Source organism: Lactuca virosa, chromosome 8, assembly GCF_052849685.1.
Source record: "Lactuca virosa cultivar CGN04683 chromosome 8, Lactuca_virosa_CGN04683_v6, whole genome shotgun sequence".
In the NCBI taxonomy this organism is placed as follows: Eukaryota; Viridiplantae; Streptophyta; class Magnoliopsida; order Asterales; family Asteraceae; genus Lactuca; species Lactuca virosa.
The window spans coordinates 384587429-384659517 of NC_136433.1; the positions used below are offsets into that span (position 1 = coordinate 384587429).

General features: G+C 36.4%; 2 protein-coding genes and 1 long non-coding RNA gene across 8 annotated transcripts; 2 read left to right on the forward strand and 1 right to left on the reverse strand.

Moving 5' to 3' along the window:
* The first annotated feature begins 11283 nt into the window (after positions 1-11283).
* On the forward strand, positions 11284-13548 carry LOC145131967 (protein PHYLLO, chloroplastic-like). Its single transcript, XM_079066611.1, has 6 exons — positions 11284-11305; positions 11391-11470; positions 11552-11644; positions 11723-12265; positions 13217-13369; positions 13534-13548. Exons 1-6 carry the CDS (start codon positions 11284-11286, stop codon positions 13546-13548), a joined length of 906 nt encoding a protein of 301 aa, XP_078922737.1.
* A 51133-nt stretch (positions 13549-64681) lies between these two features.
* Positions 64682-65797, forward strand: LOC145134535 (large ribosomal subunit protein eL22z-like). Of its 2 annotated transcripts, none has more exons than XM_079069371.1 (3): positions 64682-64812; positions 64922-65164; positions 65492-65797. In XM_079069371.1, exons 2-3 carry the CDS (start codon positions 64929-64931, stop codon positions 65634-65636), a joined length of 381 nt encoding a protein of 126 aa, XP_078925497.1. In that variant the 5' UTR covers positions 64682-64812; positions 64922-64928; the 3' UTR covers positions 65637-65797. The 2 variants fall into 2 exon arrangements, with proteins under 2 accessions (XP_078925497.1, XP_078925498.1); XM_079069372.1 differs by having other exon boundaries at positions 64688-64812; positions 64919-65164.
* A 914-nt stretch (positions 65798-66711) lies between these two features.
* On the reverse strand, positions 66712-70336 carry LOC145128555 (uncharacterized). 5 transcript variants are annotated; one of them, XR_013716985.1, is made up of 7 exons: positions 70094-70336; positions 69481-69671; positions 69334-69401; positions 68552-68656; positions 68110-68253; positions 67926-68020; positions 66712-66949 (listed from the first exon to the last, which is right to left on the reverse strand). It is a non-coding gene; the product is annotated as an uncharacterized LOC145128555 (long non-coding RNA). The 5 variants fall into 5 exon arrangements; XR_013716983.1 differs by having other exon boundaries at positions 69481-69715; XR_013716981.1 differs by having other exon boundaries at positions 69481-70336.
* Between the last annotated feature and the right edge of the window lie 1753 nt (positions 70337-72089).

A 72089-nucleotide genomic window follows, 5' to 3' on the forward strand; every position in this document is an offset into this window, starting at 1 on the left:
ATTGATCTCGTTGACCATTGCCTCTTTCCATTTGGCTGCCTCAGGGCCTGCCATTGCTTCCTTGTAGTTAGTCGGTTCATCCAAATTTACCAGTGTACTGTCACTGATAAACATATCACCATCTGTAGTAATATGAAAACCATATAACTCAGGTAGCATTCTAACTCTACTAGAACACCTAAGAGGTAATGACTCGTTAACTAGTTCAACTGGAATCTCTTCCTCTGGTTGAACCCTAGCATCTTTAGATGTTCCTTCATCGTTTAAATCTTTAACCACTTCAAGATCAATTATACTCCCACTGTCCTCTTTGCATATGATATCTCTCTCTCTCTCTCCCTCTCTCAAGACTCTCGTTCGTGCTACAAAGACCACGTTCTCACTAGGTCTGTAGAACAAATATCCAAATGACTTATGTGGATAGCCGATGAAAATACATCTCTCACTTCGAGGTTCAAACTTGATGTGAGTCTCTCGTCTAATGAACGCTTCACAACCCTAAACCTTGATCTGTACTAACGAGGGAATCTTCCCTGTCCACATCTCGTGAGGTGTTTTGGCAACCTTCTTAGTTGGGACAAGATTAAGAATATGGGCGGCAGTCTCTAAGGCATACCCCCATAATGAAATTGGAAGAGAAGCTCGACTCATCATGGAACGAACCATGTCTAACAAGGTTCGATTGCATCTATCAGCCACACCATTAAGTTGTGGTGTCCTAGGAGGTGTCAATTGTGAAGCTATTCCACATTCCTTGAGGTAGTTTTGGAACTCGATACTAAGATACTCTCCACCTCTATCTGATTGGAGCATCTTTATATTCCTGCCAATTGATTCTCGACTTCCTGTTTAAACTCGTTGAACTTTTCAAAGGTTTCCGACTTATGCTTCATTAAGTAGATATAACCATATCTGCCATAATCATCAGTAAAATTCACATAGAATCGATTAGCATCCCTTGTGGTGGATCTTAAGGGCCCACACACATATGTGTGTATGAGGTCCAACAAACCTTCACCTCTTTCACAAGAAACAGTGAAATGTGATTTTTTTCATCTTACCCAAAAGACAAGATTCGCATTCATCAGCTGAACTTAGTTCAAATGATTCCAACACTCCATCCTTTTGGAGTTGCCCATTGTGTTTCTTGTTAATGTGTATAAGACGACAATGCCACAAGCACACCTTGTCTATACCATTAGAAGAATCAATTTGAAATACACTATTGCCTAAATTGTCTACACACATCACACTTTCATACACACCATCACAAGGTAAAGCTTCAAAATAAAAAATACCATTTTTATAAGCAGAAACTGAACCATTCTCATCATTAAAAGAATATCTAAATCCTTGTTTAAACATTGCATGAAAGGAAATATTTCGTGTCATTTTTGATGAGTAGCAACAATTTATTAAACCTAAACTAACTCCATCACTAAGCACTAGACTATAAACTCCAATCTTGGTGTCAGGTGAAGATCGCCTATTCTCCATGATCAAGTTGATTCTACCATGCTCCACGTCCTCACTTCTTCTTAGCCCCTGCAAATTAGAACAAATGTGAAATCCATATCCTGTATCAAGGACCCAAGAACGAGAAGATGATGAGTTATTAGATAAGATAGTTTATATACCTGCAGAAGTCGGCTTCAGGTTTCCATCTTTAATGTCTCGCAGATACTTTGGGTAGCTTCATTTCTAATGCTCTTTGTCGTTGCAGTACAATCAAGTGTCCTCTTTGGGATCAGAGACAGGGGGAGAATTAGAACTGGATTTACCTTTGGTTCCATTTCTTGACAACCCAGCTTGAGACTTTCCCTTCCAGTTTTTCTTTGGAGGACCTTTCCTTTTTTTCCCTTTCCCTTGAAAAATGGCCAGAACGGGAGCACTAGCAAAAGTGGAGGCAACACTTTTTCCCTTCACCCTTGCTTCAGCTGTTCACAGGAGGTTGTGCAATTGAGACAAAGTGGTCTCATTGTTGTTCAAATGATAGATCAATATTAAATTATCATAACAACTTGGTAAGGAGTTCAAGACTATGTCGATAGCCAACTCCTCATCAAAATTCACATTAAGCTTGACAAGCCGATCCACGTATCGTTGCATTCTTTTCACGTGGCTGCTAACAAATTCTCCCTCTTTCATCTTGCTTGCTATGAGGGACTTTACTACCTCGTACTTTTCTTGACGAGCTTGCTTATGGTACTTTTCCATAAGGTCCGTGTTTATCTCGTATGACCAGTAATCCTCATAGTATCTCTACAATTCAGGAGTCATCGCGGCCACCATGATGAAAGCAACTTTTGTTGCATCATTGTAGTGTTTCTTGTAAGCGGCCAATTCTTCATGAGTGGCCTTTTATTCGTCAATTTTATTGAACTCTTTCTCAAGGACATACTCATTGTCCTCGAAATGAAGGGTCATCTTGATGTTGCGCATCCAGTCATTATAGTTGGTGCCATCCAATGTTACCCTTGAGCAGATGTTTAGCAACGAGAAGTTTTGATTAGAGGAGGAGGAGGAACCAGAAGCATCATTTGGAGTAGACATCTGTAAAAGAAAGGTAGTTTTAGTTAGATAAGAACAATCCTTAATATAACAACCCAAAACTTGAAATATTAAGGCTAGAATCCAACTAAAAAAATTCACAACTTAGAAAAGGGATGTCGTAATCTAATTGTGAATTTTATAAAGGTAGGTAAATGACGATTTACCAATTCCACCATTGAAAAACAAAATTTGAAGGAAATTAAGTTAAGTTAAATTCCTAGATCTTTTGAGACTCGTTGAAACTATTCAATGGCATGTTTAATCTCATATTATGCTCTTCCATTTGTGACTGGGATGCCAATGATCACAAACAAGATGTCAATAACCATGCAAATTATATTGGCACTCTCGATGTCATTTATCATCTCATTTTAATGTGTCGGTTAACCACACGCACTCCATTAATCAATGATATTTTTCGAGATGCCCATTATCACTCTTTATAGCCACTATTAGTGTGCCGGTTAACCATACGTGCTCCACTAACTACTATAAAGTATAATGTGCAATTTCATGGGTTAGCATACAAATTCACATTTTTCCTAAAGTAACTAAGATTGAGATTTTAAATAAAAAAGTGTTTAGTTACCTTTTAATATCATTATACTTTTAATGAGAATTAATTGCCCTATCAACCCATTTGGATAACAAACCTCCACTAATCAAGGAAGCGGTGGGTGAGAGTGGACACTCATTCACTTACCATTTTATAGACAGTTTCCTTATACTCCCCTTATAGATCAGCTTCGTGAATGAGGTGTACTAGCGTTTCGACCGACTTAGTCTTAAACATATACTAATTATTAAACTTCTAATCTTACATATAGTATAAAGTGTATTTTTTAAACTTTTTTTCAAAAAATACTAGGTTTATAGTAATTTCAAATTTTTATATAAATTAAATTTAAATTTAATATAAACCAAATAATATTTGACATTAGTTATAAGGATTAATCAATTATTTACACATTTAAACAATCAATCATATTAATTAATAAATAATTAATCAAGTCAAAGATTTATCTCCTAACTTTAAGGCTTGTAATTTATCACCAAATATTCAGCAAAATCGGATTTGGAAGATATTCAATGCAGATAATTACCAAACAAAACAGATTAGGCAGATAATCTCGAAAAATCAGATCAGATGAGATCTCACGTCGTGAGCATCAATGCTCATGTCGTGAGATGTGATTAATCCGAAAATTTTAGTTTTGATCAATTCACCAATGTGCAATCACATAAAAGATAGCCATAGGCTCTAATACCATTGTTGGGTTATGGAGGTTACAATAACAATGCTCTAAGCGGAAAAACATTTAACAATTAAATGATTAGAGCACATGTAACCTAAGAAGGATATAAGTCTTTCACATAAAGGCAACATACTATGAACTATCAAACTACAAAATATTTCCTATTCAAAGTAGAATTCATTAGTAAGAACACATACCTTATTGATTGTTAAACTAAACAACCAAGAATCCCTTTGTTGATCTTTTGGAATCAAGCACCATAAGCGTCGTGCCTCTAGTGGTTCACACCAACACAAGTAAGAAGGATATTGAGGAGATAGGAGGGAGGAGGGAGGAGATCAGAATTTCGGCCTAGATCTTCTAGGGAATTATTGGCCGAAATATGAAGCCCTATGGGCCTTTATATAGTGTAGCAAGGAAACCCTAGATAACCCTAAAACCAATATAATAATATTATCTTGTTTTTGGTAATTATACAGCTTCCTGATTATCCTCCAAAGATAATTCTAGAACCCCTAGAACACTCCCAACCATGCATAGACTAGGGAGGTTCTAGAATGTCTTTTGCTCGACTATTGAACAATTACACTTTAACCCCTGGACTTTTAATTAATTCTATTAATCCCAAAATTAATTCCAATTAATTTCTAATTAATTATTAATTAAATATTACTATTTATAATTAATATATTATTCTCATAATATATTAATAAATTATCTATTTCAATTTATTAGTCAAATAATAAATCAACATCTCTCTCCAAAATATATTGTCCAATTGCTAGGTTTGAGAGCAACCCAAAAGGATTATGCTACCATTAATTCAAGTTTATACTGATTATAGTTATGGGCTACGATACCCAATTTAATAGAAATATGGTCCTTCAAATGGATCCATAAATTTTGTTGAGTATCTCACCGCCTTGTGGAAAACATGGGTCTTGGAGGAGTCAATATGATCTCTTCTCTTACTCGAGTAGTGGTGGATCAAGGTTGATTTATGGATTCTAGAGTTACATTTCATGTTTGGGAAACTGATTCAGATTTCTTTACTTATAGTCATATACCTGAAAGAAATATGGTGGTATGCGTTGATGGTCATAGAGTGAGTGTCCGCGGAATTGGCATGGTGGTCTTATAATATCACAATAGTCGTAGAGTCACTCTTCAAGATGTGTTGCGTATTCCTGAGATCTCGAAGGGACTCGTATTTGCCGACAAGTTTGAAAAGAATGGTCATAAGTTGGTCATAGAGACCGGTCAAGTGGCGTTTACCCAAAATGGTTTTTTAGTTGGTCAAGAAATTAACACTCGTAGAATGTATAGCCTTGACCTAAATGAAGATGGTCATTGATTATGTTGCATCTGGACATGGTGTTTCTGTGTTATATGTTGAGTTTAGTAATAGTGAGAGTGTGAGTGATAGTTATAGTGGGGGTACTACCAGTGATAGTGGTAGTACCAGTAGCAATAATATAATCAATTTTATATTGAATAAAATTATGTTTTCTGATTATATCGTTTGTTCAACTTCTTTATGGAACAAACGTTTAGCACACACAAATTATAAAAATATTGAAAAAATGCAAACTAAAGGTATGATAAAAGTAAACAATAATGATTTTGATAAATGTGAAACCTGTATTAAATCTAGGTTTACTAAGAAACCTTTTCCAAGTGTCAAACGTGTTACATCATTACTAGAACTCATTCATTATCATATCTGTAAACTTAATGGAATACTCATGCATGGAGGTAAGAGATATTTCATAATGTTTTGTGATGACTCGAGCCGATATTGACATGTTTATTTATTAGTGACATTGTAAAGGCCAAGGTTGAAAACCAATATGAGAAACACACAGAGAGTTTTTGCTCTAATATAGGTGGATAATGTGTCAATCAGGAGTTTGATACATTCTACGAAGAGGATAGAATCATAGATGAAATAACTTCACCTTTTACTCCCCCAAAAAATGGTTTGTCCGAAAGAAAGAACTGAACCCTGTTCGAGATAGTCAACTGCATGTTGAACCAATCGGGTTGCCAAACAATCTGTAGGGGAAGCTCTATTAACTACTTGTTATGTTCATATTAGGATCACTACCCTGTAGTCCCTACTAGTCCTTATGAGTTGTAGAAGGAAAGGCAACCTAACATAGACTATTTAAGAGTGTGGGAGTGTGTTTCTTACTATAGGAAACCCGGTCCTAAGAGATCCAAATTAGGAGCTCGAGCTATGAAGAGTGTATTCATCGGATATGCTCAAAATAGCAAGGCTTACCAATTATTGGATGATAAATCTAGTGTTTTCATAGAATCCAAAGATGTGGAATTATTCGAATACAAGTTTTCAATAGACATTGAAAACTCAAAAGCAATAATAGGCCCAAGTACTTCTCGAGAAGATGTTCGACCTTCTCAGGTTATAGAGGAACCAAGGAGAAGTACAAGGTCTAGAAAAGAGAAAAACCCTAGGAGATAATTTTTACTCTTACTTAGTTAAAGATACCCAAATGAAAATAACGAGAGAGGTCATTTTTACCATCAATTTAGATGATGATCCTAAGACCTTCACTGAAGTCATGTTATCTAGAGATGCTCATATATGGAAAGAAGTCATCAATGACGAAATGGATTCGATTATGGGAATCAGAACTTAGGAGTTAGTTGATCTACCCAAGGGGTAGATACCCATTGGATCCAAATGGATATTTAAGAGAAAATATCATCCAGATGGATCCATATCTACCTTTAAAGCAAGATTAGTTGCTAAAGGCTACATGCAACAAGAAGGTATCGATTACTTCGATACCTACGCCCTAATCGCTAGAATTAGCTTTATTAGAACTCTCATAACAATATCAACTTTGAAAGGAGTCTACATACATCAAATGGATAGGAAGACAACCTTTCTGAATGGTTATCTAAGGAGGAGATTTACTTGGAGCAACCTAGAGGTTTCGTGATACCTGGATAGGAAAATAAAGTATGTAAAGTTATTAAATCCATGTGTGGTTTGATACAAGCTCCTAAACAGTGGCATGAGATATTTGACACCGCTATTACCCCTTTTGGATTTTAGATTTTAACACAATAGTGCTCACAGGTGTATTTATTCTAAATGCACATCAAAATATACATTTGTTATATATCTTTATGTTGATTCTATGTTGTTCATTGGTACTCACTTAGAAGGTATTCTTGAGACGAATAAATACCTGTCCTCGAACTTTAAGATGAAAGATCTTGGAGAAGTTGATACAATTCTTGGTATCAAGCAGAAAAGGACAAGCAGTCTGGTTTCTCTGAGTCAATCTCATTATATAGAGAAATGTTTGAAAAAGTTTCAACATTTGATTATTACATAAGTCAATACTCCTTTTGATTTAAGTACGAAACTAAATGTGAACTCTGGTCGATCAGTGTCTCAACTAAAATATGCAAGTTGTAAGAACCGAAAATTTAGAGAGACTTGAATTTGGGTGAATAATTGATCAAAAGGGCAATTTGGTTATTTAGAGGAATTTCATGAATTAAGAAGATCTAAACTTCATGAAATGATTCTAGAAAAGTTTAAGTCACTTATATAAGATAAGATGAATAAGTTCAAGAGAAGAAATGCAAGGGATGATGCATTTAGGCAATAAAGGGTAAAATAAGAATTTTATGCTTTTGGGGCCAATTTTGTGATTTAGTAGATTAAGACCCGTAAGTAGTCCGTCCCAAGTGACTTGATAGAGTTGTAGAACTCATCCCACCTTTGTGTGGATATAAAGATCATAGAAAACAGGTTTAAAACAAAGAAGATATGAGTGTTAGAAGTTTGGAAGAAAATTGTCCCAAAGTTGGAATGGAATCAAATAACGAGTTGTTGATGTGCAGCCACCGCAACACGGTAAGGTCTTTACCACGGCGTGGTTTCTAGAACGTTAAAATGGACAAAAGTTTCATCATAAGTCGAAGGCAATATAATTTGCACTGCGGCATGGTAGCGAAAGTAGGGTGTTATATAAGAAAGGCACCGCGACTCGGTCAGAGGGAGACTTCAACCTAATAGGGCACACCATAGTGCGGTAGAGATATTACCACATTGTAGTTTTGCAGTTTAGAAAACAAATTTAAATATTTTAAGGGCTTATTCTCGGACCGTGTCTTCCCTAATTTGCTTGAGAGTTAAGTTGGGCCGATTTTGGTGCCAAGATAAGCTAGATATGGTGGATTTCAAGGATTAATATCCTCTTCCTCTTCCTCCTAAGGTAAAGATTTCTCCCTTAGATGAAGCTTTGAGCTCTAATGATGAAAATGTTAGATTGACTAGAATGGTTGAATTGATCAACCTGTGTCTTGATTATGATGTTACTGAGAGTGTTTAAAAGCTTTAAATAAGCTTTGTATGTGATTTCCATGGTGAATCCATATATGCAAAGTTAGGGTTTGAAACCCTAACTAGTGAGGATGATGAATTGATGCAATAGTAATTAGGGTGTAATGAGTTATGTAGTATGGGATGATTAATTCATTGGGGTAAAATAGATTTAAGGGTTGAAGATAAGACGTAAGAATTATGATCAATTAAGTGATCATTTTGATATAGAGAGATATTAAGCTCTTAATAGGCTAAGACAAGTTCTAAGGAGTTGGATATGTTGTATGAATATGCCTTGAGAAAAGAAGATGGATCAAGATGCATCAATTGAATATTATAAGCCAACAGTAGTTAGTCTTCACTAACTAACAAGGTGAGTTATAACTCTCTATCTATCTCTTTCTAGATTATGTATGCATGTTTAGATGTTAATGTTACTGTGTATGCATCTTTAAATGCTACTGGTATTTTGTTAAATACACATAACTCATTAGATGAAATTAGTGCATGGATATATGAATTCTAACATTATGGATGATTATGTGTGTATGACTAGATGTTAGTGGTATTGTGTTAAATACCCAAGATATATTAGATGTAGATAGAATGTGAATGGTATGATTAGATGTAAATGGTATTATGCTAAATACCTACAAGCTAATAGATAAAGACAAAGTATGTATGTGTGGTTAGATATTGATGGTATTGTGTTAAATACCCATCAAAGATTAGATGAAGATAGAGTATGGATGTATGGCTAGATGTCAAGGGTATTATGTTAAATACCTATGTGTTAGTAGATGAACATTTAGATTAAGTACTTAATGAATTAAGTACTAGATTGCTAGTAGAAGATCTCTTAATGAGATGATGAGATAGATTGTTATATGATATGTGATGTGTAAGATTAGGGGTAGACCATAGTATTCACATTAAAGATTATGAGAACGTAGAAAGATGATTCCTTCGAGAATGAGATTATGATTCCTTCAAGAATGAGACTATGTTTCCTTTGGGAATGAGATGATGATTCCTTCGGGAATGTAGATAGATTATTCCTGCGGGAATAAAATCTGAAAGTACATGAAACATAAACTAAAAACCGTAAGCACGAAGCATACTGAGTTCCCCAAAATACCGCATATATACATATCTGCCAGCTCAAGGCTGTTCCGGGTCTATTTCACCCCCAAGTCTATTTCAGCTCATGCGTCGTCCCAAAGTCGTACCGGGTCTATTTCACCCCCGTGTCTATTTCAACTCATATGTTAGCACTAGGCTGTACCGGGTCTATTTCACCCCACATACATATAGAAAACAGGCACACAGATATACAGCACATACACCAGGAGTCACAAAGACTACAAACACATACAATCCCTAGTGTCCTACAATATAGTGAGCAAACTCACCTCAGTTTGCTATCAGACAAACAAATGATCGGCTGCTAAACCGGAAAATCCCACACTAATCAACCAAACAAAACCCCAATAAGTAATTGGGCCATAACCATAACCGGGTATCAAGTTCATTTGTCAAACGCCCAGGGTAAAAGATAATTTTACCCTTTCCTCGCTTGGCCCAATAACCGAGGCCCAACCTAATGGCACCAAAAGCCAAATATGGCCCAAATTCCTAAATGATACCCAAAGCCCGTTATAGGCCTAAATCCAAGAAGGCCCAAAGCCTAACAATGGCCCAAATTCATAAAGACTAGTGAACCAACAAGGCCCAAAACCCTAATAGTCCAAATATGAACCAAACCACAAAAGTCAATGAAAGTCCACAGCTGCTGAGTACGCCCAGCGTACGCCACCTTTAGCCAGTACGCGTTGTGTACGATCAGGGTACGCCCAACGTACTCCATAATAGCCCAATCTAACCATTAAGTGCTTAATTGGTTAAGTAACTAAGTCTACATCTCATATCTGATTCTAAAAGATGTCTTAACACGTAAAGTTGGCAACTTTACTCCTTTTCATGTCTTAATGGGATCCAATACTTGTTTTTGACCATTAAAACCCATAATAGGAGGCCTAACTCATGCATGGTCCAAAATAACACATCAAGATTGCATTTTTATGCACAAGTAACCACTACTAGAAAACAGACCTTTAAGGACACGCAAACCATGACACGGACGTGTTTACAATACACAAAAGTGTGTGTCCTAAAAATAATGTCATCTCTCCTAAAATTTAAAGGATTCAGGACACGCATTTTTGCGTTCCCTAAAATTATTGTCACATAAAAAAAATAAAAAACACGGAAGGCGCCTATAATAAAATGTGTATCGTGAAAACCTGTCGTTTTATATTTTTCAAATGCGTGTCTAAGTTCTAACTATTAATTCCTATAACAAAATCGTGGCACCTCTTATTTTACTCATCCATCTCTCTCAAAAACCCTAGTTTACCATTGTTCTTCCCTCGTCGGCGATCTCATCTAAAACCTCGTTCTTATGGTCACTAACTATCATCTTTCTCATGGCGTCATGAGATCCGGACATTAAAGAATAAGGCGGAGGCGGAGGCGGCAGCCTCAAGAACAATGGCAGAACCCTTATTAGTAGCTATAGCAGGAAAAGGAAAAGAAAATCCCAAAAAATTAGAAAACAATTTAGGCGGGTTCGTTTCATCTCCCTCTCCCGTTCGTCTCCACTCTTCGCCATATATGTCAATCTGCTATAGTTGTCGCCGGGTGTTGCAACACCGCTGTGACCATCTCTTCTATCACCCACCACATTCAAAATCGATGAAACCCTACCGTCTCCTGCTTCCAACGCGTCAAATGGGATGCATTTATGAAAAAATAAAACTGGCAAACAAATAAGCCCAATTACAATTTGTCAAATCAGAAAAGAAGTAAAGAATCCCAACTTCCTCCAGAATGAAGTACTTCTTTCTTTACCCTTCTTCATAAAATGATTATGTATTCTTTCTTTACCCTTCTCCATTTCTTTATCATATTTCTTTTTATAAATTGGTCTTTTTAGATGGAATCAGAGAGGTTGCTAAGAAAGGAATTGACCGGAATGATGCTAACAATTGGGTTGTTGAGGTTCAGAACATGCTTAAGAAATATGCACATAAAGTGTTTGTAGAAATGCCAAATAGAGAAAAAAAAGGTGGTGAAGTTTTTCTCGTATCTATATATTCTTCTTGTTAATCATTTTGAATATTTCCCTTACCTTACTAATCTTGTGTATGTAGGCAATAAGCAGAGAGGATGTCAAAAACCAGCTGTGGTTTTAACCTCATCAGGCACCGCAGTTTCAAATCTTTTACGTGTTGTAAAAGTCTATAAAAAATCATAATTTTTTACCCTTTTCCATTTTTTATAAAAAGGTGGATAATTTACACTTTACAGGTAGTGGAAGCTTCTCAAGATTTTTACCTCTTCTATTACTCATAGCAGATCGCCCCCTGCGCTTCTAGATACTGGAGCCAACCAAGCAGTTAATCAAGTATGTTAATTAATAATTAATGATTATTATTTATTAGTTTATTTTCTAAATATTCATTTTTAAATATTTTTTTTCTAGGTTAACATATTTGGGTCATTTATGAGGCAAATTTTCAATCTTTCTGTACCCACAGATGAAATTTCTACAAGAATAGTTCTAACAACTTTTGAATCTGTTGTAAATCATTCCACGTCATCACCTTGTGGACCTGTACATATCAATTGTCCTTTAAGGGAGCCTCTAGAAAACACACCAAAAGAATGGAGTCAAAGTTGTTTAAAAGGATTAGAGTTTTGGGTATCAAGTAGTCAACCATTTACAAACTATTTCCAACCCTATAACTCTTTCACACATGGTGATGTGGCAGATATGTTAGGTATAATAAAAGGTGCAAAACATGGGATACTGCTAATTGGTGCGATTTTTAAAGTGGGTGATATGTGGGTATCTTTATTATTAGCTAAGCACCTTAAATGGCCAATTTTATCTGGTTTAAGGTTGAGAAAATATAAAAATTCTCTTTTGAAACTCAACGAGGGTATTCTTTTTGTTGATCATTTGGATCATTTGCTACTTTCTCCTGAAGTCAGAAATTGGATAAATCCAGATGTTATTCTTTTGGTATAGTTAGAGAAAACATACTGGTCAGGTCAACTTAATTTGTTTGACTTTTTGACTTATATAAAACCTAGGGGCTAAATTTTGCATCACATCCAAACGGTTTCCTTCATATGTTTTTTTTTAAATAAAACATTTATTGGGTTGGTTTCAGTCTCTTGTGATGTCACCATAGATCAAGAGTGAGAAGAAAGTACGTTCCATCCTTGAAACTATATGCAGCAGTTCAAACAGGCAAGTTGTCATATAAATTATAATATAATTTCCATCTTCATCATCTCACTGACTAAAATTAACTAGTTTAAGTCTTATACTTGAAGAAACAAACAAACAATATCCCTTCCCTTACCCTATATTGGGTTCAAGAAACGAGGTCCAGTCCCCATTGTGTATGTAGGTATTCCTGGTACAATGAATGAATCCTCTGGCATGTGATTTGTTACCCTATCCATTAAGAATAATCAAGTGGCCAGACTATTTGGTAAAACTTGTCTTTTTCATGAATAGAATTTTGGATACATACAGCCACAGGATATGGGTGTTGGTATTCAACATTAAGATTGTTGTAGAGTACAAACAGTCAACAACACAATTGAATAAGACAAAAAAAAGGAATGGAGGTTCTTCAGTACCCCCTCCCACCCCAATCGGCTTGTTTGTTTATCTGATCCAACTGAATAACAGTTTTTCATGAGATTGGATTTGGGTATTGTTGTGCAGCACGTTCTGGAAAACAGAGGATGATGGAGGAATGAGCAGCTTGGGTGGTGATGATAACACTCATCCTTATGTCTCCTTCACCATTAATCTTATATGAGCCTTGTGTTGTCACCATTCTTCTCGGTTTCAACTCATTAATCTCTTCTGTATTTTAAGTTGTATTAATTCACTCATGAATTTTGCTTCATCCCGACCCTATTTTTTTATGCTCGTTATACTTGTTAATTGTTTTAGGAAGATGCAAAACGGGCACTAGATTCAACTTCAACTCCAACTCCAACTCATTCAGAATCAGAACATGTGCATGTCAATGATCATAACTCCGACCCACTTGTCTTGTATGGTGAGTTGAGTAGTAGTAGTAGTAGGCTTTTTATGGTTAATTTGGTAAATTTAATATAACAGAGTTATAGATGAATCCTGACATAAGATGTAAAAGGGTTAGTTTGGAAAATGTTTGAAACTTTTAATGGTTTGATTCTTTGTGGTTAAAAATTTAAAATTTTATTTTTATTTATTATATTAAAATTTTAAAATAGTTTTAATTTCAGATGACTGATGAGTGAGCGTTTTACGACACGCATTGCGTGTCGTAAAAGGCTGTTTTGTAGTAGTGAACCTCAAAAATGCTAAGATCTACAATCCCTAGCTTCTAGAGTAGCTCATACTCTCAAGCATGACTTAAGGGACCTTAAAATGCACAAAAACAAGCCCTAATTATATCTATCATAATGAACTATCAAGCTCCAACCACAGCAATGCAACTTCTAAGATTTCTTCTTCCTTCAAGATCACCAAAAACACTCTCAAAGATCACTTACAAACTCAAAACACTCAAAAGGCAATTACGGTTTCGTTCTCAGGGTTTGGAGAGGTGGAGGCTGGTCATCAGAAGGTTCATGGGCAACTTAAGGTGTTTAAATATGGCTTAAACCCTAAAAATTAGGCTTGTCCCAGATGGTCGTACGCCCTGTGTACTCCACGTACGCCCCGCTAGGGACCAAAATGCAAGAATTTTTAAGTTAAGGGCAAAAAGGAAAAATACCTGAAATGCAAATGATACAATTTTACCCCACTTGAGTTAGACTTCGTCCTCGAAGTCCATGGTTACGAAGAATTTTGGATAATGCTCCCTCATCTAGACCTCGGGCTCCTACGTCCGTTTTGAATCCTTGTGGTACTGCCATTGCACCTTTACCAGATCCACCGACTTGTTCCGCAGAGTCTTCGTCTTCCTATCAAGGATGGCAATCGGTATCTCAATATAATTTAGGCGATCATCCACCTGAATATCCTCCAATGGAACCACCATGGAATCATCAACCAAACATTTCCACAGATGAGAGACATGAAACATGTTATGGGTCTGACTAATCTTCTTGGGTAGATCCAAGCGATAAGCAACCTTGCCTACCCGAGCCAAAACCCGGAAAGGACCGATATACATGGGGCCCAACTTGCCCCTCTTCCTGAATCGGATGACACCTTTCCAAGGTGACACCTTCAGGAGAACCATGTCCCCAACCTGGAATTCTACATCTGATCGGCGCTTGTCAGCATAACACTTCTTCCGACGCTATGTTGTCTGAAGTATACCCCAAACGTGCTGAATCAACTTACTAGTCTTGAGTACCACCTCAGTACTCCCCATGACTCGCTGACCGACCTCACCCCAACATATCAGGGTATTGCACTTCCTCCCATAGAGCATCTCAAAAGGAGGTCGATTAATGTTGGCGTGATAACTGTTGTTATACAAGAACTCCGCCGAAGGGTGATACGTATCCAAACTGAAATCCAATACACATGCCCGAAGCATATCCGCCAAGGTCTGGATAGTCCACTCACTCTAACCATCAATCAGTGGGCGGAAAGTCATGTTGAAATCTAGATGAGTACCTAACTCCTTGTGAAACCTCTTCCAGTCCCTAGAAGTAAACCGGACATCCCTTTCTGAAACCACTATAACCAGCACCCCATGCCTTGCCACAACTTCCCTGATGTAAATGTCAGCCAACCTCTCCGTAGATATATTCTCCTAAATCGGAATGAAATGCGCGCTCTTGGTCAATTGATATACGATGACCCATATCGAATCCACTCTGCGCGTTGTCCGTGACAACTTCGTGATGAAATCCATAGTAATTTCTTCCCATTTCCAAACGGAAATGTCTACCGGCTGCAACTTGTCGTGAGGTCACTGATGCTCGGCCTTGACTTTCCTGCAAGTTAAGCACCTCTCCACATACCAGGCCACATCTCTCTTCATGCATGGCCACCAATAGTCGATTCGGAGATCCCTATACATCTTTGTTGCCCCGGGATGAATAGAGAACCTTGACTTGTGCGCCTCCTCAATCAAAACCTGGCGTACACCACCCAAATACGGAACCCACACCCTCCGATGAAGGGTCAATAACCCCCGGCTATCATAATCGAAGGAAGCCACCTGGCCCACTATGTGCTCACTCTTCCGGTGCTCTTCCTTTATAGCCTCAATCTGAGCCTCTCGGATCTGCTCTAAAAGTGGAGTAATCATTGTCATCCTCAAACACATATCCCTGATCAGAGCTGCGACCGCCTTACGGATGAGAGCATCGGCCACCACATTGGCCTTCCTCGGGTGATAAAGGATCTCACAATCATAATCCTTCACCACATCCAACCATCTACGCTGCCTCAAGTTCAAATTCGGCTGATCCATCAAATACATTAGGCTCTTGTGATCCATGTAGATAGTACAACAGACCCCATAGAGGTAATATCGCCAAATCTTGAAGGCACACACCACATCCCCTAACTCCAAATCATGCATAGGATAATTCGCCTCATGAGGTTTCAACTTCCTCGAAGCGTAAGCAATCACATGACCCCGTTGTATCAACACTTCTCCCAAACCTATGATCTACGCATCATAATATACCATGAAATCCCCAACACCCTACGGAAGGGTCGGAATCGGAGCCTCACATAATCGCTGCCTCAGAGTCTCAAATGCTGCCTGCTGCTCGGTCCCCCAACGAAAAGTGAATGGTCTTCTTCGTCAACCGAGTCAAAGGAACCGTTTTCTTGGAGAAATCTTGAATGAATCTCCTATAGTAACCTGCCAATCCAAGGAAACTCCAAATCTCAGATGGAGACCTCGGAACTTCCCATCTCATCACCGCCTTGACCTTGGCCGGATCGACTAGAATACTGTTCTGGTTGACAAGGTGCCCCAGAAACTGCACCTCGCGCAACCAAAACTAACACTTGGAGAACTTCGCATACAATCTCTCCCTCCTCAGAGTCTCCAATACCTCCCTCAGATGCTCCTCAAATTGTTCCTGGGTCTTGGAATAGAACATGGTGTCATCAATAAACACAAGCACGGACCGATCCAACATGGGTCTGCATACGTGATTCATGAGATCCATGAATGCGACTGGAGCATTGATGAGCCCGAAGGGCATCACCACGGACTCGTAATGACCATATCGAGTCTGGAAGGTCGTCTTCTGTGTATCCTCCTCTCTCACCCTCATCTGATGATAACTTGAACGCAGATCAATCTAGGAAAACCAAGACGCACCCTGAAGCTGGTCAAATAAATCATCAATCCTCGGGAGTGGATAAATGTTCTTCACCGTTAGCTTATTCAGCTCCCGGTAATCGATACACATCCGATGCGACCCATCCTTCTTCTTCACGAACAAAATCGGCACTCCCCTTGGTGAGCTATTCGACCAAATGAATCCCTTGTCTAAAAACTCATGCAGCTGACCAGACAACTCTTGCATCTCTAGAGGTGCTAACCGATAAGGTGCCTTGGAAATTGGAGCTGCACCAGGAACCAAGTCAATTCGAAAGTCCACCATGCCACGTGGCGCTCTCTCCTGGTGCCACGTCATCTCGCACGCACAATTTTACAGATTTTCAAAATGGCATAACTTCTTCACACGAACTCCATTTTTGACTTTCTTTATATTTTCGGAAAGATCTCGATGAGATCTACTACTTTCCTTTAGATCTCAATAGCTAATTCTCACTCTTTCAAGATTTTATATTTTCGATAGGCTTAGACGGTCGGGAATTGTTGCAGAAAGCATAACTCCTATATACGGACTCCGTTTCCTACTGTCTCTATATTTCCGGAATCATATCGGCGATATCTTCAATTATCGTTTAGATTATTTTTCCTAATAATCTGTCAATCTAAGATTCGATTTTTGTGACCGCACTACCGCGCTAAAACTTCAAAAAATCATAACTTCCTCTCACGAAGTCAGATTTGGACGTTCTATATATGCACGCTCTCGGTTTAACGACTACTCTGACTTTTGTTTAGATCTATTATGCTAAAAAGTGATTTATCAAAAATTCATTTTTTACGATATGCTGAGTTGTGTCGGTTTAATCGCATAACTTTGAAGAAGCATAACTTCTTCATACGAAGTCAGATTTACGCGTTCTATATATCTATGGAAATCGTATTGACGTTTTCTACACATTTATGATGATTAATTTGGCTATAAAATAATATATTTCTACTTCAAATTTTATAAACGAAGGTTTATATTGGATCCTATTGGAAATGCAGAAATGGGGTGTTACAGAAACGACCTTGCAGAGTCGGAGTATTACTTTAAATGGTTAAGTATGTCTCATTCATATAAGCTTATGAATATCACTATGCTGCCACTAGTTCTTAGTAAACACAAATGTCATCTCCATTTTGATTGAAAAGTACATCTTCTATTTATATATTAAAATGGTGATTCCAACCTTGAGATGTTTGCTTTGTATCCACAAGTGGAACTTAAGCATTACACATTTGTTAGGATAACATGGATTAATAAAACATCCAGGCTAAGCTATATAGATATCTTCAAGTAGATGTCTATTAAGAAAAGCGGTCTTTCTTGAAATCTATTTGTTATAGTTCATAATAAGAATATGAAGTTGTAGTAAATAATATCCTCGTTGATCTAATCATAGTTACTTGTGAAAAGGTTTGATCATAGTCAATGTCATAAGTATGATAAGGACCAGAGTCAATGACACGAGTATGAGAAAATCCTTTTATGACAAACCTTCATAAATGTGTATGATATACATGTATGTATGCTTTCTAGAAGAATCTCTTACTCTTTCTAGCCTTGATATAGAGAGGAATATTAATCAAGCCCATACTTGATTATAAGACATGGATTACATCTCAATGTTCATGATTCTAATTCATTTATCAGATTCAAGATTTGATATAGCATTTTGGTTGTTGATGGATTTTCCAGAAACCATCAAGGAGAACTCATCAATGAGAGATTCCACATTTCTCAAGGCAAAGATGAATTATACCATTAACGCGAACAGTTTGTGTTTGTGAATAGATATTATTCAAGTTCAACCATTCCTTGTTGTAACTAGTGCCAACAATTTCTACATCAGGCTATGGTTCTTGAGCTTCTTCAAGTTCCATATGCATCCCACTTGCTTTGTTATTAGAAACTTGCTTTCTGCTAACTCAACATTTAGAGAAATAAGAGAACTTATTCTAGGTGGGGTTGTATATAATAATCTAAATGCCCTTTTAGAATATTTTACAGATATGTAACTTGTTGGTGTTTGTATTCAAGATACAATTAATAGTGATTAAGGTATAATCCCAAGAGCATAAAGGAAGATAATTTATACCGATTAGAAAGTAAACTATATCAAGTAAAGTTCAATTCATTCTTTATTATCACTAAGGATTTAGATAGTATTATTGGTTTGTATTTCAACTTAATATTTGAAAAATACAACAAATGTTTCACATTTATGTTTTAGCTTGTAAAGTATAATTATAACTACTATAGTTATTAATAAAGTTGATTAGTGTCTTACGTTAAATCTTAGAAATTCATTAGAAAGGAAGTCATACACCATGGTATATAGTTACTTAATAATTATTTTCTCTACACTTTACTGAAAATATCATTAAGAATCTTTTATATATAAATAAGATTCACATATGTCAAATAAACTACATTATTTTCCTTCAAATATCATTTTCTTGAAGTTGGAATATGTGTATTTCATTTATATAATGAAGATAACAATACCTTAGATAAGTTTGATTTAAAACAAGTTTAAGTCAAAAGTGCTTTTATATAGAACTTAATTTTATTTATTAAAATATTAATATTTACTTTATAATTCTATTAAGAGATCTAGTCTCATAATTAGAAGTTAATCATTTCAGAATATGAATATTATTGTTTTGAAAAACGATCAAGTAAATAATCAAACATTTAACTAAAATAATTGAGATACACACACACACACACACACACACATATATATATATATATATATATATATATATATATATATATATATATATATATATATATTGTAACATCCCGTTTAGAATAAGATAATTAATAATAAACTCGGGACCCCGAGAAGTAATTCTAATTATTATTTAATATTATAATAATCTGAAACCAAATAATAATTAGTTGGGAGTTGGTTTCGGGAAGCCAAATGACAAGATTTGAATCTCCAGGGGTTAAAGTGTAATTTTGGGACATAATTTGTAAAGATTTTCATAAGTCAAGTGGTGTTTGGTATTATTTGGACTGGATTTGTAAGGGTTTTCAGAAGGAGGGGTTGAAATGGTAAATTTTGGATCGAAATTGAAAGAAAAGGGTGAAGGAGGGACCAAATGTGTTGTTATGGAATGAAGTTTGAAGGGATCGGATATATAACCCATCACCTTCTCTAACCTAAACCCTAACCCTAAAAAGAATGCAGTTGCCACCTTATGTCTCCCATCGGCCACCCTCCTTCCTCTACCTTCGGCGCCGCCAGTCGCTGAAACACCACCCTTGTACCCTGCTGCCGGCGACGACGAAGACTCCCTGACGAAGATGTGAGCGCTGATGCCACCTCTCTGTCGTTCCCTTCTTCTTCTTCTCTTTTCTATCACTATTCGCAGCCACACCCGACTATTGCCGATATCGTTCCGATCACCGCTTGCTTTGGAGCTCGTCCCACAGCAACTAGCCGCCGTTAGTCGCCACCTTTCTCCGTCCTATGCTCACAGCGCCTCAGCCACGACCACCGCTGCCATCGGTTGAAAACGCACCTGCATCCGCTGCCGCCAGTCGTCACTGTTACTATTGTGGCTGAAGAAGAAGATCGGCAGTGGGACGTCGGGAGTGAAGAGGGGAAGCCATTGTCGCCGTTAACCGACGTTGTTTCCGCTCCGTTTGTCGCCCGTCACCTTGATGGTGGCTGATATGGGTTTGTGTTCTGCAAGAGCTCAAGTATTCATGTGGGTGGTCATTTATTGGCTGGAAACCAAGGAAAAGAACCACCATGGCCGCCAGCCATGGTGGCCGCCGCCTGCTGCCTTTTTCCGTCACCACCAGCCACCGTGGAAGGTGGATATGTGTGTGCTTTTCTATGTGCATAGGTGTGTGTGTGAGTGTGTTGCTGATGTATTTCATTAAGAGAGTGTGTGTGGTTTGTGTAAACTAGAAGCAAAAGTGAGCCACCACCACCACCGTGAGGTGGTGGCTAGCACCTCCGACCACCACCTGCCGCCACAGTACGGCTGTGTGTATGGTTACCTTAGTGTGTGTGTGTTTATTCGGGATTTTGGGTTGTAAATTGTATTGTAATCGGCCGGAATAATAATAGAAAAATCCAAAACCACCACCGTGAGGTGGTGGCTGCCGCCTCCTTCCGCCACCAACTGCCGTGTTGGGTGGCGGTGTGCTTTGTTGTGTTTTGGACCCATTTGGGGATGCTTGGACAAAGTGGGCCCAATAAAACCCTAGTGGGCCCAATGAAGCCCTAATTGACCTAAAATCCCAACCATTTGAGTAATGGGTTGGTAATTGGGTTGGAAACCTTAATGCCTTGAACCCTAATTTTGGGATTGATCGGGACCACCGAGAATTATTTAATAAACCCAAAATAATAATAATTAATAATCATTGGCAAATTAACCAAAGGCAATAGTGGACTTAATAGATTAAGTCCTTAATGGGTTAAGTAAGAAACACTTAACCATAATCGTTATTTCATGTGGAACCCTAATTTAACTTGGGCCTTGAGTTGGGCATTTCTATTGGGCTTTGATGATTGGATTATTGGTGGGCCATCCAAGAATAATCAAATGGACTAAATAATTGTATGGGTTTTAGGATAAGGCCCATGTGAGAGTCTTCGGCCCAATTTGGAAAATCGGGCCATAGATGGGCTATAATTGGGCCTTTATGATTATGTGATATTGGGCCATGGGAATACCAAGAGTTTAGACTAAAATAATTGGATAGGCCTTGAAGAAAGACAATGTAGAGGTTTGGGCCCAATTTGGAAAATTAGGCCATATGTTGGGCTTTGGCCCATTACTTGACTTTTGGCCTTTGGAGTGTGAGTTGGACCTTGGGCTTGGAACCCAATTATTAATTGGGTGTTGTTTGATGTTGACAGTTCGGGAATCTGTCAACCAGTAGCTGAGTTTTATCTGCGGGGCTTCAGTAGTGTTAGGTGAGTTCTCCTCACTATATCAACAGGGTCTAAGGCACCAATGTTGGCCCTTATGGGACTCGTATCCGGGTTTATTGCATGATATGCTTATTGATTTACATCCTGGTAATTAGGATGGTGATATGCTTAGTGACCTGGTAGGTCTGTATCCTGGTTTATAGGATTATGCTATGTTAGTGATCTGTTAGATCGGTATCCTGATTATAGGATGGTTGATATGTTATTGATCGGTTAAATATGTATCCTGGTTATAGGATGTTGTTATGATTATTGATCTGTTAGATCAGTATCCTGCTTATAGGATGGTTGATATGTTATTGATCGGTTAGATCTGTATCTTGGTTATAGGATGTTGTTATGATTATTGATCTGTTAGATCGGTTGACTGTTATATATGCTAGCGTATGATATTTATGTGCACAAGTTGGTTTGATTTGGGGATGGGTTGAGGCGGTCCTGCTTTGTGCTGAAGGCCAACATACCCAGGGCGGTCCGGGTAACCTGAAGGCCCTGAAAAGGGATTCAGTCAGGCCGAAGGCCCGGCAAGCGGTCCGGATAGACTGTAGGCCCTGCGAGGGGTCCAGTCATGTCGAAGGCTCGGGAGCGGTCCAGATAGGCTGTAGGTCCTGTGAGGCGGTCCAGTGAGGCTGAAGACTCATTATGCATGTTGTTTGTTCTGTATTTGTTATATCATATGGTTACATTTGTATGGCGTTGGTATTTTGGGGAAACTCACTAAGCTTCGGGCTTACAGTTGTTGATTTTGTTTTAGGTACTTCTGATGATCGTGGGAAGGCGAAGGCGTGATCGTGCACCTCCTCATATTTTCATGATTGATTATGGGATACTTTGATGCTTAAACTACTTTGAAATCAAATTGTAATAACTAATGGTTTTTAAATGTTTTAACAAAAGTTTTAAATTGGCTTGAAAATTATGGGTGTTACATATATATATATATATATATATATATATATATATATATATATATATATATATATATATATATATATAAAACATGCTAAATTTAAAACATACATTGTTCCGAAAAAAGCATTGTTTTATATTACAAGTAATTTATGTTCTAAGCATAAATAATAAACTAAACTCTGAGAGTGTAGTTCCAACTTGTTTGTACTCAGCTGGTTATTCTTCTGTAAAATACCTGCAAGTCATTTACAAATACTAGATTAACATTAAGTACCAAGTACTTGAGTATTATATGAAAATCATGAGTTCTATCTAGTATATACATGAAGTACTTGTCTCTTTCGGACTTTCTTTTCAGATAAGAGGAGCCGCTCCTCTTCTAGTGTCCAGTTTCTCCATAAACGAAACAAGATCCATCTATGTTGACCTTATTGGATTTCTTTGGCTTAAAGGTATTTATTCCATAAAACATAGGTCTCTTAGATCTCACACAGTGACTCTTTTCAGTCTTGCATTATTCCATTGTTTGAACTAGTTTAAAACAAATATCATTGTATTTATTGGTATATTGCTTAACCTGATATATATATATATATATATATATATATATATATATATATATATATATATATATATATATAAAATCCAAGACTTTGAGGAAGTCAGGAATAACTATTCCTAGTATGATGTTAAAAGCATCTTCATCATCACAATGATGCCTTTACTAGGTATCAGGTCTATTTCACAAAGTAGGTTGTTTTGGACTAGGACCTTTAAGTGTATACAGTTTCACATCTTTCACGAGATCGTCTCTCAAGAAATGAAATCATTCATTAAAGTTGTATCTATTGAATGATATTGTTTTATTAATTCATTAAAGAAAATGACAATTCATGGTTATGAGAGTGGATTATATATATCTACAAAATTTTAACAAAATTCATTTAGTATTTTCAATATTTAACGATAAAGCTTGCTTTATTTTTAAAACTATTTTATCATCTTATGTTAAAAAGGTAAATTTCATTAAAACCAAACTCCTTTGTGATGTTTATTTATGTTTAAATATTATTTTTCATTTGAAAAACTAATTTATCAACCATAACACAATAATAACAACATAAATATAAAACAACACAAACATATTAAAAACACATGTGCATAAACGAACCAACTAATGACATTTTGTGAGCCATCACAAAATGTCAAGCCCATTCCTAAAGGGACATTTACAGGGTCCAAAATCTTCTAGTAATGTTGTTGTAGAAGCTCTCACTTGAGAAAACTCTCATTACTTGCAAAATGTTGAAAGTCTTCTTGAAAGTAATAATTTAGCATATGCGACACTTTCAGGAAGTGTTGCAGAAAGTGTCACAAAAACTCTAACAGCCTTTAAGGGGGCTGTCAATAGTAACAGCTTTAGTGACAGTTTCAGGAAGTGTGACTAATTTCCCTACACAGTTACATATTGCGAAAATTGCCTTTTGATCTTCAAAAAATGGCTTCATCTTCATTTCTTGTTGCATTTTTGTATAAATAAATTATTTCTAAAAACTAATATATTACTTACAAAAATAAATGAAGAAAACTAATCTATTTAATTATTACATACCATATGAATAAATTAATATTACAACCACTTTTTCAACAAATCAACAAAAACAACAACACAAAGGTCATCGACTAGTTTGTGCACATCATACACATTCATATACTCAAAATTATATATAACGACTCTTTGTTTTTCTAAGACAACTTGTATGACTAAAAAGATGCATGTAAACTTCTAGTCATAAAATAAATATTATAAACATTTTAAAAGTTGTCATAGAAAAAATGTACGGATTTTTCTTGCAAAGAGAAAATCATCTATGTTTTCCAAAAACAAAGATTTCATCAACTTGACAAATAATCTAACTAATCTTGCAAAAATGGTTTTTATACCAATTGTTGGGTTTTTATTCGAAAATTGTTTCAAAAACATAAACATAGCAACGAAGACTTAAGATTTGAACAAAATAAAACTATTTTTATTCCCACCAAAAGATCATTTTGCAAAACTTAGAAATATTAAATAAAACCAAGAAGAAGAAACTGAAACAACCTTTGAAGACTTTGGTTCCTTTTGGCAATTAGGAAGTTGATGAAAATGGTTTTAAGCTCCAAGGAATAAGCTATCTAGAATTATCCACCAACATTTAGCAAACTTGATAAGATGCTAGTCTTCCTCTTGTAATAATAATATTCTTAAGCCTTTAAGAACAAAACAAGGCTTTTGTTCTAAAGGAGAGTTCTAGTAAAATACCAAACATCTTCTTATGACTTAACCATTTAAGAGAATAAAATGTAGAGACCATATAGAGAGGGAAAGAGAAAAAAAATTATGGTTTTTCTAATTATAATGATCTAATGAAATCCTTGCTTAAGGCTTTTAACCAAATATTTATCCTATGGGTTTTAACACTTTAAGCAACATGCCTCTAAAGCCGATATCTTAATAATACTTTCAAGACATGCTTCTAAATCATGTCCCCTTGAATATTATAATAAAAAGACCATATACTCCTACACCATGACTAGCTCATGTTTTTTTTATTAATAAAGAAAAAGAGAAGATTTTATAAAAATAAAAAAAAATCTTCAAGTCTATTATAAGATATAAAGCATAACCCTTTTAGCTAAAAGATAAAAGTATTTCTAGTCCAAAAAGATGTACATAACTTAATAAATCATACGATATGATAAATTATGATACTTCAATTGAAATAATATTATTTTCCCAAAAAATAAATAATTTCCAATTAATTACAAGAATTATATTTATTTATCAAGAATCAAATTCTTATAAATATTATATTTGGATCAAATTGTTGTTAGTGTGGCCCTTTAGGATCATATATTATCTAGCAATATCATTCTATATTGACTCTTGGGCATAAAGATATTTCATGACCAGGATCTAGCCCCTGTTATTTGTATGTAGGATGCTTGTTGTCTTTGTGATACTGGCATGGAAGACCAGGGTGTGGCCATTGGCACTTGTTTGTAAGACTGGTATTTGGCCCTCGGTATCGCAAGGAAAGACCATGATTTGGCCTCTGGCAGGAAGTGACTGTAAGACAATGACTTGGCCCATAGCATGCACTATCTTATGTATGGTATGTGGTATTTTGGCGAACTCACTAAGTTTTGTGCTTACGGTTTTGTGGTTTAAATATTTTCAGGTACTTCCAGTTCTAAAGGGAAGGGCTCGGCTTGACTGCGCATCATCCCCTGATAGCTTTTTCCGCACTGATTATTTTTTTATTATAATGTTTGAAATATACATTTTACTATGAATGCTTTTGGAACAAATGTTGTATGGATTTGATGGTCTAAAAATGAAATTTTTCATTGGTATTTTTGGGACGTTATAGTTGTAAAACTAATAACTAAAATAGCAGTGAAAATAACTAACGTAAATTTAATAATAAAAAACAAATTCACTTCTGTTACGACTTTCCTAATCATGCAATCAACACAAACCTAGTTATTCAAAATGTTTTTTTATCTAAGATGGTACTAAAAACTACTAATAAGCTCTAGTAAGTTCTCTTTTACCTAGTTAATTAACCAAAACAAGCTCTTCAATTAATCCTAATTTTTTACTAACCTAATTAAACAAGCTCTTAATCAAGTTAGAAAATCAGCATTGTGATTTGTGTAAAATTCTCAGCAATATTCAATACTTCTCACAAGCTCTAAAGCGTAAAAATATGAAGTTCCAGTTTATAACAGAGTCAAATCCCAACACGGAACTGATCTGTTACATGTTACTTATTTCCAATTTATCAAAACAATTACGGATTTCAACAACTGATTAACTAGATTGATTTAATCCTAAATTAGGTGAATAGACTAAAAGAACTAAAATTAAACATTCATTAAGATCAAAACTGAAATATCATCAAAATTGAAATATCTAGATCGAATCACACAATGAAAACGAGGTCTAATGATTGATTACATGAAAAGTACCGATCTTGCAGAACTAAAATCTAAGGTTTAGCGAGACACGGCTAAAATCTGATCTAGAACAATAAGAAGAAACATTAATCAACTAAATCTTACCAAACTAATTGAATGGGATGATCCACAACCTTCAGATCTTTAGAAAGTGATGAAAAATATATAGAAATCACCTCCAAAAGTCGTCTCTGGTCGTATGGGAACGTCTAGGGTTTAAACATATCAGATAGGAGGTATTTATATCCAAGGCAGCAAAATCAGATGAGAAAAATTAGAATACACGATCGTGGTTTGGCAAGAAAACGATCGTGTTTTTGCGTCAAAGCCTCCAAAATTCTTGTTTAATAAAGTATGTTGCTAAATCTGACAAATATTGAAAAACACGATCATGGTTATGGCAAAAACATTATCGTATTTTGTATTCGAAGTCCCAAAACTTGATTTTTGGCCTGTAAAAGTTGTGAAGGTAAAGCACGATCAAAATCACGATCATATAAGGAAAACACGATCGTATTTTTCCTAAAACGCGTGTTTCGGATGCGAACTCTTCAGTTTCAGCAATTCCAACCCAGGTTCCAGCTTCCTCAGGTGTTTTAGCTCCATTAAGCTCCAATTATGCATCCAAGTTGCTTCCAAAGTACCGTCCCACTCGAAATATCTGAAAACGGCATAAAAACATGAGCAGTTGGGAGTTCTAGCGATAAACATGAGTTGAACATTATTTATACTAATGCACATGAAAAATCATAAAATATGATGCAAAATGTAGTAAAAATATATTCTAAAATATGCATAAAATGGCATTTAACATGCCCCTAGAAGGGTACTTATGCGAGTAGCCACGCAAACTTGAGCGGGTGAGCTCCCCACCCTCGCAAATGATGCTTAAATATTATTGGCTCCTTTTTCCACTACTCCATCCCACTACTTTTGATTCCTTTGGTCCCCTCCACACCTCACATGATTCAAATGGACCAATAATCTTCAAGATTCAATATGGATAGTCCAATCATATCTTTGAGAGTGCATGACCAATCTTCAAGAGTCCAACTAATCCAAATCTTTAATGCATCAAGCCCAATTCTTCCAAAATGGATTCGTAAAGCCCAATAAGTCCTTGCAATCCCACAAAGCCTATCGAAAAGCTAATTCGTAACCACAATGAGGCTCCAAAACCTACAAAACACCTTTTGCAAAAGAGAAAGTACCTGATACGGTCCAAGGTAAAGATGATGGGTTTTGAGCATAACAAACAATCCCTATGTGTGCATGCAACCCTAATAGCTTGGATCTATGTTTTCTCTATTTGAACATACAAGTATTGAACATCAAAAGGAAACCCTAGGAGGTATCTACTATTTTCGAAATTAACAACAAGAGATAGTAAACACACCTTTAATTGTTATGTAGTAATAACAATTTGAATTCCTTGAAGATCTTGAACTTGAGAGCAAGTGTCACAAGTGTAACACCTCTAATGGCTCACACCCAAACTAAGAAAGAGGATGAAAGAGGAGAGGGGAGGAGATACTTGATAAATTTGGCTATCCTTCTTAGGTTTAGAGTGGCCGAAATTATGAAGAGGTATAGCTCCTTATATAGTTGAGGTAGCTTAGAGCCAAAGCTAAGGTTTGTTGGAGGAAAGCCTAATTCCTTAGCTTAAGGCCTAAGCAGTCCATGGACTCCCTATCCAAGGCCTTAGAATAAAATTCTAGGGCCTTCCTAGAAGTTTTCATCCAACCCTTGAGGGAGGTCCAAGAGCCCAATTCCTCAACTATCAATAAATTGCTAAACAGCCCCTGCACTTTTAATTAATTCCTTTAATCCCAAAATTAATTCCAAATTAATTTCTGGTTAAATATTAATTAAACAATATGATTTCTAATTAATATATTATTTCCATAATATATCAATAAATCAATTATCTCAAATTATTAATCAAATAATAAATTCAACCTCTTTCTCCAAAAGTCATCATGTCCAGTTGCTAGTATGAGGGCAACCCAAAAAGACTGTGCTACTATCAATTTAAGTATATACCAATTATAGTTATGGGCTTAGACACCTAATCCAATAGTCTCCCACTTGGATAAGTCTAATAACTATAGTTGTCAGTATAACTTCAAATTTTGATTAGCAAATTATAGCTCTCAAATTCGTTGTTGAACTCTGACCTAGTCAGTTATGTGTCCTAAGATAAGTGATCATATAATCCTCCGTTCTGCAAGATATCATGTGGAAAAATGACATGGAACATAATCAATCTCATTGTCTAACAGTTTGTTTCCCGATTTTCGATTTGTAATGACAAAGAACTGCTAATCAAACACATCAATTTAGACCTTGCCGACCCCGACACTATAAGTCAACACCAAATCATCGAGGGGCCCAAGATATCGATTTTCTTGTTAGGGAAAAAGGAACAGATAAACTCTGACTTATATGCTTGCACTATTTACTCATCAAATCATGCACAAAAATACGTTTTATAACTTCAAGTTACTAATGCGTTTACGCATTATTAATGTACAACCAACTTGTAAAAAACAACTCATATATCTCCGTTTCACATTTATATGATATTATCATCTCATAATTACTCGTGATAAATTCCATGAAGTAATTCTCTGAGGGTGGGTTAATCCAATACTCAAATTCTCTATTTCAAAAGTACTCATGAATGTTGCAGCAAACTATTGCCATGTCTAAACCCTTAGACAATCTACAACCTAATTCATGACAGGCTTAATTAACTACTTACTTCCAAAAGTATGATCGACTGTGGATGTTTGAATAATCTAATTATTCAAGAAGTAAAACATGCAAAATAAACAATTGACACAAGATAGTAAACAATACTCATAAATAAATATATATTACTTAATCATCAAATGTCAATCACATTTACTTTGTTACAAGTTTCTAAATGTCTTTCTAACTACTAAAACTAATATCATCCTTCAGACCAATGCTTCTTGCATGCTGAACGTGCTTAATCCTACTAAGACCCTTTGTAAGGGGATCTGCAGGATTCTCTTCTGATGATACCCTCTTCATGACGAGGTGTCCTTCTTCTACTCGATGTTTGATAAATTGGTATTTTCTGTCGATATGTCTAGATCTGTCAATGATCTATTGGTTCCTTAGTTAAGGAAACCGCTCCTTCATTATCATAGAAAATATCCATTGGCTCCTTTATGGCTGGCACAACTCCAAGGTCTCCGATGAAGTTCTTCAACCATATTTCCTCCTTCGATGCTTCGCTGGCTGCAATGTACTCTGATTCACAAGTAGAATCAGCCATTGTTTCATGTTTGGAACTATTCCAACTTACGACTCCTCCATTAAGGGTAAACACCCAGCCAGAATGAGAACGGAAGTGGTCTCTGTCTGTCTGAAAGCTGGCGTCATTATACCCAATTACTCTTATGTCATCACTTCCACCAAGCACAAGGACCCAGTCCTTGGTTCTTCGCATATACTTAAGAATATTCTTGACTGCTACCCAATGAGCTCTACACGGATTTTCCTAATATCGACTAACCATGCTCAAAGAAAAAGCCACATCAGGGCGAGTACATGTCATAGCATACATGATCGATCTAACGGCGGAAGTATAAGGAACTCGACTCATTTCTGCTATCTCTGCATCGGTACTCAGACTTTGAGTCTTACTCAGCTTGGTATTACTCTGGATAGGCAACTCTCGTTTCTTGGAATTCTCCATGCTAAAACGTTTTAACACCTTATCCAAATACGTACTTTGACTAAGTCCAATTACTCTTTTACTCCTGTTTCTCAAAATCGTTATTCCGGGAATATAAGCAGCCTCTCCTAGATCCTTCATAGCGAAACACTTTCCAAGCCAAGACTTGACCTCTTGCAAAGTTGGAATGTCGTTTCCTATAAGAAGTATGTCATCGACATACAATACCAGGAAGGTTACTATACTCCCACTAGCTTTGACATATACACAAGATTCATCTTCACTTCTAGAGAAGCCAAACTCTTTAACTTTCTCGTCAAAGCAAAGATTCCATCTGTGAGAAGCTTGTTTCAATCCATAGATCAATTTCTCAAGCTTACACACTCTATTGGGGTACATAGCATCCAAAAAACCCTCTAGCTTACTCGTGTAAATATCTTCAACCAACTTCCCATTAAGGAAAGTGGTTTTGACATCCATCTGCCAAATTTCATAGTCATGAAACGCAACTATGGCTAGCATAACCCTAATAGATTTAATCTTAGCTACTGGTGAGAAGGTCTAATCATAGTCAACCCCTGGGGTTTGAGTAAAGTTCTTCGCAAAGAGTCGAGCCTTGGAAGTGTGTACCTTTCCATCCATGTCGGTCTTCTTCTTGAAGATCCATTTGCATCTAATCGTATTACGACCTGGTACATTGTCAACCAAATTCCGAACTTGGTTGTGATACATGGACTTGATCTTTTTGGCAATTGCCTCTTTCCACTTGGTAGACTCGGGGCCTGCCATATCCTCCTTATAGTTAGAAGGTTCATCCAAATTTACCAGTGTACTGTCACTGGTAAACGTATCACCATTTGTAGTTATATGAAAACCATACAACTCAGGTGACATTCTAATTCTACTGGAACACTTAAGAGGTAACGACTCGTCAATTGGTTCAACTGGAATTTCTTCCTCAGGTTGAGCGCTACTATTAGAGGTTCCTTCATCGTTTGAATCTTGAATTTATTCAAGATCAATAGTACTCCCACTATCCTCTTTGTATATAAGTTCTCTCTCTTTCATGAAAGACACTCCTTCGTGCTACGAAGACCGCGAATTCACTAGGTCTGTAGAACAAATATCCAAAAGAATTTTATGGGTAGCTGATGAAAATACATCTCTCACTTCGAGGTTCAAGCTTGTTGTGAGTTTCTCGTCTAACGAAAGCTTCACAACCCCAAACCTTGATATGTGCCAATGAGGGAACCTTCCATGTCCACACTTCGTGAGGTGTTTTGGCAACCTTCTTTGTTGGGACAAGATTAAGAATGTGGGCGGCAGTCTCTAAGGCATACCCCCAGAATGAGATTGGAAGTGAAGCTCGACTCATCATGGAACAAACCATGTCCAACAAGGTTCGATTACGCCTCTCAGCCACACCATTAAGTTATGGTGTCCTAGGAGGTGTCAATTGTGAAACTATTCCACATTCCTTGAGGTAGTCGTGGAACTCGATACTAAGATACCCAATGCCTCTGTCGGATCTAAGCATCTTTATCTTCCTGCGCAATTGATTCTCGACTTCTTGTTTGAACTCTTTGAACTTTTCAAAGGTTTCTGACTTGTGCTTGATTAAGTAGATATAGCCATATCCGCTATAATCATCAGTAAAAGTCACATAGAATCGATTTGCATCCCTTGTGGTGGATCTGAAGGTACCACACACATCTGTGTGTATGAGATCCAACAATCCTTCACCTCTTTCAATAAAACCAGTGAAAGGTGATTTTGTCATCTTTCCAAGTAAACAAGACTCGCACGTATCATCTGACCTTAAGTCAAATGATTCCAACACTCCATCCTTTTGGAGTTGGGCAACGGTTTTCTTGTTGACATGTCCAAGACGAAAATTCCACAAGCATGCTTTGTCTAAACTATTAGACGAATCAATTTGAAGAACACTATTACCTAAATTGTCTACAACCATCACAGTTTCATACACACCATCGCAAGGTAATGCTTCAAAATAAAATACTCCATTTTTATAAGCATAAATAGATTCATTCTCATTATCAAAAGAATATCTAAACCTTGTTTATATAAAGCATGAAATGAAATGATGTTTCATGTCATCTCTGACGAATAACAACAATTGTTCAAATCCAAACATAACTCACTACTAAGCACTAATTTATAAATTCCAATCTTGGTAACAGGTGACGATCTCCTATTGCCCATGATCAGGTTCATTCTCCCATGCTCCACATCCTCACTTTTTCTTAGCCCCAGCAAATCAAAATAAATGTGAAAACCACATCCTGTATTAAGGACCCAAGAATGATAATATGATGAGTTTTTAGATAAGATAGTGTAAATACCTATCGAGGTTGGGTTCACCTTGCCATCCTTTATGTCTTGCAAGTATTTAGGGCAGCTTCGTTTCCAATGCCCTTTCTCATGGCAGTAAAAGCAAGTAACCTCTTTAGGATCAGAGGTGAAAGGAGCTTCAGAACTGGCCTTTCCTTTGGGTCCATTTCTTGAGGACCCAACCTGGGACTTTCCTTTCCAATTCTGTTTGGGAGGAACCTTCCTTTTCTTCCCCTTTCCTTGCCTAATAGCCAAAACAGGAGCAACAGTAGTAGAGTGGAGGCAATAACTTTTTCCCTTCATCCCACTTTCAACGGTTCGTAGCAAGCTCTGAATTCGAGCCAATGTGGTCTCTTGGTTGTTTAGATGATAAGTCATTATGAACTGATCATAAAAACTGGGCAATGAGTGCAAGACTATGTCAATAGCCAAATCCTCATCAAAGTTCACATTGGGCTTTAGCAAGCGTTCCACATATCGTTGCATTCGTTGCAAGTGGCTGCTGACAGACTTTATGTCCTTCATCTTGTTGGTAATGAGGGACTTTACCACTTCATACTTTTCCTGACGAGCTTGTTCGTGGTACTTTTCCACCAAGTCCTTGTTCATCTCGTATGGCCAGTAATCATCATAGAACCTTCACCAAAATCATTGCTAATACTCATCATGCTTTATTGTTCACCAAATTGAAGCCTAGAAGCATCCAAACTTCAAACGGAGATTATTTATTCACAATGCATTTATATAACATCTTTGCCAAGACAAGGTCCCGCTTTTTTTAGTCTTCATAAACTAGGGTTTCTAGTGTGATGTTTTCGAATTTTCCCGTGTCAATCCTTCATAAAATGGTTTCAAATAGTGTCCATTCACTTTGAATGTTTGATCCGTGTCTAAACTCTTGATTTCAACCGCACCATGATCAAACACTTTTACAACAATAAAAGGTATGTGCCATCGAGATCGCAATTTTTCCGTAAATAGCTTTAAGCGTGAATGATAAAGAAGAACCTTTTGACCCAGAATAAAGTGTTTTTAGGTTATGTGCTTGTCAAGAAATGTCTTTTTCTTTTCTTTGTACCTTTTGAACCTTTTTATTATTTCATTGTTGACCACTTCCATCATTGGAGGATATAATCTTCTTTGAGTCTCTCCCCAAGATTTGCAATCATTTTCCATGAGAATCTTGTGTGCATATACATTAGGGCTTATCTACTTTATACCTACTATTGTCCACCCCATGGCCTCTTTGTGATCTTTCAAAACCATAACTAATTGGTCTTCTTCAAAATCTATCAACTGAGAGGAGATAATCATTGGAAGATTCTCGTCTTTACCTAGGTAAGCATACATCAAGTGGCTAGGTAAGACTTTCAATTCGAGTGTAGGTAAGTAGATAATGGAAGGAGGCATCTTGTTTGGTAAATGAGACAAGGAAACTTGAGAGATATCTTTCTTTTTTGACTTGATAACTTCCAAAGTCTTCACAATATCTTCAATTTCGGATTCCAACGTATACATGTTCAACTTTTCCTTCAAACTCTCACAATCAAAGCCCATATTTAGTGCCATTTTCAAATATCCCCATGAGATAAATCAAACACTTCTTGGGTTATTGGCTCAATCACATCAACCCGATACAATGGAAAAATGTTGCTAGCGTACCTCATTGCTTCAAATATGTTGAAATTAATGGTCTCTCCATCAAACTTCATAGTGATCTTCCCTTTTGTGGACATCAATGATCGTGTGAGTGGTATTCATGAAAGATCTTCCAAGGAGGATCATATATGATTTGGAGGGAGTCTTATCTTCAAAATCAATGACACATAAATCTGTGGGAAAGACAAGTGTATTTACTTGTACTAGCACATCCTCCAACACTCCTCTTGGAAACACAATTGACTTGTCCGCTAATTAGATAATTACTTCGGTTTCTTCCAAGGGTCCAACATTCAGAGATTGAAAGGTTGAATATGGAATCACATTGATCAAGGCCCCAAGGTCTAACAAGGCACTTTCAACATGTAAATCATCAATAGTGCAAGATATAGAAAACATTCTCGGATCCTTGCATTTGGGAGGTAATTTCTTTTGGATAACCAAGGATACGTTTACATTAACTTGAATCTTTTCTTTCGCCTTGAATTTCCTCTTGTTGGTGCACAAATCCTTGAGAAATTTTGCATAACTTGGAATTTGCTTAATGACAACCAATAGTGGAATGTTGATTTGGACCTTACAAAAACTTTCAAATAATTCCTTCTCTTCCTCTTTTTTTATTTGAGACGGCTAATCGGGAGGGGAAGGGTGGCGGTATGACCAATGGCTTGATAGGGTTGTTAGAAGATTCAGTTTGATCAATGTTTGGGACAACCGGTTCCTTTGGAGGAATTACCACCTTTTTAGGTTCGACAAAGTTCATCTTCTTCTTTTGTAGAGGCTTTTTTTAGGTTGCTTTCTCCAAGAGTTTTTCCACTTCTCAAAGTTATTGCACTCACATTCGGATATTTATTGATTTGAGATGGAAGTTTACCCTGTTGTTCCATTATTTTGATAGCAGTAGCTAAGTCTCCAATTTATGCTTGAATGTTGGAGAATGTGTTATCTGTCTCTTGTTGAAATTGTGTTTGGCATTGATCAAGAGAAGTAACGAGTTCTTGAAGATTCGTTTGATAGTTACCACTTGATTGTGCTTGTTGTTGAGGTTATTGGTAATTTGGAGGGGGGTGAGATGTTTGTGGTGTATATTTTGGTTGGGTAATTTGTGGAAAGGAAGGCCTTTGGGGATATTGAGGTCTCATCAAAGTATGTGGTGGGTTTTGCTTTTGTGGGAATTGGTTGTTTGGGTTATCCCTCCAATTGGAATTGTAGGTATTTTGAAATCTCGTGGGTCTTGGTTGACCTTGATATCCTCCCATTACACTAACATCCTCTATACTTATGCCTATAATGCCCTATCATTGCACAAAGGCCACAAACCATCAACTGTTGACCACTTCCCACCACCATTTGACTCAACACATTAGTCAAATCGAAGAGTTTTGATTCCAAACGTTGGGTGTTGCTAACTTCACCAACAACTTGCGGGGAACTTCTCTTCATGTCATTTCGAGTCCTAAAGTTTATTTGATTTTGAGAAATGGTACCGAAAAGTGATCTTATTTCTTGAGGTGTCTTGTTGAATATGTCACCACTACTTGAAGAATCAATCATCATTTGATCTTTTTCATTCATACCCTCATAAAATTGTTGAAGAAGTAGTTCTTCGTGTTGGGTTTTAGGTACTATAACACTCCTATGGTGCACATACCACCCTAATGCCTTGGATCTAAGTTTTCTCTAATTATACATGCAACTTCATATTATCCAAAGCATGAAGCCTAACTAGCATACAACATTGATATTTTAAACATAAAAACAAGTTAGATGATTACCTCTTTGTTGTAGCTTGTAGAACTTGGCCTTTCAAGAGCTTAACACCTCAAGTCTGATGCTTCAAATGGTTCACAAAACACCATGAACAAATGGAGGATAATGAGAGAGAGGTTAGGAACCACCAAAAATCATCTAGGTTTTCTTATGGAACACAAGTGTCGATTTTAGGGTTAAAGGGGTTACATATATAATGTAGAATTGCAAGAGTCACTTGTAAACCCTAATTCTTACACTTAGGCTTATGATCCAACAATTGATTTGGACTAACACTTCATGGACTATCTCATAATCTTAGTCCATCACAAATCAATCATTGATCATTAGCCCAAACCATATGTATCACTGATTTACATAATCAGTCCCCGTTAATTTAATCAGTCTCTTTTAATCACTAAATTAATTCCAAATTAATTCTTGATCAATACTAATTAAATAATATGATTTATCAGTTAATATATTATCCTTATAATATATTAATAAATCACAAATAACCTCTTTCTCAAATATCCATCCTATCAAATTGTTCTGGTGAATGCAACCCAAAATGGACCATGCTACTCTCGGGTCAAGTACATACCAATTATAGTTATGGGCTTAGACACCTAATCCAACACTTCGGGCATATTGTGTTGATGAAAACTTGTGCAAATGTTGTTGAATCGCTCGAAAAAATCATGAAAAGTCTTATTCTCCCCTTAACGAATCCCCAAAATGTCACTCCTTTGACTTGATATCCGGGAAGTGGTATAGAACTTGTTGTTGAAGGCTTTGAGTAAATCCTCCCATGTGTGGATAGATCCCGGTGGTAAGATGAATAACCACTCTCTAGCTTTATCTCCCAAGGTGAGTGGGAAGGCAGTTAACTTGAAACCATCCAATGTCACATGTTTGGAAAACATACTAACACATATCATATAAAAAGACTTCAAGTTCCTTTGAGGGTCTTCTCTATCCAAACCATGGAACTTGGTGATTTGATGTATGAAACTTGACTTTAATTCAATTCCTCGACAATTTGCGGGATAAACAATAACAAGAGGTGTGTGCGTAACATTTGTTTCCATCATTTGTCTAACTGTCAACTCTTAAGAGAATTGGGTGGGTTAGGATTTTGTTGCATGTAATTGGGAGGTTGTTGGTATGGGTATTGTTGGTGATTGAACATTTGTGGTGGATAAGGTTGATAGATAGGATATTGATTGTAGAGGGGTTATTGTTGTGGGTACATAGGATATTGGTATATTTTAAGCTGTTAGTAAATGGGTTGTTGTGGTTGATGGACATGTTGTTGTTGAACTTGAAGAGCATTGTTTTGAGGTTGGTTGTTTTGGTTTTGTGGTTGTGGTTGTTGATAATTGGGTTGATTTGGGTGAGGAGGGGGTTGATGTTGGATAAGGTGTCTAAGTCCAGAACTACATTTGGTATGTACTTGACCCGAGAGTAGCATGGTCCATTTGGGTTGCACTTCACCAAAACAATCTGTAAGGATGGACTTTTGAGAAGAGGTTATTTATGATTTATTAATATATTATAAGTTCTATTATATTAATATGAAATCATATTATTTAATTAGTATTGATCAAGAATTAATTTGGAATTAATTTTGTGATCAAAAGAGACTAATTAAATATATGGGGATTGATTGTGTAAATCATTCATTCTTATGAAGTGGGCTAATGATCCATGATTCCTTATGTTGGGCTAAACCCATGTGGTAACCCATGGATACTCCATGGAGGGTTAAAATTCATGGAGCATGAGGAATGTGGAAAGTCATGCACATTAGGGTTTGCATGGTGTAACCCTAATTGAGCCACACTATATAAGAACCCCTCTAGCTAGCAAAACCGGCCACTAAGAATACACACAAGAGTGCTAGCTGAAATTGAGTGCAAGTAATACTCTCTCAAGTTCATCCATTTGTTGGTGGTGATTTGTGGTTCCATTTGAGGCATTCACATTATTGGTGCTAGGCTCTTAAAGGCTTAAGGAATCAAGCTACAAGAAAAGGTATGTCATTCTACTAGATTTTTGTATTACATATACTTAATGGTAGGCTAGTTAGGATGAAACCTTGGAAAAATGAAAGTTTGCATGTATAATAGAGAAAACATAGATCTAAGGTTTCTAGGGTTGCATGCACACCTCAGGAGTGTTAGAATGCTCAAAACCCTTCAGTGGTTTCAGATCCTAGGCTGGTTTTCAATTATACTTGATGCTACTTGTTTTCAAAGCTTAGAAAATTGATTTTCTGCTGAGTGAACAGTGAACTCGCCGAGTCCACTGACAGACTCGCTGAGTCCACCTTAAAAACTGACCAACTCATCGAGTCAGTTCATGCACTCGACGAGTTGGTGCTCCTGGATGCAGAATTTCGAGTTTTAAAGCTAGAATTGGACTAGAATCATTACCCTAAACTATTTTTGAACAAATAAACTTGTTTTTGATGTGGTAATGATTGTGCTTATCCAATTTCAAAGATAATTTTCAAAGTTTCAAGTTTTATATTAGTTTATATGATTCTTGAAAATTATTGATGTGAATTATCCATGCTTATGAGTTTTGCTAGATTATAGATATTATTTGACATTTCTTGTTAGTTCAATTATTTATCTAAATGCCTTTTAATGGACTCCATAACTTGTCCTCAAGTTATGGAATTCCAAAAGTCTTTTCCTTAAAAGTCATTAAAACTCATAAGTTATAGAAATGAAAGGTTTTGAATAGTTTCAAAACTTGCCCTCAAGTTTTGGAATTTGTAAAGTCATTTTAGAATACTTTAATTCCAAACCCTAGAATTTTAAAAGTTTAAAATTCAACCCTTATACTTTATAGTATTATAAGTTAATAATACTATAAAGTATTCTAGGTTTTCAACCCTTATACTTTATAGTATATATATATATATATATATATATATATATATATATATATATATATATATATATATATATATATATATATAAGATCAAGTCAGTCTTACCGTTAGTAGGCCTCATTCACGAAGCCGGTTTATAAGGGGGGTATAAGGTTATTGCCTATAAAATGGCAGTTTAATGGGTGTCCACTCTCACCCACCGCTTCCTTGACTGGTGGAGGGTCGTTAGCCGAACGGGTAGGACAAAGACTATAATTCTCATTAAAAGTATAATGATAACAATAAAGTAACTAAACCTTTTATAAATTCTCAATCTTAGTTACTTTAGGAAAATGTGAAATTGATGCTAATCCATGAAATTACACTTTGCACCTTACCAAGTCGTTGATGGAGCGTGTGTGGTTAACCGGCATATTAACTTGGAATAGTAAGGGTAGTAAAGGGTAGCTTAATTTTTATCATAAGGTCAATGGAGCATGTGTGGTTAACCGTCACATTGATTAAGGTGATAATTGACATTAAGAGTACCAAGTACATTTGCATGGTTATTCACACCTTGTTTGTGATCCTCGGTATCCCAGTCACAAACCTAAAGGGAATAATCGAGATTTAAACATGCCATTGAATTGTTCAATGAATCTCAAAGGATCTAGGAATTTCAATCCAATTAAAACTTAATAACTATTTTGTTTTTCATGGTGGAAATTGGTAAATCGTCATTTACCTAACTTCAAATATTTTGCAAGTTGGATTACGACATCCCTCTTCCAAATTATAAAATATTGTGTTGGGTCCTAGCCTTAATATTTCATTGTGGGTGTTATATTAAGAACTCTTTATCTAATCTAAACTTTGTATTTCTTCTTTTTCAGATGTCTTCCAACACTGCTTCTGGCTCAAACACTACCGACTCCTTCTCTCTCATGAACCTTTGTGGGAGAGTCATCTTTGATGGGACTAATTTCAATGATGGATTAGGAACATCAGGATGGTCACTCGCTACGAGGACAAGGAATATGTCCTCGACAAGGAGCTTAAGGAAATCGATGAGTCTGCTGCTACTCCTCAGGAGATTGCTGATTTCAGTGCACATGAGAAAGATGCCATCAAGGTAGCTTGTATCATGCTTTCCACCATGTCTCCTGAACTCCAAAAGTCCTATGAGGAATTCTACCCTTTTGAGATGCACCAGGACCTGATGGAGAGATACCATCAGAGTGCTCGTCAAGAGCAGTATGAAATCATCTGCTCCATGATTACAACAAAGATGAAGGATGGTGAACCCGTCACGGCCCACTTGCAGAAAATGCAAAAGTTTGTAGACCGTCTGCTCAAATTGAATGTGAACTTTGATGAGGAGTTGGCTATAGATATTATTCTACACTCCTTACCTCCATGTTATGATCAGTTCCGCATGACTTATCATATGAACAATGAGGAAGTCACTCTGAGCAAGCTTCAGGGCCTTTTGAGGACTGGCGAAAGTGGTCTCGAAGGTAAATCTGTTGTAACCACTCCTACTGCTAATGCCCTTGTTCTGGTAATTGGGCAAGGTAAGGGGAAGAAGAGGAAGGCTCCTTCCAAGAGCCGCAAGGGAAAGTCTCTTGATGGATCCTCTTCAATAGGAAGCAAAGGAGGTTCTGCTACTCCCTCGACCATCCCAAAAGAAGCAGAGTGTTTCTATTGCCATGAAAAAGGGCACTGGAAGCGAAGCTGCCCCAAGTACTTGCAGGATGTTAAGGATGGGAAGGTCAAACCCACCCATGCAGGTATTTACACTATTCTATCTAAAAACTCATCACATACTAACTCTTGGGTGCTTGACACAGGTTGTGGATTCCACATTTGTTCTGATGTGCAGGGCCTAAAAAGAAGTAAGGATGTGGAGCACGGGAAGATAAACTTGATCATGGGGAATAGGAAGGTTTCACCTGTCACCAAGATTGGAGTTTACTCTTTATTGCTTAGTAGTGGGTTAGAAATAGATTTGAATAATTGTTGCTACTCATCTGATATGGCGAGAAATATTATTTCCTTTCATGGTTTGTACAAACAAGGTTTCACATTTTCGTTTGATAATGAAATTGGTGCAATAAATGTTTATTATAATGGTGTTTTTTTATTTTAGAGCATTACCTTGTAATAGTGTATATGAAACTGTGATGGTTGTAGACAACTTAGGAAATAATGTGTTGCATATCAATTCTTCTAATGATTTGGATAGGCATCCTTATGGCATTGTCATCTTGGACATGTCAACAAGAAGCGCATAGGCCAACTCCAGAAGGCTGTAGTTTTGGAGTCATTCGACTTAAGGTTGGATGACACTTGCGATTCTTGTTTACTTGGAAAAATGACTAAGTCACCCTTCACTAGTTCTTGTGAAAAGGGTGAGGGTTTGTTGGATCTCATACACATCGATGTGTGTAGGCCCTTCAGAACCGCCACAAGGGATGCTAACCGCTTCCATGGGACTTTTACTGATGATTACAGTAGATATGGCTATATCTACTTAATCAAGCATAAGTTAGAAACCTTTGAGAAATTCAAAGAGTTTAAGCAAGAAGTATAGAATCAGTTGGGCAGGAAGATAAAGATGCTCTGATCCGATCGGGGTGGTGAGTATCTTAGTATCGAATTCCTGGACTATCTCAAGGAGTGTGGAATTGTTTCACAGTTAACGACACCTAGGACACCACAGCTTAATGGTGTGGCTGAGAGGTGCAACTGAACCTTGTTAGACATGGTTCATTCCATGATGAGTCGAGCTTCGTTACCAATCTCATTATGGGGGTATACCTTGGAGACTGCCGCCCATATCCTTAATCGAGTCCCAACTAAAAAGGTTGCCAAAACACCTCACGAGATGTGGACAGGGAAGGCTCCCTCGTTAGCACACATCAAGGTTTGGGGTTGCGAGGATTTCGTGAGGCGCGAGACTCACGACAAGCTCGAACCTCGGAGTGAGCAGTGTATTTTCATCGGCTACCCGCAAAAGAACTTTGGTTATCTCTTCTACAGACCGAGTGACAATGTTGTCTTCGTTGCGAGGAGAGGGGTTTTCCAAGAGAGGAAACTTATATTCCAAGGGGACAGTGGGAGGCAAATTGACCTTGAAGAGAGTTAACCGATGAAGGAACCTCAAACTCTAGCAATCAACCTGATGAGGAAAGTCATGTTGATCCAGTTGACAAGTTTGTACCTCTGAGGCGCTCTAGTAGAGTTAGTGTTCCACCTGTGTTATATGGTTTTCATATAACATATGAGGGTGATACATTTAACAGTGATATCACACTGGTAAATATGGATGAACCTAACAGCTACAAGGAAGCCATGGCAGGCCCCAAGTCTGCTAAATGGAAAGAGGCTATGGACAGCGAGATTCAGTCCATGTATGACAATCAAGTTTGGAACTTGGTTGACGATATACCGGGTTGTAAGACAGTCGAGTGCAAATGGATCTTCAAGAAGAAGACCGACATGGATGGGAAGGTACACACTTATAAGGCACGACTGGTTGCGAAGGGCTTTACTCAAACTCCGAGAGTTGACTATGATGAGACCTTCTCACCGGTAGCGAAAATTAAGTCTATTAGGGTTATGCTAGCCATTGCTGCATTTCATGACTATGAAATATGGCAAATGGATGTCAAAACCACTTTCCTTAATGGGAAGTTGGTTGAGGATGTTTACATGAGTCAGCTAGAGGGTTTTGTCGATGCTAAGTACCCTAATAGAGTGTGTAAGCATGAGAAATCCATTTATGGATTTAAATAAGCATCTCGTAGATGGAATCTTTGTTTTGATGAGACAGTCAAAGTGTTTGGTTTTTCGAGAAGTGAGGATGATTCATGTGTATATGTCAGAGCTAGTGGGAGTATAGTTAGTTTTTTGGTATTGTATGTAGATGACATACTACTCATAGGAAATGACATCCCAACCTTGCAGGAGGTGAAATCATGGCTTAGGAACTGTTTCGCTATGAAGGACCTTGGAGAAGCTGCCTATATCCTAGGGATAAGGATATTGAGAGACAGGAGTAAGAGACTAATTGGCCTTAGTCAAAGTACCTACTTGGACAAAGTGTTGAAGAGGTTCAATATGCATAATTCCAAGAAAGGTGACTTACCGATCCAGAGCAATGCCAAATTGAGTAAAGCTCAGAGTCCGAGTACAGAGGCTGAGATAACTGAGATAAGTCGATTACCATATGCTTCCACTGTTGGCTCGATTATGTGTGTTATGACTTGTACTCGCCCTGATGCGGCCTTTGCTTTGAGCATGGTCAGCAGATATCAAGGGAATCCTAGCAAGGCTAACTGGACTGCGGTGAAAAACATTCTCAAGTACCTACGGAGGACTAAGGACTGGGTCCTTACACTTGGTGGGAATGATGACTTGAGAGTGGTGGGGTATAGTGACGCCAGCTTTCAAACCAACAGAGATAATTTCCGCTCTCAGTCGGGCTGGGTGTTTACCCTGAATGGAGGAGCAATTACTTGGAAAAGTTCCAAGCAGGAGACTGTAGCTGATTCAACGTGCGAATCATAGTACATAGCAGCAAGCGAAGCGACGAAGGAGGTGATATGGCTGAAGAACTTCATCGGAGACCTTGGAGTTGTACCAGCTATAAAGGAGCATGTGGAGATTTTCTGTGACAGCGATAGTGTGGTTGCCTTAGCCAAGGAACCAAGGGATCATGGCAGGTCCAGACACATCGACAAGAAATATCACTTCATAAGACACAAGATAGAAGAAGGACTCATCGTGGCAAAGAGGGTATCATCATATGAGAACCCACCAGATCCCCTCACGAAGGGACTGAGTAGGGTTAAGCATTTACAGCATGCGAGGCGCATTAGGCTGAGGGATGATATTAGTTTTAATGATTAGATAGCTATTTTGAAACTTGTAATAGATAAACTGTAATTGACATTTGATGCTTAAATAAAAGGCGCTTTTATTTACTAGTATGGTATTGTCTCATGTCAATTATTTTACTATTGTTTCATTTTTGCATGTTTTGACTTCCAAAATAATTGGATTATTCAAACCATCCACAGTCGGTCATACTTTGGAAGTAGCTATTGAATCAAGATTGTCATGAATTTGGCTTGTAGATTGTCAGAAATGGTTATATATTGCTATGACATTCATGAGTGCTCATAAGGTCTGAGTATTGGCTTCAACCCACGCTCACTTGTATCACTTCATGGAATTTATCTCGAGTGATCGTGAGACGATAATATCATATAATCTTGAAACCTAGATATATGAGTTGTTGACTATGAGTTGGTCGTACATTGATAGTACGAAAACGCATCGGTAACTCGATGTTATAAAGCGTGTTGTTGTGTATGGTTCAGCGAATAGTAAGTACAAGCATATACTATCAAAGCTTATATGTTCCTTTTAGTCCTTGGAGGATTAAAAGCGATATCTTGGGCCCCTCGATGATTTTGTTTTGACTAATGTGTCGGGCCCAGTCAGAACTAAATTGATGTGTTCGATTAAGTTCTAAGTCAAACGAATCAGAAATCGGGAAACAAACTGGACAATAAGATTGACTGTGTTCCATGTGTTTGTCCGGCTGATATCTTGAGAACAGAGGATTCTATGATCACTTGTCTAAAATGGTACGTCTAAGTTCGATAAAGGCATTTAAGAGCCATGATTGCTATTCGGATCCTGAAGTTATACTATAGTTAATAGACTTATCCAAGTCGGAGACTGTTGGATAAGGTGTCTAAGTCTATAACTATATTTGGTATGTACTTGACCCGAGAGTAGCATGGTTCATTTGGGTTGCACTTCACCAAAACAATCTGTAAGGATGGACTTTTGAGAAGAGGTTATTTATGATTTATTAATATATTATAAGTTCTAATATATTAATATGAAATCATATTATTTAATTAGTATTGATCAAGAATTAATTTGGAATTAATTTTGTGATCAAAAGAGACTAATTAAATATATGGGGATTGATTGTGTAAATCATTCATTCTTATGAAGTGGGCTAATGATATATGATTCATTATGTTGGGCTAAACCCATGTGGTAACCCATGGATACTCCATGGAGGGTTAAAATCCATGGAGCATGAGGAATGTGGAAAGTCATGCACATTAGGGTTTTCATGGTGTAACCCTAATTGAGCCACACTATATAAGAACCCCTATAGCTACCAAAATCGGCCACTAAGCATACACACAAGAGTGCTAGCCAAAATTGAGTGCATGTAATACTCTCTCAAGTTCATCCATTTGTTGGTGGTGATTTGTGGTTTCATTTGAGGCATTCACATTATTGGTGCTAGGCTCTTAAAGGCTTAAGGAATCAAGCTACGAGAAAAGGTATGTCATTCTACTAGATTTTTGTATTATATATACTTAATGGTATGCTAGTTAGGATGAAAGCTTGCATGTATAATAGAGAAAACAAAGATCCAAGGTTTCTAGGGTTACATGCACACCTTAGGAGTGTTAGAATGCTCTGTAACACCCCCGAACCAGACGGCGGAAATGTCTGGGGGCTCGTGTGACTAACAATTGAATAATCATCACAATTAATATACATGAATCATAACACGATCATCATCAACATTACATAGTACAACTAGCATTGTTCACATCAAGTACATTGTTAAAATACATAAGTTCAAATTGTTAAAAGTACGATAAGTGCTATTACATATAACGAAACCATACACACTTGCATATCTTCCAGCTTAACGATTACCTGAGAATACAAGTTATTTTGAAAACGGTCAACATATATAATGTTGGTGAGTTCATAAGTATGTTTGAGTAAAAGCCTTTGTATCTTTCATAAAAACCCAGAAAATCCGATATTTTCTGTAAAATGTTTGAAAATGTTGTGAAAATCAAGTATAAATGCATGTGTGAATTTCATAGTTATAACTTATAGGAGTAAAGTTTAGATTCATTGTATTGTGAATAAATGATAAATGTATATGAATAATTTCCCCAGAAAATCCGATATTTTCTGTTTTATAACAACGTCTAGATTCTTATATCGTTAAATAGTTTGTTTCGCATTGACACAATCGAAGAGTTTATCTTCGAAAGGTTAAACTTTTGGTATTGAATCCCTATTTGAGCCGTTATAACCATGCATGATAATGACTAGGTCGCCCGTCTTGGTATTTTTCCAAATGTCGGTCTTGCTAAGGATGTTGTCGCCCTAGACTGGCCTAGTCTAGCTGTAGCGAACAGTTAAGGCGTGGGGGGTCACCCCGTATAGATCTATACACAAACTCCCGCTTTCCCACCAGGAAACTCTGATTATAACTACAGGCTATGATTGTACACTCAGAGGTGCCAATCGATATGTCTCACTAGATTCTCAACCTCTTTTCGTACTATGTTTAATGTTTACGTGTAATTGATAGGTTTTTGTATTCAAAAGATACATGAATAAGTATACGAAGTTTAATGATTACGTAAAGGTATCGTTACGGCTTACTAACACATGAAATTTCCATTCCAAGCCCTATTAGCATGTAATTAGGCCACAAAGGCCCAATCACATGTAAAAGGGTAATTTAGGCCCAATAGGCATGTAAATGGGCCACAAAAGCCCAATAAACATGTAATCCATAACTTAGGCCCAAATTAACATGTAAGTGGGTCGCAAGACCCAATAATCATGTCATGGAAAACATTGGACTCAATATACACTTAATTAGGCCCTTAGGGTCCAATGGCCAAGTAACGTGAATATTAGGCCCAATAAATAGTTATCGACGCATTCCGTTTGTTTGTATTATTTCGTTGTTTGTTTTAGCTCGGGGTTTAATAGATTGTTGATAAAAATCCTCCTTTTTGTAAAAATGACGTTTTTGGTCAATAGTCCTCAAATTCTTAATTAAGACTCAAAGTTTTGTAAAAATGACACTTTAGTCCATAATTTATAAAAACTTGCAATTTTGTCCCAAATGTCTAAAAATTTACAGTTTTAGCCCAAAAAGTTATATTTTCACATTTAGAACCCTGTTTTGCAGAAAAGTGCATTTTCAGCCCCTTGTTTGTAAAAATTTACACTTTCAGCCCCATTTTGGAAGATTTTACATTTTTGGTCCAATTTGAAAATAAATGTTATTTTCACCCCTAAATTTGGTTTATTTATATTTATGACTCAAACTTTGGCCAAATAACATTTTTAACCCCAAAACTTCATTTTTTTCGCAAATTGGGCCCAAAACCGTGAGGCCCAAAAGTTTTGGCCCATTAAGCTTAAATTTGCATTTTTGGCCCTTTTAAAAGTATGTTTAACATAAAAATCCCTTTTTATACATGTAGGATCTGTTTACCCCTTATAAAAACATAAATGTCACTTTTTGCCCTTCTCTTTTGTTTTCTTTGACAATTTTGACATCTAACAAGGTTTGTGTTGAAATCTTTTGTGTCTTAAACATGTAATCACTTTGGCTTGGTAATGTGACGTATATAATGTCATAGTTCATAGATCTTTGCTAAATAATACTTAAGATTTCGAGATTTACTAAGGTCTAACACATTATTACCAAATAAGTTAAGTATTCACACCAAACATGCATATAACACATAGATCTACACATTTTACTTGCATTCTCCCCCAAAATCATATGAAAACTGAAAACAAGGGGGGTATGAACTCACCTTAGCTTGATGTTTCGGTTTTTGAAGAAGAATGGAAAGGGATGAAGTGATTTTCGGCCCTAGCAACTTTATTGAATGGATCTCGAGCTTAAGAAGTTTTCTAGGAGTATGATCACCAAAAGCTTGTTTAGAAAGAGTGATCTAACATGAGAAAGAAGTTATGTAACTTGGATATGTAAAGACTTACCAAGAATGATGATTTTTGGTAGTGGAAACCTTCTTGAAGATGCTTAAAGTCTCGAAAATTTAGAGAGGAAAGGAGGAGTGTTCTTGTGAATGTTTTGAGAGAAATTTGTAAATGGAGTGTGTGTGTGTGTGTGTGTGTATCTTCGGCCGAGAGTAGAAGAAGAGAGGGGAGAGAGAGTGGTGAGGTGACTAGTATGGATGTATGGGGGTCCTTGCATGGATACATGATGTATAAAATGAAGGTGGCACTCCAAAGTCAACCCCCCCCCTTTCACTTCTTTTCCCTTTTTTTTATTTATACATGGGCCGATATTTTGGGCCAAGAAGAAAGGGTGGAATGGTTTGGGCCCATTAACTTTAGTTAGGATATTAGGACCCTAAACATAACATTTTTCGGCCCATTGGGCCCTTGGAAGCATTCACGGCCCAAATAGAATAAAAGAATGGGCTTATGGCTCACTAAGGTTAATTGGATTAGTTTTGGCCCAATAAGGCTCATTAGGGTTAGAATGAATCATTCTAGGCCCAAATGGTCCAAAATATTTTAGATTTATGAATTGGGTCCAATTAGGATCCAATTAGGGCTTCTAAGTCCAATAAAGTTGAATTGGGTGTTTATTGGTCCATTAGGCCCAATAAGGAACTCCTAGTCCAATATGGACTTAAACTATGGATCTTAGGGCTTCAGACTCTTTGATGAACATGAATGGTGAATCTAAATGAGCATTGAGTGAGATTTACTTAGAGTATATGTTTTACAATAGTTGAATGGTTACACAGGAATAAAATTTCCTAGCTAAAATGCCAGTTGTGACATGCTCAAAACCCTTTAGTTGATTCCAAGGTGGCATATCTATGAGAGGTTCTTGATGTTGTTGTTGTATTGGTTGTTGGGGTGGGGTATTGGCATCTTGATTGTTTGGGTTTGGGTTGCGATTATGAGGTGGAGTTTAATTCATGGCTATGTAGTTTTCAAACGGAATGTATTCAAAGAAGTTACCAACAATTGGAGAACTTGGCTCGGTGTTGCTATCACTTGAAGTATTAACTTGGTATTATATGTTGATTAATGGAGAAGAAGAAGAAGCTTGAATGAGTTGTTGTTGTTTTTCTTGTTTGTCTAACTTTTTCAATCTCGGGATTGTAGAGTAGTTCACTGGTTCTTGTAGACCTAGGCATAAACAATCAAATAAGAATAACCAATTTCCCCAGCAACAGCGCCAAAACTTGGTGGGATGTCAAGTCCACCAATAAAATTACACCCTTTTGCTTCAAAATAAAACATAATAGTAGTATAAAAGGTGTCGATCCATGGGGAAATGGTTGTATTCAATCACAAATGCAATATAGTAGAACAAGTGTAATAAAGCTAACTAACTACAACTAAACTAAAAAGGGGGTTTGTGATTGTTTGAAAACTAAAGACTTGAAGAACTAAAATACTTGCAACTAAGAAATATGGTGAGATGCTTAAATATTAGAGAGAGTTGACCAACTATGGCAATTCAACACAATGAACATTTGTGTGTTTATCATTAGGATTCAATGTGTAAGCTTATCATTCATCCCAAATTGGTTATAGCAATCATGAAGCATGATATGCCAAAATTCCTCAAAGGTAGTATGGAGGTTGGGGAAGCCAAACAATTTCTCATTCAAGTACCAAGCTCGTGATCAAAGTATTAAACAAGCATACGAATTATGAACTAAGGATCAATAACATGTGATAAATGACAATCAAACATGAATCCTTTAAAACCCACAAATATCCAAGGGTTTTTGCCAAGTCAACCAAAATAAAGATATTAGCCACTCATAGCAACAATACAATAATAATAAAACTGTTTTAACTTCAAGAAATTAGCAATTACTAGAAGAATGAGAAGATGATAGCTCTAGCTCTCCAAAAACACCTCTAAGATGCTCAAATGGTGGGAAATCCGAAGTGATGGCTGTCAAAACCAACCCCCAAGGTAAATGATGAGCCAAATGACCAAAATTCCACAGAAGGGTAGTTGTGCGGGTGGTCATGCAAACTTGCGCTGGTGAGCTCCCCACCCTCGTAAATGATGTTGAAATACTATTGGCTCATTTTTCCACTACTCCACCCCACTACTTTTGATTCCTTTGGTCCCCTCCACACCTCATATGATTCAAAATGAACCAATGATCTTCAAGCTTCAATATGGATAGTCTAAGCCCATCTTCAAGAGTCCATGACCCATTTTCTAGAGTCCAACTAATCCAAGTCTTCAATGCATCAGGCCCAATTCTTCCAAAATGGATTCGCAAAGCCCAATAAATCTTCGTAAGCTCACAAATCCCAGTAACAAGCTAATTCACAACCGCAACGAGGCTCCAAAAACCTACAAAACATCTTATGCAAAAATGAAAGTATCTGATACGATCCAAGATAAAGAAGGAATAGAATATGCAACATAAAAATAATAAAAAGTGATAAAAATGATAAAATAACTTATATAAAAAGAAGTAAATAAAACAAACTATCATCCAGTTTGACATTAGGTAACTTTCGTTAGTTTTTATGTTGTTGTGGCTGCTGTTGAGCTTATGTTGCTTAGCTTAGGTGAGTTTCCTCACTATATTATGTGTTATAATGTATATCCTTACATGGTAGCATATACAGGAGTAGTGGTATACCGGTTAGAGTATCAACATGTTTGGTGGTCATCGTAGTGAATGTCATAGGGGTTGCATGTATTTATGTAAGATGGCCTGATTACTCTTGGTCTAGGCTTTCTTGCATGTTCCTTGCTAGGTTGTGGCTTTAGAGTATGATCATTTGTTCGACTGTATATCTTATCTCTAATTCCATATAATTATGAATTCATTTAGTGATCTGCAAGTTGTAGTGCAGTGTGTAGTTTGAGCCTCTGTATGATGTGAACTTGCTATAGTGAGCGGTTAGACAGGTACACCGGTTAGATAATTGCATGTGTTGTTGAATTGTTTGTTTTTTATATGTTATATATGTTGATATATCTTGTGGTGGTTTGAGGGTGGTCTTGATTTGTGCGATAGGCCAGGATACTCGGGAGGACCAGCATTATGTTGAAGGCCAGGTATGTACCAACTTTATGTTGTAGGCGAGAGCGTCAGGTGGACTAAAAGTGGAATGAAAGCCAAAGTTTGTGTTCTTTTATGTATATTGTGATGTGTGGTATTTTGAGGAACTCAGTAACATTTGGCTTATAGTTGTGGATTAAATCTTTTAGGTACTTCAGATGATCGTGGGAAGGCGAATGCGTGACTGTACACACATCGACAACTTTCGTATTTGTGATTCTGCATTTATGATCATACTCTTATTTTTGGGATGTAAACTTTTGGGACAAATGATTTTATGATATCACTTTATGAAAATAGTTTCTTTTATTTAAAATAAAAATCAAAAGTTTTTCCTTGAAATTTGGGACGTTACAGTTGCTTTAAAATTATGATTTTATTTTATTTTAAACCCGGTATTAGCCTAAGATATAACTGTTTGAGTTTTAGAATTCTACAATTGGTACCAGAGTGAAAATTTTGGGTCATTACAATTGGTACCAGAGCCATAGTTTAAGCGGGTTAGGTTTGGTATGTCCACACCTAGACTTAAATTGTGGGAGTTGAAAAGAACCAGAGTGTTTAGGACCACTATTAGTGATGAGTACTTAAGTTATGTATGGTTATATATAGTTGAAGTTCTTGTACACGACTAAGAGATAGAGTACAAATTGGTTTCGTAATAAACCATGTTATGAGATTTTAGGTACATGACTATAGTTATGTGTAGATAAAAAACCACAGAGTTAGAGTTAGTAAATGGACCAACCAAGAGAGCTTGGTTCGAGTATGTTAAGAAGAATGACATAAGATACAGATCTCTATATAAAGAGTTGATATATTTTTAAAGAGAATGATATCATGGTTATAATGATAAAGATATGTACTAAAGATAATGTGTCCTAGTAAGCGGACCACAGTTAGGGCGTGTGTCCGTAAGAGAATGAGATAAAGATAGAGATGTGGGGATAAAGGTAGGAAGAAGGGAAAAGAAAAAGTAGAAAGAGTGGAGGAAGTGTAGAAAGAAAGGGACAGGTTGAGTGAAAGGGGTAAGAGAGTTGGCATGCATAAAGGACGAGAAGGAAAGAAAACGATGGGAGATATAGATTGAACATGTGCATAGAAGCAAAGAGAGAAAGAAAATAGATAGGGAAATAATGAGAAAACGGGTCAAGAATTCTATGGAAGTAAAATACCATGCACTTACTGTAAGAGGACATATGTTTATAATGTGTCCATAAAAGAAAGAGTTAGACAAGTGTAAAGAAAAAGAGATAAAGATGTAACTCATAGGTGAGAAAAGTGGACCCGTGAGATGGTGTAGATATGTGTAAGTTATGTAACAGTTCCTCTATGACGAACTATTATAAAAAGAAGAATATTGAATCTTATGTGTCATAAGTAATAGTTAAAGAAAGATTATGAAGTTGCGTATAGTGGTGAGAAGTTAGTAAACTCGTGATAAGAGTCTAAGTTTAGGCATAGAGCCCCAATAGAGAATGAGACAACCAAGTGTTATAGAGAAATGAGAAGTTGGAAACATTAGGAGTATGTGATTTCCTGATGTGAAAGATAGATATGTATGTTAAAATACATCTTTTGATGTATCAATTATAGATTTTTATGAGTAGAAGTGTGAAAGTGATAGAAGTTGTCTTATGAGCAGCTAAGTGTAACACCCAGAATCTTGAGGAGAATTGTTGGGAGTAAAGCCCCTTTTAGGGTTGGACACGGCGTGTTGGAGGGACCAACACGATGTGACAACTGTCAATTTTGGCCAAGTCAAAGTCAACTAAAGTCAACAAGTCAAACCAGTCAACTCATCTAACCCTTGTATATTAGGGTTTCCATTATGTTTCTTATTGAACAACTCGCAATCTTAATACAAAGTATCACTTAGAGTTTTCACGTGTTCGGAAATTCTAAACCCTAATCAGGGCAAGTGATGGAACTACTCGATAAAACATTATTCCTTAACCCTCAGGGGCAGATAACAATCCTAACGAGACCTAACGAGGTTTACAAACCTTGCGTTACAAAGTCAAACACTCAAAAAGGTCACAAAAGAAGTCTCTCCAAATCTCTTTCACTCTAACTCTCCCAAAACTCTCTAAGTAGGAGAAATCCCTCCAAGAATGTGAAATCTCTCCCAAATCTCTCCAAGAATGCGAAATCTCTCCCAAATCTCTCTCTGTATGATAAATCTCTCCAAGAATGTGAAATCTCTCCCAAATCTCTCTCTGTATGAGAAACCTCTCCAAGAATGTGAAATCTCTCCCAAATCTCTCTCTGTATGAGAAATCTCTCCAAGAATGTGAAATCTCTCCCAAATCTCTCTCAAAACCTCTTTTGATCTTTTTTTAATCATTTGGGGCATCCCGACACTTGACTTGGTGAAAAACCACTCAAAACGGGGTGATACCTTGGAAAATAGCCTCTTAGGGCCTAAAAGTCCCTCTATAGGGACCAAACCCTCCTTGAGCCGAAGCCCCAAGAACCAAGACCGAAGTCCCCTTGAGTAGTCGCAGCCATCGAACCGCAGCCATCGGACCGGACCAGATCTGCTGAGGACCGAGGCTGATGAAGACCCGCAGCGCCGAACCGAACCCGGAACTGGAGCACCGCATCCGACCTTCGCCTGCGGTCCCTCCTGACGAATCCGCCTGCGGTACCTGCTCGGACCGCAGTCCCTTCCACTTCGGATCCAATTCACCAGCCAAACCTTCCCTGCGGACCTAAGGCTGCTAAGACCGGAACCACGCCCTGACTTTGGATTTTCCATTTTCCACCCGGTTTTCGACCACGACTCCGTTTTAAGCCCGTTTTTAATTATTTTAACGAGGGATTTTCACCCAAACTTATATTTTGACATATAAGACCCCATATATTCATAAATTAAGCATATTTTTAGGGAAATCCTTATTTAAGAATAAAAATCTATTAAGTAAGATCTTGTGGTGGAGTGTTGACTTTGCCTTAGTGTATGACACAAGCAACCACCCCCATGCCCACTCCATGACCAACCATTGTCCTTCCACCATACCTGGTCATTCAAGAGTACTTTCCCCACCATTTGACCAGCCACACTCTTGGTCAAAGGCTGAAAACTCTTATCTCTCCTCACCTTTCTCTCATTTCTCTCATTTTTCCTCCAAAAGACAAACATCATTCTCTCTCAATTCTCTCTCTAAATTTCGAGATTCAAGGCCACTCTCCAAGCTTTTCTTCTACTATTGGTAAGTATTATCATATTCCACAAGATTATTTCACTTCCTTCTACTCAAATCATAGGTATCTTACACAAACATCATCACATTCATGTTAGATCTTCGAACCTTCAAGGCATCTTCTTAGTGTTCTTGAGTTGAACACTACCTTTCTCCATCATCCATCTACTGAAATCACTCAAGGTGAGTTCATACCCCTATCTTTTCATGTTTTTCTTAAGTTTTAAGGGGGGGGGGGGGGGGAATACAAGTTAAAACACCAAGAACACAACTAAACTCATTCAACAGCTTTCACCAGAAAAGTTGAGTCTTATTCACGGACTGTTTTGACTATCTTAAACTTAATATCTTTCAAAACTGTTTAATATGCAAATAGTTCAGGTTCATACCTTTAAAATGACTACTTGCACATCTCCATACGATTTTTCTATAATTTATGGTGATTTTTACAAAACTGCCTATCATTTCAGAAACGAATTCGGACCAGTCTGTGAATATGAACATTTTAACACAAGTTAAAGACTTCTAAAAATCATAATAAAAATTATAAATAAACTAGACACATTTGGTGACTCTTACAATTTACGGAATCAGTTTTCGACTTCGTATGACTATTCTATAATTTGTCTAAAACATTGTAGAAAGGTAAAAAAATTAGATAATAGCTTATAACTTTCATCACACTTTGTAACTTGTTGAACAAAGTGTTAATCTTTGAAGATTTCATATTTTACATGTGTTTCTTGTTGTGGTATAATTATATAACAGAAAATACACACTGAATTGTAAGAATTCTCCATTATTACCATTAATATAAAAATAAGGCATGATAAACATAGTTATATTTTTGCTATACATTCCACTTACACAGAAAAAGGGTCCTTATACATCACAAACAAACATGCTAGAACTATAATAGGTATAGTTAGGTTGCATATACATTACAAACATTTTGGATAAACTATAATATGCATAATTCATGTTCACTATCACTACCACTATTTGGTGAATTATGATACGTATAGTTTATGTTCATTACCACTACCACTATTTGATAAACTATAATATGCATAATTCATGTTTACTATCACTACCACTATTTGGTGAATTATGATACGTATAGTTTATGTTCACTACCACTACTTGATGAACTATGATAAGCATAGTCTCGGTCCTTGGTTTTTAAGACTACATTCTATCTAGAATTGTTAGTCTTCAGCTATAATTGCTAAGTGTATATGCTAGAGTTATATAAGAATCTAGTCACAATCGACTTAGAATTGGTGGGTCCGCTTTAATTCCTGTTCCTTGTTTGGTTGTGGGCCTAGGGCAGACCCATTACATTCGACGGTCTATTTAACTTAAATTTTATATAACTTATATACACTTAGAGATTATAGAAGGAAACTATAGGAAATTATAGGATGCACTTCTATTAATACAGAAACTTACAATTCACTCTTTAAGGAAAATATTGGATTTTCTTTGGATACATATTTCTATTAAAACTATTTCATCTAGAATTGTTAGACTTAAGCTATAATTGCTAAGTGTATATGCTAGAGTTATATAAGAATCTAGTCACAATCGACTTAGAATTGGTGGGCCCGCCTTATCTCCTGTTCCTTGTTTGGTTGTGGACCTAGGGCAGACCCATTATATTCAACAGTTTATTTAACTTAAATTTTATATAACTTATATACGCTGGACGATTATAGAAGGAATCTACGGGTCCTTCTAGGGTTCATAATCGCATAACATAGGAGCATACATTTTACACTTAACAAAGAAAATATTGGATTTTCTGGAATCATACTCCATCGCTTTTACAAGGAAAACGATTTTCCTTCTCAAACAAAACTCTTATGAACTCACCAACTTAATTGTTGACACTTTTTTAAAACTACTTGTATTCTCAGGAAATCAGTGAAACAGGAAAACCAACAGCATTTTGAGGATGGGACGATAAATCGTCAAACAGTACATTTTGTCATCATAATGTAATTGATTTGAATCATGTAAACATATACTTTGGTGTAACTTTTTCAATTATATATATGATGGTTGTATTTACTTTGAGCACTATTATACTCGTTGTTGTGATACTATACATGAAGTCCTCCACCCCCGGACGTTTCCACCATCCTTGGTTTGGGGGTGTGACACACGACGTGTATATATTTGAAGAAACGCAAAGATTAATGGACCAACACGGCGTGTTGTGGTATCTTAACACGACGTGTTGGCAGTTGGGAAGGAAACTGTAACATCCCGTTATTTTCATTATAGTAAATGTCAATATTAGTCAACAAAAGTAAAACTTCTCATTTTAATCTATCTTATAATAATTAGATTTGGCTTAAAATCCTTTAATTCAAAAGAGTTGTGTGTTCAAGAAAGGAATTAGTTAAAACTGAGAAACTTCGCATCCTCTTTTCTTTCTTTCCTTCGGACCGCAAACATGACCGCAAACCTCGAATGACCGTGAACTGTTTGCTGCCTTCGGGCCGTGAACAGTGAACCGCCTTCGGACCATGAACCGAGGCCGTGATCAGGCTTCGGGCCGCATACGAGGTTCACGGCCGTGAACCACTTCGGACCGTGAACCCCTTCCATATATATATATATATATATATATATATATATATATATATATATATATATATATATATATATATATATATATATATATATATATATATATATATATATATATTTCAGCTGATTTTAATTCATTTCTACAGTTTCAAACGAAAATCCAACCCTTATCTCTCAAGTATCATCAGTCAAGAACATCCTCTCTCATCAAGAACATGCTAAACTCATCCTTTCTCATCATATTCACACGATAATCACTAGTTCTTCATAGGATCTAACAGGTATCATTTCTTAATCTTGTTATGATTTCAAAAACATCCTTCAATCTTCTTATACTAGACTGAAACCCGTTAATTTCACTAGTTTTCACGAAGAACACGCGAAGAACGCGAAGAACACGTGACCGAAAACCTTTGAATCTTCTTAGAAACTTGCTTAGGATCTTCAGGTGTTCTTCATTCATCAAGAACACTGGGCTGTGAACACCCATCTGGGTCGTGAACCCTTCTTGAACTGTGAACCCTTCTTGGGCCGTGAACACATATCAGCCTTCCATTTTCGATTCTAACACTTCTTTGGTAAGTGTTTCTTACACCATAGGTTGTTTCCTATACACCTTTATGATTATGAACACTAAATGTATACATATTTATATCATAATATGCTAAATAGGACTCGTTTGTGCTTCGGGATTTCACTCGAGAAACTTGCCATCCTAAATCAAATCTTCAATCAAATCACTCACGAAAGGTGAGTTCATTCCCCTACATTTTTATGATTTTTTAACTGTTTTATGGGGGGAATATAAATGAAACACAATGAAAGTTGTGTTAATATCTAAAATGTTTATAAATGTTTTTAAATTGTTATAATTATCAAAAATTTCATATTTATATATGTGTAAATTATACAATTTGGATTCAACAGATTTAGAATATATAACTTAACCCTATTTCTTGTTCCTTGTTTGGTTGTGGGCTTGGGGCAAAGTTATATAATCGAACATCTAATTAATCACAATTATATAAATATTACATTTATATAAATATAAAAGGGTTTTCAAACTGTTTGGTACTATTATGGTACAAACAGTGAACTTCATGGAATAATAGTATTACCAATTCGTACCAACGGTTAAACTATAATTGGTATAGTTTAGAGAACTCATTCATTATAAAGCATAACATAAAACATATAGAGTACTTAACGGAAAACGAGTAGAAAACATCCTTCGGAAAACAGTCAGAAAACAACCATATAAACTATATTTTATGAAACTGACCTACTGAGTATTTATTACATAGTAACTTGTCCATATTCTATACATAATCATCAATATAGCCTTTGTGAGACGATCTTCACGTACTTTTCCAAGTACCAACAAAAGCCCTGAAATTATAACCAGAATCTCCTTGAGGGAGAGCGTGACAATTGTGTATAGATCTATACGGGACTGACAATCCCGCACCGTAGCTTCTTGCAACAGCTAGGTCGGCAGACCTGTGGTGACAAATGTTGTATCTTTTGCGTCGCCTGAAGAACGTCGTGTTTAGGCCATCTTAGGTCAACTAGTATGGTTATAATAACTCATAATTTGGTATTGAATAAAATGATTAGTGTATGAATAAGTAAATCTTCACATAGTTTTATCTTTATAAAACTATAACACAATATTTTAAAGGTATAAATACGGAATACTATTCTCATATTGGAAAACTCCTTTTCTTTATGGTTTTATGTAAACTAAACTACATCTTTACCACTTGAGAAAACAGAAAACTTTCACTCTTTTGCTTACCGTATAATACAACAGAAAATATAGGATTTTCTGAGAAAAATGTGTTTACTTTATCAGAGAACGAGAAAAACGGACTTGAGTTATAAACATGCTTATGAGAAAATGTGTTTACTTTATCAGTGATACAGGTATACCACCGCTTTTGAGGAGATGGAGCTCTTTATACTTATGTCTTTTGAACTTATACTTTGGTGTTATGAATATTATATTTTGAACACAAATGTAAAACTTGTAACTTTGTAAATACAATGGTTATTGTTGTAATTTGATTACTATTATGCATTGTTGTGATACTATACATGACGTCCTCCACCCCGAATTTTCCGCCATTCTGGTTTGGGGGTGTGACAGAAACCCTACTTTTAGGGTGTTGCACCCTATTTAAAGGTCTTAAGTCCTCATGGATGGCCTCCTTACCAGCCTCCATTGCCACCAAACCCTAATTCGTCCCTTAAGCTTTCTTGGCGGTGTTCTTGAGCCTTGAGTGGATTCTTGTGGTTATTTTGCTCATTTCTAAGGAAGCTTTGAAGATTAAAGGCGCTTAGCTTGGAAGGAAGATCATAGATCCAAAATCTATCTACTTATTACAGTCTCTTTGAGGTATCAAGTTTGCATCTTGACTTGTGTTTGATTAGATCTCTTCATGGCTAGTTATTATGATTTTGGTCTCCTTTTCGGGTCTATGGATGAGTTGGGCTGTTTAAAGGATTGTTCTTTTAGATCTGAGTTTGTTTTGGTGTCCTTGAGCATTAAGGTGCAAGCTTTATGTGAAGAATGGTGTCATGCTTGCTTTAAGCCCTCTTTTAAGTCCCTTTTTAGCTTAAGAGCTTCATTTAGTCATGTAGGGACGTAAAGTTGGCAACTTTGTGTGATAATCCAGCTCAAGGAGGTCAGATCTATGTTTTGGGGCCATGCCTTTATGGATTAAGTGCTTAATGGTTGAGGTGTTGAATCTCGGGCAAACACGGCGTGTTGGCTAGGGATTTCCTGATTATCTGGATGATGGAAGAACATGGCGTGTCCAAGTGGCAACACGACGTGTTTGGTCAATATGGGTTGTTGACTTTGACTTTGACCAGGAGTTTGATCAGGGTTGACCATGAGTTATGTTGGGTTATGATTGGGCATTAGGGTAAGGCCCATGTAAGGGGTTTGGGCCCAATTTGGAAAATTAGGCCAAGTATGGGCCTTGAGTTATTAATTGGTTTTAGGCCTTTTAGATTTCAAGTTTAGGCCTCAGTCTTGGACCAAACTAGGTTAGGGGTAAAATGGTCTTTTTACCTCAAGTATGGATTTATGGATTATGGATTAGACCCCAATTGTTAATTGGATGTTGTTTTGATGTCGACAGTTCGGGGATTTGTCAGCCAGCAGCCAGGGATCGTCTGTGTGATTTGGCAGTGCGAGGTGAGTCTCCTCACTGGGTTTAGCGGGTGGAAGGCACCAATGCCGGCCCATGGTTTTTATGTTAGAATGCTAGATGCCTGCGTAACTCTTGCGTGCGCTATGGAATGGTATGCTTACCGGGCAAGGCCTGATGCCAGGCAGGGCCTAAGGAGTATAGTGTATGATGGTTATGAGTATATGTTTTATGCTTACCGGGCAAGACCTGATGTCGAGCGAGACTCGATGACTGTATGGTATGTTGTAGTCTTTGTGATTATGGAATGTGTTAGTCAGGTTATATGTTTATATTATTATAGGGTTATATGATTATATGTGTATCGGGCGCGGCCCAATGACAGGCGGGGCCTTGTGAATGACAGATATGTAATCTGAGTGGGGCTTGATGTCGGGCGAGGCCGAGGCCCGTTGTAGGGCGGGGGCCCAGTATGTGTATGTGTATGTGTGGTATGTGGTATCTTGGGGAACTCACTAAGCTTTGTGCTTACGGTTTTCAGTTTATGTTTCACGTACTTCAGTTTTCTTCTGGAAGAGCTCGGGATGATTGTAGAGCACACACCACATGTTTCTGCATTCCGTGATTTACTCTGATTCAATGATGTTTTTGATAAATCTCGATTAACTTGGCTTTATGGAAATGTTATGTATTTACGATTTACTAATCTAAAAACGAAAATTTATGTCACTCTTTTTGGGACATTACACGAAGAGTTAAAAAAAACAAAACCCCAATAATTTTTATGTAGAGAAATTAGGTTGTGAGAAAAGAGATAAAAAACTTGTGAATCAGGGAATGAAATAATGAAAATTGAAACTATATAAGTATAGTGTGTATGTAGTGTTATGGGTGCTTGTTACATGCCATTTTATTCATCTTTTATATTAGTTTTTATTAGCATTTTGTACTATATTTTATGCATTTTTGTACACATTAGTTTAAAGAATGTTTAGCTCATGTTTTTAACTAGAATTCTCATACTGTTCGTATTTTTATGTCGTTTTCAGGTATTTCGAGTGAGGCAATATTTTGGAAGCAGTTTAGATGCATTTTTGGAGCTTAATGGAGCTAAAAGATATGAGTAAGTTGGAACATGGGCTAGATTTGCTGAAACTGAAGAGATCGTGTCCGAAACGCACATTTACAGATTTACATGATCATGCTTTTCATTTCACAGTCGTGTTACATGTTCGCAACTTTTCCGAGACGAAAATCAACTTTTCAGATTTCAAAGGACTTACACGATCGTGTTTCTCAAAAAGCACAATCGTGTTTTTGATAAATGTGTCCTAAATAGCAACGTACTTCATTAAATGAGAAAATCAAGTCATATTTTCATAGGGCACGACGAAGAATAAATTGCATCAAATTTTGTTTTTTCGAGTAATCGCTTTGCATTTATTCATTCTTCCATAGTTGTTGGACGAAGAATAAACTACATCAAATCTTAGGTGTTTACCCTGAAGCTTACAACCTTAGAGCGACGTAAAAATCTTTAAGGACATGAGCTTCTATGTCTCTATGCAGTCATTCACGAAACGACATCAACAACTATGAGGTTGGTTTTATCTACTGTTTTTTCTTTTAATTTCCTCCAATAATGGGACAATCTATTTCTACCCCTTTCTTATAATCAGATCTGATCACGAAGGTTCGATCTGGTTTCTGGATGAAACTCGGTAATCATATTAATAATAATTGGATTTATTATTCACTACTAATTGATATATAATTCTCAATATTATTTGTCGGTTTCCTTGCGAGTCTATTGGATCTGATATTCAACAAAAATAATAATTTCATACTATTATTTCGAACAATATAATATAATAGTACAACTATAACCCATATTAACTACGTGAAAATTTAAATATAAGGAATCACAACAACGGACATCCTTATAGTATTAATATTTATATTTCAATGATGCACTTGCCTTTTGTAGTATGGTTGTATGGATCCTTGCGAATTTTGTTGCAAATATAATTTTTCAATGACATGATTCATCGTTAAATTTTCTTCCTATGTAAGTAGCATGCCACTTTGTTTGCATTGCGATTTTTTATTACCACTTGTCCTTTTAACAAAGTTGAGATGTTCCCAAACGACGATCATGTTCTTGGAGTAATTTGACATTGTGACCAGGTGTCGAAGAGGACCCCTGGGTTTGACAATGGGTCGGGTTAGGTTGGTTTTCTTTGAGTTGACATGTTTAATTACATATGTTGAGGATTTAGTTTTGCTAAATAAAAAGGTTGATATCCAATTGACATGTTCTTTTATCCAACCCAACATATTAAATAAATAGATTGAAGCCAAATTTACCAATATAAAATTTAAATTCAAAAACATAAAATTATAAAAAAAAAAATTAAACCTTTATAATAAGTGACAAATTTTGATAATTGTTTAAAGTTATAAATAATATAACTAAAACTACAAATCAATTGTTCAAACAACACCGAAAATATCCTCTATGTTCTCGGTATCTACTCATGTGCGATCCATTTGTTGTAAAAATCAATACACTTTTAACTTAGTCAGTTATTGTCAGTAAGTTTATAAAAATGAAAAACTTGTAAAAAAGGAAAATGACTCATGATGGTAATGAACTCTTGATTTGTTCACATTTAGTCTTTTTTTGTACACCATATATCATCCAAATTGTTGAATATGTTCACATATTACCCTTGAGACCTACTAATGTAGGTAAAAGGGTAATATGTGACCAGTACAAAAAAAGGCTAAATGTGAACAAAAAAGAACCACCCCCACCACCTCCAATACCACAACTTCCACCTCTACCACCTCTACCTCTGTCATTGGCACTGTCACCGTCACAACCTCCACTACCTCCACCACCTTTGCCTCCGTCACCACCACCTCCACCTCCACCATCACCTCTATCACCTCCAAGTGCCTTAAAGCAAACTCTAATCCCTTCTCCTCTATTTCTAAGCCTTTTTTGGTGTTTTAGTGGCCTTTAAATAAAGAATAAGGTACTCTGGTGCAAGGATTCATCAAGCAAGCTCATCTTTATCCCTTGATGCATCTTTTGGACTTTGTAAGTCCAAAAGCTCTTATTTTTAGATTTAATATTCTAGATTTAGGTTTTTATGCACATTTCTTCATGTTTATGTTGGTTTGAGTGGATGGATCCAATAAAGTTGGAAAGTTTATTGATCCTTGAGGTCCCAAGAAGGTTAGATGCTCCAGATCTGAAGTGTTATGTAGTTTTGAGTTCATGCATGGTTTTTTGACCCCGTTTCTCTTATTTTGACATGAGTTGAGTAAAAGACATGCATGTCCTTAAAGCAAAGATTTTTATGAAACATTTTAGTGTAAGGAAGCTTTTTGGAAGCTATAAGTATGAGGCTTAATGGATTAAGGGATTAATCCATTAAGTTGTTTCTGAATAGAAACCACAACGTGGTGGCATAAATCATCACGATTGTTTTGTCGTTGGATAACCACGACGTAGCCATTAGTTGGCCACGATGTGATGACATGTTGAGTTGACTTTGACCTTGACCGTTGACTTTTGACAAGTTTGACTTTTAGCTAAACTTGGAGAGGTTTTGAGTGGTATCCTGAGGTTTGGTTAATGATTGGTTAGGAGGTTTGTGTAGTTGATTATGTGGGATTTTCGAGTGGAGGATTTCAGCTCAGTGATCAGGTGAGTTTCTCACTATACTATGTAAGACACTAGGTGTCATGTATGCTAGATTGTCTGTGTGACTTTTTCATGGAAAATTGTGGTTGGATCACATAACTTATATGAAAGAATATGGTTGGATCACAACACTTGAATGGAAGACCATGGTGGGATCATGGCGGGAAAGACTGCAGCGCGACTATAGCAACGAAAGTGTCTATAAGACTATGGTGGGATCATAGCATGCACAGGGGTTGAAATAAACCCCTAGGACAGGGACCACTGTTATGTATGGTATGTGGTATTTTAGGGAGCTCACTAAGCTTTGTTCTTACAGTTTAAGTTTAAATGTTTCAGGTACTTCCAATAGTAGGGGAAAGGAGCCAGCTTGATTGCATTGCATCCACCGATGATTTCCGCACTACGAGATTTTGGGATTTACTCTGATATTTTTATAAAAATAATATACTCATGTTTTGGATTACTTGACTTGTGATGTTTATGGAATGGTTTTATTACTTAAAAAATGAAAATTTTATTGGTATTTTTGGCATGTTATAAGCGTGGTGGTGGTGATGGTGGCAGTGGTGAATGTGGAGCTGGTGGTGGAGATGATGGTGGCGAAGGCGAATGTGGAGGTGGTGGTGGAGGCGATGGCGGAGGTGGATGAAGAAGCGGTGGCAGTGGCGAATGCGAATGTGGAGGTGGTGGTGGTAGTAGAGGTGGCGGTGGTGAATGTGGAGCTGGTGGTGGAGATGATGGTGGCGAAGGCGAATGTGGAGGTGGTGGTGGAGGCAGTGGCAGAGGTGGATGAAGAAGCGGTGGTAGTGGCGAATGCGAATGTGGAGGTGGTGGTGGTAGTAGAGGTGGCGGTGAAGGAGGTGGTTGGACGTGGTGAATGAAGTTCTTTTTCCTTCACATTTAGTATTTTTCTTTTTGCACACTATATATCATCCAACTTGATGAAACTGTTCACATATTATCTTTTTACCTACAGTAGCAAGTCGTAAGGGTAATATGTAAACAGGTCTAACAAGTTGGATGATATATGGTGTACCAAAAAAAAAACTAAATATGAACAAATCAACGGTTCATTATCCTCTTGAATTATTTTCCCTAAAAAAATAGCTTTCTTAGTTTAATCATCTAGAACAAACCAAATGCATCTTAATATATGCCAATATTACATGCCCAAAAAAAAATCTAAAGACTATGCAACGTCAAAGATTTGGAATCTTGGCCCAGTCTATAAGAAATGGGCTGATTTTAAGTTTTAACTAAATGAATAAACCGTGCTCGACCCAACTGGCTGAGTAACCTAATTTAAAACCCTAAACGACCTCTTTCGTCTTCTACCAGCTCATATCGCATTCTAGTTGCAGAGGCCGACATCGAATCCAGAGGTATGTTCATGGATTTCAATTTTATGTTCATGTCTTTTTGATTGATTTTAATTCTGAAGATGTTGATGTAAGAATCCGAATCATTTTTTTCTTTATCTCTTTGAAGCAGGAGCAAGATGAGTCGTGGAGCAGGAGGTGCGGGAGCCAAGGGCGGAAAGAAGAAGACATCGACGTTTGTGATTGATTGTGGAAAGCCTGTTGAAGACAAGATTATGGAGATTGCATCACTTGAGAAGTTTCTTCAGGAGAGAATCAAGGTTGGCGGCAAGGCCGGTAACCTCGGTGACTCTGTTACCATTTCACGCGAAAAGAACAAGATCTCCGTCACCTCCGATAGCAACTTCTCCAAAAGGTGCTTTACTCGAATCTCCCTTGAACTACATTTCTTTTTTCTTGATTTGTTGATTGGCACATTATTTTACACATTTGTTAGTTATAACATTCGTTAGAGGCTAAGTTACACTTTTCGATCCGTTTAGAAGTCTTGGCTAAGATTATTCCTGAAAACAATCTACTGGTTTGTTGTATGTTGTTTATTGTTTATGCATTGATTGGTAGTTTTCAGATGATGAATGTAGTGTTGATTTTTGTTGGTAATTTGAAAAAAATTATACATGATTGTTAGAACATTGTGTTGATTGCGATATGGTTTATTAATTTGTATTGTATTGTTTTCCAGGTATCTGAAATACCTAACGAAGAAATACTTGAAGAAACACAATGTGAGAGATTGGCTCCGAGTGATTGCATCCAACAAAGATCGCAATGTGTATGAATTGAGGTACTTCAACATTGCTGAGAATGAGGGTGAAGAGGAAGACTGAGCTGATCAGACAAGTTGATTTTGCTTTTATGTTTGTTTTTTTTTTTTTTTGGCTTTTTAAATTTGTTATGCCAGACACTCTTCTTTGTCGACCAGTTCAGAACTGTATTGTGGTAGAGATTTTTGTTTTGAAGCTTTTTCACTCATCCTGATTACACCTCATTGCCTGCGTTGAGTTTTTGATTTTTTAGTTTTCTTTTGACTTGAAAAGGTAAACATATTTTGTTTGTGTTCTTATGAAGACATGGATGTTTTTTTCCCTACATATTTGACCATTTTTCTTGTTTCACCTGTTAATAAAATGGTAATATTATGTTTAACAACCAGTAATATTACATTTTTTTTGAAATGGTGAACAAGTTCAATGGCAAAGAAAGTACAAAAAAACATTATGGCTTAAATGTAAACATGAAATAAAGTATGTTACCCTTTGATTGGAGTTGATGATACAACAAACAAATGAATCAATTCATTGGTACTTTGGCTTAGCTACTTACAAACAAATGAATCAATCTGGTGATTTCCCTTAGCTACTTACAATAAACAAATGAATCAATTTGGTGATACAACAAATAGACCAAAACCAAGTTGCAACTTTAAATAGTTAACTTGCTTGACGAAATTGACTCACGCAAGAACGACGGAAGAAGGGTGGTTGGAGGTTGCATGGTCGGAGGAAGACGGCGGAAGCTATGGAGTCGGAGGCTGAATTGTGGAATTGATTTCTTCTCCGTTTCTCTATTTCAGTAGAAGCAACGAACGATTAGGCCATAATGGGAATACTTGATTTTCGTCCAAGGTTTATCCTTGTCTTTCAATGTTGCATAGGGGACCGCATTAACAAAAATCCATGGATTGAGTCCAACATTTTAGAAAGGGTATCAAACATGACAATTGGATATTTTGGACGTGGTCCACCTTTGGACACAAAGGCAAATCAAACACATCCTAAACAAATTATTGTTATAGTTGAAACGTTGAAAATTATCATTTTGGTTAGATATATAATTTAAATAAAATTATAATTATAACTAGAAGGGTTTTTTTTTTTTTTTTTTTTTAATGGGTCAACATAATGCACTTATATGCGAAACTGGATTGCACTTAAGAGTAGATATTACAAAAATAGGAAAACAGCCCCTTTAATGGTCATTTAAACAATTTTTGAAGAATAAATTCCAAAACAAATGAAACTATGATGAGTTTTGTTGTATGCTCTATCTCTTTGTCCTGAAGTAAATATAATTGTCCATCCCAGAATCCCATCAGTGTTGTTTTCACATGAAAAGGAATCTTCTCAACAACCGGTCATTTCTGTAAATACAAAATTTAACAATGCCAAAACAACAAATTAAGATTCATATGATGAAGAGTGTTTTCATAAAGTGATGTGACCTAAAAAAAAATAAAAATAGTCACTGTAGCTATAATTCCTATTAAAATTTTAAAAAAGGCAATCACGACAGAAGAAAAAAATATTAAAAAAGAAAACATAGTAGTAGGATTAGATAAATGAGTATTTTTTAGGTTTATATTATGTTACAGGTAAAAAGAATCATTGTTGTAGTTTAGCATCAAGTTAGATATGTCCATGACGACAAAGGCGGAAATTTAAAAGAGCTATCAGAACATGTTATTTCATAATTCAAAATCTTAAAAAAAAAAAAACAATAAAAATTTTATGTAACGGAAAAATCGCATGTAGAAACTTTGATTTTTCTGTAGATGACACTTGCTTTGAAGCACGTCTCCATGGATCTTGTCACACATTTGTAAAGCCATTTTTGATTCTACATTTTACATATTTGAAGAAAATTCATAAAAAGCAAATTAATCCTAAAATTTGGATGTAAATACTAATGTTCATAGTTGATAACAGCAATGTTTTTCCCGTCATAGTAAACCCTTTGTTGCTACAAAAAAGTCATTTTCTTATAGCTAGCTAGTACAATTACATTGATTTAGATGTAAAAATGGGACAAAAAAGTTGTTTGTTAATATCTGGTTTTGTTTCAAAAATTAAGATTGCAGAAGAGTCACAGTTCAAAGTAGAAATGAGGCTATTATGTATTGGACTGGCAGGTGTAAAAATTGAGAAAAAAAAAAAGTAAAATTATTGAATAGTCCTCTACATATCATATTCACATAAGGTGAACAGAAAATTGATCAAAATCAACAAAAAATACAGTGGCCATTAAAATCATTGAAAATAGGCAAACAAAAGCATTGGAACTCAGTAAAATTGACAATAGTTGTTCCAATAAGCCAACGATCAGCAAAGAAATTATACCTGATGAACTGAGGATCTGCCTTCTATAACAGGCCAGTATTTATTTTTTTTATAGCCTCTTGCAGATTCTTTTACAGTCCATCTTCAACCAAGAACTAAGCAAAGTAAAAGAGAAAAATATTTGAGTGCCTAAAACCAAACAATATACCATCAATTATATAATAGTTAGAGAGTAATATAAAACCTTTTCAAGCTCATTCGTTTGGCTCCGCATGGCTAAAATCTTTTGTATAGAAAGAATTCAATCTAATCTAAGCACAATTCCATGTCATGAACACACCCATCTGAAGTAAAATTCCTTCACATTTACACCATCCACCTCATTCCCCTTCAGAATCGAAACAAAACACAGGAAATTGCTTGTTAAAAAAGAAACTTGTTTATTAACCGAAAATACTCAGACCTTTATCCAATTTAGTGGCAACACAACAATTGAGTAAAACTGAAATTAAGACAAAAAAAAAAAAATACAGAAATTCATCAATGGTCACACTGAATAAAGATATTAGGAAATGTTTGGTGGGAAGAAACTGACAAGGGAATGGAACTGTTGATTCCATTCATTTCTTTGTCATTACATCACATTCCATTCCATCCAAACCAAAACAATGATGAGCAATACTTACCGATAGCTATTGATTTTTCAAAGCACTGATAAGTACATTTGACCAACCATAGAGATGAATCATCAACATCAACATTACCAACAAAATAAGTTTCATTCAGGTCATCTGAAAATTTATAAAAAATAAAAATAAAAATTAAGCAATATTGTCAAATGTGCATATAAATATTTCGACAATGGAATTAAGATAAAGCTCCTCACCATGAACTCCTTTATAATAAACAGTTACATCAAAAAGTACAACAAAAAACATGAATAGTAAGGGACTTCAAAACCATAATAGTAAAAGCAATAGCAGGAGCTTCCATATCCACAGAGATGAACCACAAATTCCAATATTACCCTTGAAGAACTTATAAGTGATATCAGCTACAAAAGCTAAAAAAAACATTTTTTTTAAAGATATAAGTTACACAAGGGAAAATTGGTCAATAATTATATTATGTGGCAATTAATACCGATTTCCATAAACAAAACAAATTAATCTGTATAATATTGATTCCCATGACAAAAAAAAAGTAATTTGTATGATCTTGGCAGTTGATTTTGTATATAGAACATGGAATTGTCATTTTTTGCAGGTAAGTATCTCATCACATGGATGAGATGGAGTTCAACAATGACTACCAAAAACAATTGAGTTTGTTGATAGATTCTATAAGCTAGATAAGGGGAAATTGATCATTAACTACAAATCATTAACCACAACAGATAGACAAAACATATAGAAATGAATAAAAGTAATAAAAATATTTTTCACAGAAAGAAATATTACAATATTACCCTTTTAAAAGTATGGTGGTAATCAATCCAAACTCCACCCTGGTCGCCAGCAAATTCTCTTTTTCTTACTGTTGAAATCAACATAACAGTTTGAGAATTCAGTAATCTATAGTATATATAAAAGCAAAAGGGTCCTTGTACTCTTACAACTGAGCTTGCAATTAGTGAGGTTTCAGACCTTCACCTTCTTATCTCAAGAAGCTGAAATAATTGTTGGTTACAATGTATTAGGGCTGAATCGAACACAGCTAACCCAATCATCGACACCTCCTATTGGTGGAAGCGATACCTTCATTAAGCCTAATATTCTCCGGCAACTCCCGTAATCCCTCAAGAGCCTGGCCCCGTCATGCATGTATCATCTTAACAGTCAATATAAACCCTAAATTACATGAAATCAAATGGTTTGAAAGAGCGTATGAGAGAGTATGTGAGTTCGGGTGAAAGACGGAAGATGAATTTGAGATTGGGTGGGGATTCCAAATAAACTCAAAACAGAGAAACGGAATCGGAGAAGGGACGAAGGTTATCCGCTTCCATGGAGAAAAAGGTTGGAATAATATTTTTTTTGGAGTCGATGCTAAAAATACTTGGAGTAATGGACATCAGAGGCGGTGTATCATGGGCAGAGGAGGAAGAAGACCCGTGGTCATGGAAATGCAATGAATCAACGACAACTGCAAATGTTTTTCAGTCGGTTGAACTGAGGAAGAAGACCGGTGGTCTTGGAAAAGCAATTAATCGACGACGACTTACCCACCTGGACTTTCTACCGTTCCGAAGTGAATAAAGGTTTGATCCGATGGAACTTTAATCGTCGTCGGTGACAGAAGCTTCAATCGAACTGGTAGAGGTTGAGGCAGATGGTGTGTCATCGACTCCTGGTTTGTTGAGAGGTATTGAGGCGGTGGATATCGATGTATTAAGGCGGTGGATATCTGTGGGCGAGTAAGAACCTGGCGGTGGAGGCGTAAAAAAAAAAAAAGAATTAAAAGCGGTCCAATAGAAATAATTTACTGTTGACAGAGGAACAAAGAATTAATAGTATTATATATTAGACAAACTTACATAAATGGTCCTTGTGGTTTATTAAATGTGACAAACTTAGTCTTTGTTATTTTTTTTTGACGAACAGAATCTTTGTGGTTTCTAAAAACATGTGAGATTGGTACTGATCCATATAAGAATACCCAAACCATCGAGCCATTATCTTCACCATGACCTTCAATCGACCGCCTCTATCAACATTGTCGAAGTCAGGTTATTATTCATCCTCTATATCATCCCGTGTTCTTTCGTCATCTTCGTGGGAGATAATTTTTGAAGTAGAACAACCTTCGAAATATTCATGATTTATGCCAATTGGCAACATTAAAACATTGTATAGATCTACATAGTCATTCTTGTTCAACATTAATATTGATCTCACTACAAAAACACTTGACGACAATTTACGAAAAATTAAGGAATTCATTTGGTTTCTACTCTCCTTTTTTCAGTAGTTCATGAGAAAATTCAAAAAGAATCATGTGCCAATGTAAATCTCAAATGCGTTTAGAACCATGGATACATATTGAAAATGCTTTTTTATATCACCATCTACATCAAACTCACATGTTCTTTGTTACTCTTGTACACCTATGAATCGATTGATTTGATGTTGTTTCTTTGTAGTTGCAGTACAATAGAAGGGCACAAATGGGAGGTTCTCTTTGTGCAGTCGGATACACACTAACAATAAAAGATGGATGTTTGCGTCTTCTTTTCCTTGTATGATTTTGAAAAGCGAAGAGGGGTGGTAGGCAAAGGTTTACTTTTTTTTTATTAATTAATGTTAGTATAAAAAGTTATAAAATAATTCATAAAATGGCAAAAAAATCATTTTATGTAGCTCAAAGACAATTCGTGTAACTTTTAGAAACCACGTGGACTATCCGTGCAAGTTTAGAAACCATGAGGACAATTTGTATAAAAAAATTAACAAGGACTAAACTTGTGATATTTGGTAAACCATATTGACTATTTATGCAATTTTGTCTTATAATTATATGTTTAACAATAGTTAATAATAAAGATAAAAAAATTCTTTTTTGTTGTTTAAAATTAACAAATCAACTTATTTATCACAAAAATGAAAAAAAAAATTAAATCATGTTATCATTTTTTTGTTTTTTGTTTTTTTTGTTTTTTTTTCACTAGAGTAAAAATGTTCATTAGTGGAACTTTCATATAAGTGTGGATCAAATTAAGCCAGGCCATAAGTTTAAAACTCATTTGGACTTAACTTAGATAGTTTTTTTTAACGTCCCAAAAATTTATAGGAAAATTCTTATTTTTAAAACATTAATTCATACAACATTCTATTCCCAAAATCATTCAACATTAAGAATAGTATTTAAACATCATAGTAAAAATAATGACTAATCAAATACGGAATAAACTCTGAGGGATGTTGTACAGTCACATCGTGCCCTTCCCTTTTGAACTAGAAGTACCTAAAACAATAACCATAAAACTGTAAGCACAAAGCTTAGTGAGTTCCCTAAAATACCACATACCATACATATCATTAGTTCTAGACCGCACATTGGGCCCAGTCCATAATAATGAGCCTAGCCCTTCCTAAATAATGGGCCCAACCCAACATACATTTGTGCCTAGCCCGACATACAATAGGCCTAGCACAACATACAATGGGCCCAACCCTATCATGAAACGGGCCTAGCCCTACATGCATGCCCATGGGCCCATCCAAC

Bases quoted from the DNA above. Each gene is read 5' to 3' on its own strand.
- LOC145131967 (XM_079066611.1), top strand. From the start codon at position 11,284: ATGCCAAATAGAGAAAAAAAAG. The intron at 11,645-11,722 runs GTATGTTAATTA...TTTTTTTTCTAG, and splicing joins CCAACCAAGCAGTTAATCAA to GTTAACATATTTGGGTCATT. The intron at 12,266-13,216 runs GTATAGTTAGAG...TAATTGTTTTAG, and splicing joins ATCCAGATGTTATTCTTTTG to GAAGATGCAAAACGGGCACT.
- LOC145134535 (XM_079069371.1), top strand. From the start codon at position 64,929: ATGAGTCGTGGAGCAGGAGGTGCGGGAGCCAAGGGCGGAAAGAAGAAG. The intron at 65,165-65,491 runs GTGCTTTACTCG...ATTGTTTTCCAG, and splicing joins GATAGCAACTTCTCCAAAAG to GTATCTGAAATACCTAACGA.